Source organism: Oncorhynchus keta, chromosome 22, assembly GCF_023373465.1.
Source record: "Oncorhynchus keta strain PuntledgeMale-10-30-2019 chromosome 22, Oket_V2, whole genome shotgun sequence".
NCBI lineage: Eukaryota > Metazoa > Chordata > Actinopteri > Salmoniformes > Salmonidae > Oncorhynchus > Oncorhynchus keta.
Window position 1 is genome coordinate 41,131,963 of NC_068442.1, and position 72,089 is coordinate 41,204,051.

A 72,089-nucleotide genomic window follows, 5' to 3' on the forward strand; every position below is an offset into this window, starting at 1 on the left:
CCCAAGAGAAAGACTCCGCAGCTGAACTGTAGTACCACCCAAGAGAAAGACTCCGCAGCTGAACTGTAGTACCACCCAAGAGAAAGACTCCGCAGTTGAACTGTAGTACCACCCAAGAGAAAGACTCCGCAGCTGAACTGTAGTACCACCCAAGAGAAAGACTCCGCAGCTGAACTGTAGTACCACCCAAGAGAAAGACTCCGCAGCTGAACTGTAGTACCACCCAAGAGAAAGAATGCAGCTGAACTGTAGTACCACCCAAGAGAAAGACTGCAGCTGTTCTGTAGTACCACCCAAGAGAATGACTCTGCAGCTGAACCACCCAAGAGAAAGACTCTGCAGCTGAACCATCCAAGAGAAAGACTCTGCAGCTGAACCATCCAAGAGAAAGACTCTGCAGCTGAACCATCCAAGAGAAAGACTCTGCAGCTGAACCATCCAAGAGAAAGACTCTGCAGCTGAACCACCCAAGAGAAAGACTGCGGCTGTTCTGTAGTACCACCCAAGAGAAAGACTGCAGCTGTTCTGTAGTACCACCCAAGAGAAAGACTGCAGCTGTTCTGTAGTACCACCCAAGAGAAAGAATGCAGCTGAACTGTAGTACCACCCAAGAGAAAGAATGCAGATGAACTGTAGTACCACCCAAGAGAAAGAATGCAGCTGAACTGTAGTACCACCCAAGAGAAAGACTCTGCAGATGTTCTGTAGTACCACCCAAGAGAAAGACTCTGCAGCTGAACCACCCAAGATAAAGACTCTGCAGCTGAACCACCCAAGATAAAGACTCTGCAGCTGAACTGTAGTACCACCCAAGAGAAAGACTCTGCAGCTGTTCTGTAGTACCACCCAAGAGAAAGACTCTGCAGCTGTTCTGTAGTACCACCCAAGAGAAAGACTCTGCAGCTGTTCTGTAGTACCACCCAAGAGAAAGACTCTGCAGCTGTTCTGTAGTACCAACCAAGAGAAAGAATGCAGCTGAACTGTAGTACCACCCAAGACAAAGACTGCAGCCCACTGATGCTACAGATGTCCCATCACCAAAGGATAGACATGCTTGCTACAGTGGAGTGTGTTCCACTGGAAATCAATCATTAAGAAGAGGAGGCATCCAAAGGAATTGAGAGGACAAGCCAAGGGTCGTATTTCCCTCCCTCGCAGGGAGGCCAAAATAATTACATCATGCACTTCAATTAAGGAGGGGTTTGAAATAGTTAAATTTTTAAAGAAATATGTAAAAGATATATCGCAAATTGAATTTAACTTAAAACATTGTTTTTATACAGATAAAGGGTAGCCCAGTGGATTAGCTGTTTATTTTAATTTTTTTTTTTTTAGATCTGAATCATTTGTGGGTGTGACGGGAGTTTTTAATGTATGCAAGTGAAAAACTTTTACTGATTTGTCCACTGGGTTTTTCTTATCTGAAATGAGAATGCATTACACATCACCACAGTACACCTCGGTTAATATTCGTCAGACAAAAACAGATCAACATTCTTTATAAATATCAGGTATTTTTGTTTACTGTTTTCAAGTTTACTCTGTTTGTACGTAACATTTAAGGGGTTTTAGATAAACGATTGAGCTTGGGCTACCTGCAGAGAAATCTTACAGCAAGCCTTATTTAGCAAGTGCAGCTTAACGAAGATTAAATGTATACTGAACAAAAATATAAATGCAATATGCAACAATTTCAAAGATTTTACTGAGTTACAGTTCTTATAAGGAAATCAGTCAATTTAAATTAATTCAGTTGGCCCTAATCTAAGGATTTTACATGAATGGGCAAGAGTGCAGCTGTGGGTGGGCCTGGGAGGGCATAAACCCACTCATTGGGGAGCCAGGCCCAGCCAATCAGAAATAGTTTGTCCCCACAAAAGGGCTTTATTACAGACAGAAACACTCCTCAGCACCTCCCTCAAATGATCCCGCAGATGAAGAAGCCGGATGTGGAGGTCCTGGGCTGGTGTGGTTACACATGGTCTGCGGTTGTGAGGCCGGTTGGACGTACTGCTAAATTCTCTAAAATTACGTTGGAGGTGGCTTATGGTAGAGAAATTAACATTCAATTATCTGGCAAAAGCTCTGGTGAACATTCCTGCGGTCAGCATGCCAATTTTACGCTCCCTCAAAACTTGAGACGTCTGTGGCATTGTGTTGTGTGACAAAACTGCTCATTTTAGAGTGGCCTTTTATTCTCCCCAGCAGAAGGTGCACCTGTGTAATGATCATGCTGCTTCTTCATATGCCACACCTCTCAGGTGGATGGATTATCTTGGCAAAGGAGAAATGCTCACTAATGGGGATGTAAACAAATTTGTGCAAACATTTGTAGAGAAATAAGCTTTTTGTGCCTATGGAACATTTCTGGGATCTTTTATTTCAACTCATGAAACATCAGACCAACACTTTACATGTTGCGTTTATATTTTTGTTCAGTGTATGCATGATGTTTTATTTTTTAAGTGAAGACGCCATTATGGACGTAGCAATGCAGCTATTCTCCTATATTGAAACTAGGAATGCACGAATTTGGAAATTCTTGGTCAATAACCAATATTTTCTTGTCCATGATGGCTGATACTGATATGAAATTACAAATATTGTGTGAACAACTAGCTATTGATCAAAATACTTTTAAAAAACAACCTTTTTAAAAAAAATCAATGAGCAAATGTAAAGATCAAACATTTTCACAGAGAAACACTTTTCAGTGCATCGTGTCATTTTATTGTAGCTCAGATTTAAAGCACTAATCAGTAGTTGAATCAATAACAAAGTATGTTCCCCAACCCTGTTTCGGTGAGAAATGAAACCACTCAAATTCATAGACAAAGCTAATGGATGCCAGAACTGACCATCCATGCTTAAAAAAAGTCTAGTTTAAACCATACTTTAAGGCTATATAGTGTTTGTTTACATTTACAAACATTGAGTAAAATAATCACATTTTGGGTTCTGATGGGGTTCGACATTATGTTATATGATTCAAGAATTAATGGGTACATCATTCATTTGAGTACAACAATGTATGTAGCAACTGCAGATTGCCCCTTTAACACCATCCACTCTTAGTCCAGTTTTTCAGCCATCATCGGTCGATACCTATATGAAAGGCAGATATACAGTATCACGCATCCCTGATTGAAACATAGGTATAGTAATACTCATGGTTGTAGCTTGAACATTCTTTACAATGTGATTGCTTCAGCTAACAACATTTGAAGATGGTCTTGAATTGTTCAATGGTGGAAGATTTATGTGAACATTTTAGTCACACTCACAGTTAATGCTTCTAAACCAGTGGTCACCAACCTTGGGTTCTGGACAGCTCCAATCATGCTGACTTTAGAATTAAGGCATTAAATTAAAGAATTATAGCATTCCAATGTAGAACTAAAGTGGAATGATTTTAATTGACAGTAGATTTTCAGATCCAGTTGATTTCATTCATCTTAGAGGTATAGTACATTACCAACCTTGATGCTGGAAAACCTGTAATCCAGATAGAGAAGTGTTCCATCATTATTCAAATGTGTAAAAAAGATTTGATTTTTAAACAATTACTATGAAACAGAATACAACTAATTTTGTTAAAAAATAATAATTCCCACCAGGTACCAGGTTTGCTTGATTTGAATTTTGTTTTGAATAGCCTTTTTGGGGGTTTGATCAAGATTTATTGTTTCATGCCTTTTTCTTTGTTTAGAACTAAAAGGGCTTTTACATTTTTTTAAATAAGCTTTAATTGCTTTAAGTGTATGATTATTGAACCCTTATATGTGTGTTGTTACTGCTGAATGTAGATCAATGACAGGAACAAGCTCTCGTGAACTAGCCTCTAGTTTGAGCAAACAGAATTATGGCGGTTTTCATCGTCTCCACTTACCTCTGTCCTGTGAAGATTCTTACTAAGCTAGTGAGAGGATGACAATAATACAGATAAAGTTTATTAAAGTACTGTCCTGAAACGTCCTGTTTTGACCCATCTGTCCCAACTGTGAAAAACAACATATGTAGCTAAAAAATGTTAAAGGAATCCAAACATTTCAGTTACTTTAATGTGTGGTCAAGCTGAGCCCATATTTAGCAGTGATGCATGTCTTTGTCATAGGTTTTTAATGCCAAACTTGCCAAATAATGATTTATTAGGGGATATTTAATATATTCTACATTTTGTGCTATTATGTCCTTGTTTTGCTGCTTCATTGAGCTCTCGTGTCTTATCAGATATATTCTTTAACAGTTGTCTCAATGTTTATACACAAAGATGCATACGTATATCCAATATGGTTTTGACCACAAAATGCTTACTCCAACAAATCATTAAGCTATGTAATTAATGACTTAAAGTAAAATATTATTTGACATTAAAAATATATTCATAAAAAAAAATGATATCTCAAAGGAAATGGAATATGTTACATGACAATATATATTTTTAAATCCTGTCAAGTGAGGTACAAAACCAGCTGTGGTCTTGCAGGTTATATGTGAAGTTTCTTTTTATTTTGCATGGTCCTGTTCCTGAAAAAGAAACATATTGATTACACTGTAAAGGCCAAAGGTTGATTTGTTATTGTTTTTGATCATGTGGAAATGGGTTACTTCACAATAACCACTATCATTTTCTTCACTAGTACATATTAAAGTACATTCTTCTTCAAATAAATAAAAATACATCACAAAAGTGGTCCACTGTTCATCCCATTTGGTTTATTTTAGCTCAATACAGAGATCAGAAGTAGGTAGTTGCATGGCATGACAGTTTACATTGGGGAATGACACATCTGAAGTGAGTGATCAGGGGTCACAGGGGTCAGCCACTCGGCCAGTGAACACCATGGTGTTGATGGTGGACTCTCGGATGAGCAGGAGGAAGGGCTTGTTGGCCACAAACAACTCCCGGTTTGAGTTTATGGAACGGCCGACGGCCATTACAGCCGTGGCAGCAGCCGCCTCACTGCCTTCCTCATTCACCTGCAACAGTTAATTTCTTAAGTTACTGGACAAAAAATGTTTTGAAAGTTTATCATTTTCATTGATATAATAAAGTTTATCGATGAGTGCCCCAGCCGATGCACGTTTGATCTGTTCACTTGCTTGTTGACGTTTGTTTCCCCAGCTACTTTTAGTGATGATCATTATGGATTTTTTAATCATGATCCTTATGATGGATACTATACATACCTCTAGGAATGCTTTATGGAATGCATCGGAAATGTACAGATCATTCGCCTCATCTTCAAGGATGCCTGGCAGGCTGGCGTCCTTGGGGCTGAAGAGGTCCTCGAGCCCCATGGCCTGCAGTTTCTCCTTCAGACTGAAGCTGTCTTCAATGCGGAAGCGTGGCAGATGCACCGACACTGAGGTTTCCCTCATGTTATGCAGCCAGCCAGTCAGCTTCTTCAAGTCCAGGTTCTCCTCCACCTTAGAACATCATCGGCAGAGCGAAAACTCAGTGTGATATAGTACTGTACACTATAATTGCCAGTGAACAGTGTAAATGATGACAGTTGGCACCCACCTCAGACAGGGGTGTGTCTTTGAGAGGTAGGATCAGCACCATGGTGATGTCATCTCCACGGTACGGCAGTTCCAGCACCTGCACCTTGTCTTCCGTGAACCTGCCGTAGTGGAACTTGGTTTCCTGGTACATCATGGACACTGGGCACGTCTTGGATTTACTCACATAGAAGTCAGCCTTGAAGACGTTCTTTTTGTCAAATTTGCTTTTCCACTGACCCTGTGAGACAGCAGAGATGACATTTGAATGGAAGGAAATGGGTGCCTGGGTGGTGGATAAGGAAGGCCGTGGAGGAAAAAAATTAAGTAGTTTTGGCTCAAAGGCCCTCCATAGGCAGAGAGGAAATAAACTCAACACACCTTGAAATAGATTGTGTTGACCAGGACCAGCACAGTGTTGGAGTTCAGTGAGTCCTTCGGCAGGGTGTTCTGAATCCTGTTCTCAGTCTTGTTTGCAATCCAATCGTTGATGGTCACCCGTGACAGTTCTGGCTTCTCCTAAAAGACCCATGGTCACAGAATTGCATTTCTACATGTCTAGAATTACTTTGGTTCAGAAAGTATTCACACTCCTTGACTTTTTCCACATTTTGTTATGTTACAGCCTGAATTTAAAATGGATTACATTTAGACTTTGTCACTGGCCTACACACAATATCCCATAATGTCAAAGTGGATGTTTTGAGAAATGTTTACAAATGAATAAAAAATGAAAAGCTGAAATATATTGAGTCAATAAGTATTCAACCCCTTTTTTATGGCAAGCCTAAATACGATCAGGAGTACAAATGTGCTTAACAAGTCACATAATACGTTGCATGGACTCACTCTGTGTGCAATAAGTGTTTAATATTATTTTTTAACGACTACCTCATCTCTGTACCCCACACATACAATTATCTATCTGTACGGTCCCTCAGTCGAGCAGTGAATTTCAAACAGATTCAACCACAAAGACCAGGGAGGTTTTCCAATGCCTGTAAATAAGATTTCTGTGTTTCATTTTCTATACATTTGCAAAAATGTCTAAAAACACGTTTTCACTTTGTCATTATGGGGTATTGTGTGTAGATGGGTGAGAAAAAATATATTTAATCAATTTTGAATTCAGGCTGTAACAAGAAAATGTGGAATAAGTCAAGGGGTATGAATACTTTCAGAAGGCACTGTAATTATTCAGCTGTGTGACTGCAGATAAAGACCATGTAGTAATGGTGCATGTAATTGATTAGACTTAACGCTGTGCCATTATAGTTATGTGGTTTAACTCTTGAACACACATTGTTATTAAAGAGTATATAATATCTATTTGTGATGTGTGAAAATTCTAAATTAAGCTGTAGGCTATAGACAATGCAAGAAGGAAAGACCTTAAAGTTGAGTGGCATGAGTTTGGCTCCATACACCAGCTCACTGATATTCTGGTAAATCTCATTGAATGCCAGAGACTTTTCTCCAAAAAGACGGTTGGCTGAGATCAGTTCTGTCGTCTTGTCTTTCTTGCGGTACAGGCGACAGTTTAGCTTGGCGAAGAAGAAATGCACTTGGTCCGACGTCTTCTCTTTGATTGTGTCAAACTCAAACACCTGAATTGAGATTGAGACAGAGATCAGACATTGGGATGCCCTGAGCTGTTATTTGGTTGTGGCCATTCATTTAAAAAGAACATGTTTATCACTAGAGGAACAAGAAAAAGTGAACATGTGAATTTACAGTAACCCCACATTTCTAAGTTCTTCCTGCCTAATGTGGATGAAAAAATGCTGAATGTGTCATGTACTTGTTAATGTATAGTAAGTCTCAATCTTGGTTTTATATTTTGGCCTTTTGATGTTGGTTACCAGGCCTATTTAACAGTCCTGTGGGCTACGCTTCAGACCCCTTACATTCATAATCTGTTTTAGCGTGTTGTTGCAGGCGCCCAGCTTGGTCATAGCAAAGGCTGAGGAGATGCTGATAGGAGACATGAAGATGTTTGACTCGCTGGATTTTCCCTGGGCTAGCTGCTTAAACAGGGACAGGGCGAAGCGACTGTTGGCCTTGGACAGCTCCCACACCCGGGGATTGGTGTTCTCAGGGACTTTCTCCGGGATAGCGTCCCCTGTCGGAGCTTCGTCCTCGGGGCTGCGGTAGACGCACCTGGGCTCCAGGGGCACGTCTTTGGGCTTGGCATTGCAGATGTCTTTGAACGCCTGGGAGGTTGAGAGCAAGGGCAATAGCAGCCCCAGCGTCCACACAAACTGGGGAAGCCTCATTCTGCGGGGAGATGGGTCTGGGTCAGGGTATAGCAGGGCAGTGATGGAAAAAGTACCAATTTGTCATACTTGAATAAAAGTAAAGATACCTTAATAGAAAATGACTCAAGTAAAAGTGAAAGTCACCCAGTAAAATACTACTTGAGTAAAAGTCTAAAAGTATTTGGTTTTAAATATACTTAAGTATCAAAAGTAAAAGTATAAATAATTTCACATTCCTTATATTAAGCAAACCAGATGGCACCATTTTGTTTTTGAATTTTATGGACAGCCAGGGACACACTCCAAAATTCAGACATAATTTACGAACTAAGTGAATCTTTCAGATCAGGTAGTAGAGATGACCAGGGATGTTCTCTTGATAAGTGCTTGAATTGGACCATTTTCCTGTCGAGCTAAGTATTCAAAATGTACCTTTGGGTGTCAGGGAAACTATGGAGAAAAATGTACATTATTTTATTTTGAAATGTATGGAAGTAAAAGTTTTAAAAAGTTGTACAAAATATAAAGTAAGGTACAGATACCAACAAAAAAAACCTGACTTAAGTAGTACTTTAAAATATGTTTACCTAAGTACTTTACACCACTGTAGCAGGGTTATTCAATCTCTTTGGTCATTGGTCAATGGCTAATTTAGAAACCAGCTGTCTCTTTAGACTCTGGCTGATCGATGGCATGTATCCTGAGTGGCGCAGCGGTCTAAGGCACTGCATCACAGTGCTAGAGGCGTCACTACAGACCCGGGTCTGATCTCGGGCTATCACAACCGGCCGTGATTGGGAGTCCATATAGGGGAGCACAATTGGCCCAGTGTCGTCTGGGTTAGGGGAGGGTTTGGCCGGGGTAGACCATCATTGTACATACGAATTTTGACTTGCCTAGTGAAATAAAATGTAAATGTAGGGATCAATGAAGTATCAGGGGAAGGGGAAACTACCAGACACTGCAGCCAAAGACAGGAGGAAAATAGGTGAAAACTACTTCTCCAGTAGGAATTCCCGATCACACGTATAGGCGATGTTGGCTAGCTAAACTCATGCGCAGAAACAAGTCATCAGATCTAACTGTCATCTTGCGCCGAACTGTGCATTTGCAGGCCGTCAAATCAAAGGCACTCCTTCAATATAAAGTTGTTTTTGACTCAAATTTGTCAGTTTGCCACCTTTCACCAGGTTAGAGTGATAACATGTTCAACTACTAAAGACATTGGCTCAAATCTAGGTTGAGGCTTTAGGGATTTGAAAAATGAACCAAAAGGAATACTTTTTCACTTCTCTCATTGACTTCTCAAACCCCAAACCTGGTCTGTTTTGCAAGTGTTCCAGAAAGTCTTGCGAAGTTGTGCCTCTAGGTCTCGAGCAGTGGTTCCCAATGTTTTTATAGTCCCGTAACCCTTCAAACATTCAACCTCCAGCTGCGCCCCTCTAGCACCAGGCAGTGTTGCCAACTCCTCAGTAAGGAAAGTAGCTATTGGCTGTCCTAAAAGTCCCTAAATAACGTAATCGCCTAATTTGCATAATTGACCATGTGCATGTAATTGTGATGGACGCTGTAGGAGAGAGGAATACCATCGTGGGAGACACAAAAAGGGAGTAAAAAACACCCTAAATATGTTTAGCACTACAAATGAGCAAGCTGGAGAGAGTGGCACACACAGCGAATAATAACCAGATATTTGAGGCCATACTCCTCCTTCAGCACTTTATGGACCCCATTGTTAATCCACATCATAACAGAGGCATTGTCAGTCCCTATCCCCAGGAGTTTCTCTTTTTTAAGACAACACTTCTCGAGGAAAGCCACAACAGCACAGGCTATAGATTTGGCATCTCCTCCCTCCAACTCAACATGCCCCAGAAATGTTGATACAATTGTCTGCTTGGTGTCACTAAAGTACCTTATCACAACCCCCAGGTACTTAGAAACACTTACATCCGTGCACTCATCGAGGAGGAGGCTGAAACGCTGGTCACCCACATCTGCGACCAACATTTTCAGAAAGTATGGTGCTAGAACACCATTAATCATTACTGTGCACTTTTTCCTGTGCATTTTGAAGTGGGTAGCAGCAGTGGAGTCTGAGAAAGCAGCTCTACATGCTTCTCCAATGTGCCAGCATAGAACAGTGTTCAGCGATAGCTAATGCCATGGTGGCCTCAGCCTTTTTTGCAGAGTCAATTTTTTTTAACCATAAATGGCAGCTTGTTTTGGGTGGAACTGTTATAATGCTTTTGCCCTTTGAGTATGTTTATGAGTTGTCATGTGTTTTTTTACATCACTAAGTCTGGAGTAGAAATCAGCCTTACAATACAGGCAGTATGTCCGTGTATCATCTCCAATATACGGCTTCAACCAGCCTTTGAATTCAGGGTTTGATTCCCACTCCTTGTATTGATGAGCTAGCCAGCTAGATGTTTAGCTTATGTCACAGAGGCACACACAAAGTGGACAAGGTGAGTAAGTGACTGAGGCTGCGTGAGTCAAATGCAGTGATTTATTTTTGTGCAGAGATTTATTTTAGACAAAGAACATTTGTCTAAAATACATCCCGCCCTGAATGTAAGCCAGGGCGGGATCAGCCAGCGGCGGCTTACATTTACATTTAAGTCATTTAGCAGACGCTCTTATCCAGAGCGACTTACAAATTGGTGCATTCACCTTATGACATCCAGTGGAACAGCCACTTTACAATAGTGCATCTAAATCTTTTAGGGGGGGGGGTGAGAAGGATTACTTATCCTATCCTAGGTATTCCTTAAAGAGGTGGGGTTTCAGGTGTCTCCGGGAGGTGGTGATTGACTCCGCTTGTCCTGGCGTCGTGAGGGAGTTTGTTCCACCATTGGGGGGCCAGAGCAGCGAACAGTTTTGACTGGGCTGAGCGGGAACTGTACTTCCTCAGTGGTAGGGAGGCGAGCAGGCCAGAGGTGGATGAACGCAGTGCCCTTGTTTGGGTGTAGGGCCTGATCAGAGCCTGGAGGTACTGAGATGCCGTTCCCCTCACAGCTCCGTAGGCAAGCACCATGGTCTTGTAGCGGATGCGAGCTTCAACTGGAAGCCAGTGGAGAGAGCGGAGGAGCGGGGTGACGTGAGAGAACTTGGGAAGGTTGAACACCAGACGGGCTGCGGCGTTCTGGATGAGTTGTAGGGGTTTAATGGCACAGGCAGGGAGCCCAGCCAACAGCGAGTTGCAGTAATCCAGACGGGAGATGACAAGTGCCTGGATTAGGACCTGCGCCGCTTCCTGTGTGAGGCAGGGTCGTACTCTGCGGATGTTGTAGAGCATGAACCTACAGGAACGGGCCACCGCCTTGATGTTAGTTGAGAACGACAGGGTGTTGTCCAGGATCACGCCAAGGTTCTTAGCGCTCTGGGAGGAGGACACAATGGAGTTGTCAACCGTGATGGCGAGATCATGGAACGGGCAGTCCTTCCCGGGAGGAAGAGCAGCTCCGTCTTGCCGAGGTTCAGCTTGAGGTGGTGATCCGTCATCCACACTGATATGTCTGCCAGACATGCAGAGATGCGATTCGCCACCTGGTCATCAGAAGGGGAAAGGAGAAGATTAATTGTGTGTCGTCTGCATAGCAATGATAGGAGAGACCATGTGAGGTTATGACAGAGCCAAGTGACTTGGTGTATAGCGAGAATAGGAGAGGGCCTAGAACAGAGCCCTGGGGGACACCAGTGGTGAGAGCGCGTGGTGAGGAGACAGATTCTCGCCACGCCACCTGGTAGGAGCGACCTGTCAGGTAGGACGCAATCCAAGCGTGGGCCGCGCCGGAGATGCCCAACTCGGAGAGGGTGGAGAGGAGGATCTGATGGTTCACAGTATCTAAGGCAGCCGATAGGTCTAGAAGGATGAGAGCAGAGGAGAGAGAGTTAGCTTTAGCAGTGCGGAGCGCCTCCGTGATGCAGAGAAGAGCAGTCTCAGTTGAATGACTAGTCTTGAAACCTGACTGATTTGGATCAAGAAGGTCATTCTGAGAGAGATAGCGATAGAGCTGGCCAAGGACGGCACGTTCAAGAGTTTTGGAGAGAAAAGAAAGAAGGGATACTGGTCTGTAGTTGTTGACATCGGAGGGATCGAGTGTAGGTTTTTTCAGAAGGGGTGCAACTCTCGCTCTCTTGAAGACGGAAGGGACGTAGCCAGCGGTCAGGGATGAGTTGATGAGCGAGGTGAGGTAAGGGAGAAGGTGTCCGGAAATGGTCTGGAGAAGAGAGGATAGGGTCAAGCGGGCAGGTTGTTGGGCGGCCGGCCGTCACAAGACGCGAGATTTCATCTGGAGAGAGAGGGGAGAAAGAGGTCAGAGCACAGGGTAGGGCAGTGTGAGCAGAACCAGCGGTGTCGTTTGACTTAGCAAACGAGGATCGGATGTCGTCGACCTTCTTTTCAAAATGGTTGACGAAGTCATCTGCAGAGAGGGAGGAGGGGGGATTCAGGAGGGAGGAGAAGGTGGCAAAGAGCTTCCTAGGGTTAGAGGCAGATGCTTGGAATTTAGAGTGGTAGAAAGTGGCTTTAGCAGCAGAGACAGAGGAGGAAAATGTAGAGAGGAGGGAGTGAAAGGATGCCAGGTCCGCAGGGAGGCGAGTTTTCCTCCATTTCCGCTCGGCTGCCCGGAGCCCTGTTCTGTGAGCTCGCAATGAGTCGTCGAGCCACGGAGCGGGAGGGGAGGACCGAGCCGGCCTGGAGGATAGGGGACATAGAGAGTCAAAGGATGCAGAAAGGGAGGAGAGGAGGGTTGAGGCAGAATCAGGAGATAGGTTGGAGAAGGTTTGAGCAGAGGGAAGAGATGATAGGATGGAAGAGGAGAGAGTAGCGGGGGAGAGAGAGAGAAGGTTGGGACGGCGCGATACCATCCGAGTAGGGGCCGTGTGGGAAGTGTTGGATGAGAGCGAGAGGGAAAAGGATACAAGGTAGTGGTCGGAGACCCGGAGGGGAGTTGAAATGGGGTTAGTAGAAGAACAGCATCTAGTAAAGATGAGGTCGAGCGTATTGCCTGCCTTGTGAGTAGGGGGGGGAAGGTGAGAGGGTGAGGTCAAAAGAGGAGAGGAGTGGAAAGAAGGAGGCAGAGAGGAATGAGTCAAAGGTAGACGTGGGGAGGTTAAAGTCGCCCAGAACTGTGAGAGGTGAGCCGTCCTCAGGAAAGGAGCTTATCAAGGCATCAAGCTCATTGATGAACTCTCCGAGGGAACCTGGAGGGCGATAAATGATAAGGATGTTAAGCTTGAAAGGGCTGGTAACTGTGACAGCATGGAATTCAAAGGAGGCGATAGACAGATGGGTAAGGGGAGAAAGAGAGAATGACCACTTGGGAGAGATGAGGATCCCGGTGCCACCACCCCGCTGACCAGAAGCTCTCGGGGTGTGCGAGAACACGTGGGCGGACGAGGAGAGAGCAGTAGGAGTAGCAGTGTTATCTGTGGTGATCCATGTTTCCGTCAGTGCCAAGAAGTCGAGGGACTGGAGGGAGGCATAGGCTGAGATGAACTCTGCCTTGTTGGCCGCAGATCGGCAGTTCCAGAGGCTACCGGAGACCTGGAACTCCACGTGGGTCGTGCGCGCTGGGACCACCAGATTAGGGTGGCCGCGGCCACGCGGTGTGGAGCGTTTGTATGGTCTGTGCAGAGAGGAGAGAACAGGGATAGACAGACACATAGTTGACAGGCTACAGAAGAGGCTACGCTAATGCAAGGAGATTGAATGACAAGTGGACTACACGTCTCGAATGTTCAGAAAGTTAAGCTTACGTAGCAAGAATCTTATTGACTAAAATGATTAAAATGATACAGTACTGCTGAAGTAGGCTAGCTGGCAGTGGCTGCGTTGTTGACACTACACTAATCAAGTCGTTCCGTTGAGTGTAATAGTTTCTACAGTGCTGCTATTCGGGGCTAGCTGGCTAGCTAGCAGTGTTGATTACGTTACGTTGCGTTAAAAGAACGACAATAGCTGGCTAGCTAACCTAGAAAATCGCTCTAGACTACACAATTATCTTTGATACAAGGACGGCTATGTAGCTAGCTATGTAGCTAGCTACGATCAAGCAAATCAAACCGTTGTGCTGTAATGAAATGAAATGAAAATGTGATACTACCTGTGGAGCGAAGCGGAATGCGACCGGGTTGTTGACTGGGAAGTTAATTCGGTAGACGTTGGCTAGCTGTTAGCTAGCTAGCAGTGTCTCCTACATTAAGGACGACAAATAGCTGGCTAGCTAACCTCGGTAAATTAAGATAATCACTCTAAGACTACACACTCTAAACTACACAATTATCTTGGATACGAAGACAGCAAAGACAACTATGTAGCTAGCTAACACTACACTAATCAAGTCGTTCAGTTGAGTGTAATAGTTTCTACGGTGCTGCTATACGGTGGACGTTAGCTATATGGCTAGCTGCTGGGCAGTAGACTACGTTAGGACGACGAAATACGATAATTACGCAATTATCTTTGATACAAAGACGGCTATGTAGCTAGCTAAGAAGAAATGGCTAAGATTAGACAAATCAAACCGTTGTACTATAATGAAATGTAATGAAAAGTAATGAAAAGTAATACTACCTGCGGACTACCTGCAGACCGAAGTGCGAATGCGACCGCTCGCTCCAACCCGGAAGTGCGCGATTCATTTGCAGTCTGGACGCGGAGGGGTGAACATCTCCTGCTCTGACTGCAGCTGGGAGGGACTGCTGCGTGAGGACTGGGCCGCCTGTGAGTGCTTTGGGACGGGTGCCCACGGCAGCACCCGCTGCTCGTTGAGGAGAGTAAGAATGATACATGCTTTCACGTCAGAGTCTCCAAAAACACCAGAGAAAGTCGCTAGTCAATTTTTTAAAAGTGTGTTGCGAGAGGGGTCTGAATACTCGCTAAATATAGCGACAAAGTCGCTAAGTTAGCAATGCTGGCACCAGGGTCAGCGCACTCTTAAATGTAGTTTTTTTGCCAACATTGTAAGCCTGTCAGACACACACTATACAACATTTATTAAACATAAGAATGAGTGTAAGTTTGTGTCACAACCTGGCTACTGGGAAGTGGCAAGGACCAAGGCACAAATAATACATCATTTTGCTCTTTATTTAACCATCTTACATATAAAACCATATTTGTTAATTGAAAATGGTCAATAACTAACCACATAACTCTGCAATGTTGGGTTGTATTGAAGAGAGTATCAGTCTTCATTCATTTTCCGCACACAGTCTGTACCTGTATTTAGATTTCATGCTAGTGAGGGCCGAGAATCTACTCTCACATAGGTACGTGGTTGCAAAGGGCATCAGTGTCTTAACAGCACGATTTGCCAAGGCAGGATACTCTGAGCGCAGCCCAATCCAGAAATCTGGCAGTGGCTTCTGATTAAATTAAATTCTCAGAACCACTTGTTGCAATTTCGATGAGGCTCTCTGGTACAGATATAAGTGGACTGGGGGCAGGGCATGAAAGGGATAACGAATCCAGTTGTTTGTGTGATGTTTCGGGAAAGTACCTGCCTAATTGCGTACTGCTATATCACACTTAACATTGTCTATAAACTTGTTCATTTGCACACAAAAAAAATCCTACGATGGAAAGACCTGTGTGTTGTCCTTGTTAACGCAGACAGAGAAGAGCTCCAACTTCTTAATCATACCTTCAATTTTGTCCCGCACATTGAATATAGTTGCGGAGTCCCTGTAATCCTTTCTGATAATTCAGGCGAGAAAAACATCACCCAGATAGGCTAGTTGTGTGAGGAACTCATCATGCAAGCAGTCAGACAAGTGAAAATTATGGTCAGTAAAGGAAACTTTAAGCTCCTCTCTCAATTCAAAAAACATGTCAATTACTTTGCCCCTTGATAACCAGCACACGTCTGTCTGTATGTTGTAAAAGCGTTACATGGTCGCTGCCCATATCATTGCATAGTGCAGAAAATACACGAGAGTTCGGGGCCTTGCTTTAACAAAGCAAAACCATTTTCACTGTAGTGTCCAAAACATCTTTCAAGCTGTCAGGCATGGCCTTGGCAGCAAGCGCCCCCTGTGGATGCTGCAGTGTCCCCAAGTGGCGTTGGGAGCAACTGCTTGCACACGCGTTACCACACCACTAGGTCTCCCTGTCATGGCTTTTGCGCCATCAGTACAGATACCAACATGAGCTGCAGCTACATTCCCTCGAGAGTGCAACGGTTAATGTGATTGGATGTTAATTATTTGACTAGGCTACCTGTATTTGACAGTGTGTTGTTATTTGAACACTAGATGGTTGAATTTTATTTTTGGCAGTGAAAGAAGGCTACTCAGGTGAGATAAATACTTCACCCAAATGTATACCCCCAGTTGGAAAATATAAATGGACTGTTTGTTTTATTTGGCGTACCCCAGTTTGGGAATACCTGGTCTAGACCAACTGCGTTGCTATAGTGGTGCTATTTCCCCTCATGCAGATTCGATCTTTAAGATACCTTGAAATACTGCTGTGTTAATCATTCAAAACAATCCAAATATAATTCCAATAATAGCATGTCATACCATAGGCTTAAACCTGAACGCATTCAATTTAACTTTCATCCATCCCCCTCCCTAAGTCACCAGCCGCCACTGCAGCACACATTTTAACCAACACCATAACACTTTTGAAAATGACTTCCACAGTCCAACATTTTCTTCACATCGTGGGAGCCCGCTGTAAAATAGTGAAATGCAAAGTACAGAAAATGAACCAAAGCAAACACGGGAACTATCAATTTACGATTTGGGGATAATTCATAATTTTAAAAGAATTTAGCTCAGTTAGCTCTCCCAATATGGGATATTTTAATAACACATTAGGGGTATGTAATGGTATCACCTTATCAGAGGCAGCAAACAGTGAGTGGACGTTACATTTTCTTTAATGTGTATAATATTTTGTCCAGGTCTTGTAAAGTTTGGATGTGTGCAAAACCTCATGATATTTATAATTATGTCAACTCTAGAGTGCCATCTAAGCAACTACACATTGAAAAACAAATACAAATGTTTAAGTTTGAAGACTTAAAAGATATTATATTTTATGTTGAAGCTTTGAGTTGTGTTTATTCAGCTAGCCATTGAGAAATGAATACCTGTTTCTAGCCTCAATATGTGGGATCTTTGAACATGCAATTATAAGCCAATCTCACCATGGCATAACCTTTTTAAACCATATTAAACTCTCCGTAACAATGTTATGAATTGACGCCTTACCTGAGGTAAATTTCCTTGTAAGTAAATGACTGTGCGGAACGTAAAAATAATCGGCTGCGATTTGAGCTGGCGAGTCCCTCATTAGGGGACAGGGTCAGTGTCCTGCAGTGCGCCGGGGCTGTAGAAAGGACCATTTACTCAGCTCAACCTTTGAAGTATTGATCGTTGGTCCCACATCCTGTGACCCAATGTTCTAATGTCTTCGCAAGTATTTGTTCATATGAAATGATACAAATAGAACCAAATGCACAGAGAATTGTCACAGTGAAGAACAAAAAAGTACAGGCTCATTCGTATAATCGTACATACTAATATTGATGTAGCAACAGCAAACTGTCTTTAGCCTGCTTAAATACCCCATACAATAGACAAGAAATGCACGTCTTTGACAAAAATGTTGCTCTATGCCATATGAACAGCTGTGTGTGTGTGTGTAGAACTACAAAAGATGGTTAAAAGTCATCAGTTACACAATATTGTTTAATTACAGTCCCTGCCAGTAAATAATCACTGTTGCACATAAGTTACATTTACTTCAAACTTCCACTTCTCAAAGAAACAAAACAAAAGCAATTGTCTTATACAAATGCAATCCCATTTTCACACAGTGAATTCTTTAACAAAGAAAAATGGTATAAGACCTATATCCAAATTGGAGAAATCTCATTCTAAACATTCCTTAAGGGAGTATAATATAAAAACAATGTTGAAGTTAAACTTGTACCTTCATTTAAGCAAACTCTTACATGAAAACTTGGGTAGTAGTAATCAAAAGCAATTACATTTCCCAAAGTTAGAAAATATGTAAAAAATAAATGGAAAAAAAATACAACAGCAGCCCATTTTATAACAAGGAATTCAATTTGAGTGGAAGCAATGAGTGTGTTCAGCGTGAACAAGAAAACAATCTGAAATGAAGCGGTCTCTCCCATTGGGACATGGCCGCTCACACGGAAATCAATTCCCTGCCAGGGTGGTTTAATGTGTCATCCTATGTTACTTATTTTTTAACTCATCATATGATTGCTAAAAAGGACAACGAAGTCCAAAGTAAACAATTCCACAGTATTTAGTCAAATGAATCACTGAACAAGACATTCTTGGCAAAGAATTCAGAAGTTACTCGTATCTTGGTGTATGGCTATCCTACTGTCAAGTGTTACTGTGTTTACCCAATACTTGTCTTAATGATCATATCTCACACACACACACACACACGTGCACACGCACACACACAATTTAAATTAGAAAGTATAAATTAAGACTATTGTGATCTCTACACAACTTCCAAAACATTCCTTTTAGAAGGGTCTTTTTTTATTTAACTTGTCAAGTCAGTTTAGAAAAATTCTTATTTACAATGACGGCCTACCCCGGCTAAACCCTAACAATGCTGAGCCAATTGTGCGCCACCCTATATGGGACTCCCAATCATGGCCGGTTGTGACACAGTCCAGGATCGAACCAGGGTCTGTAGTGACGCCTCGAGCACTGAGATGCAGTGCCTTAGACTGTTGCGACACTCGGGAACCCCTCCATAGGATCGAAAAACCCCTCGGAAAAGACAGAATCTCTGTCCTCAAATTCTGGCGAGCCTAACACCATCTAAAACACAGACCAAACAACGCTACGTGACAGACAAAACATGCCAAACTATTTCCCTGGGTTTCTATTTAACAGACACCAAATGGCTATGTAAACAAATAGGCAAGTTTCCCCGGTATCAATGGATCTTTAATATTAGCGCGTCACAGTTTTACAATTGTAAAACTCGTAAAGACGTTAGTGCTGCAAGACTTCAAGGAAACTCACCACCCCCCCCAGAGAATCTGGCACTGAACTCCTTTGTCTCAGAAAGGATAAGCGGTTCCTCGGCTCTGCAATGGAAATCAGCCGATTGACTCATGTTTCCAGGGCTGATTCGTAGAGACCATTTAATATAAATGCTGACTCCTGAAGGAGTTTAATTAACAGTTGCAAGTTGATGTACTGTATAGACAAACCTACATGTATGCATGATAAACTTTGAAATAGTCAATAGCCTGCTGGAAGGCAAGTCACATTTCTTAAGCTTCAATCAATAATCAACAATAGAGCAACTGAGACCAGACAGTATTCAAAAGATAGCAGTGAAGGTATGGAGCGAAGAGAATTCCTATGCAGATACTATGCAAAGGATCACATTTACTAAGCACTCGTGAATTTTGCCCCTATTTTTTTCTAATTAAATGAATACTTCAAAAACATTTTCAAGGACATTCAAGGACATTTTCAAACATGCATGTTTAAGTTTCAATATTATATTAATTTGAAAAAAGGTTAAAATGTTGCACCAGCACAAATACTTAATTATGAAAATATAATTGAGCAACAGACGGTGCTTTAAAACAGCTCAATTCAAAATGGTTCCCTCAATGATGGGCCAAGATCATAATACCGTAACTGCAAAAACAAAGACACAAAATTGTGAAAATGTATGCAAACGATGTAATTTGACAGACCAAGAAAAGTAGTTAACTTAAGAGTTAATTAGCTTTCCCAATGCGAGCAATGGTAGTTCCTTCCTCTTCATGCAAAGAAAATGTTAAATTCTGATAGCTGTTCTTGACCACAGCATGTTAAGAAGTAGCCTAACATGCCGACTACACCGGGCACATGCGTGGGTCCGCTTGTGCCATCATGCACATGTTGATTTTGTCCATCCACACCAGATGCAGTCAGGACACAGGTTGAAATATCAAAACTCTTATTAAACTATATTAATTTGGGGACAGGTCGAAACATGAAATATTCATGGACATTTAACTAGCTAGCTTGCTGTTGCTAGCTAATTTGTCCTGGGATATAAACATTGAGTTGTTATTTTACCTGAAATGCACAAGGTCCTTTTTTTCTGGATCTTTGTAGAATTTTGACCCATTCAGTCACAAAATGTTGCGTTCTCTACTCCAACATTTAAACCACAGATAAAAGGAGAAACTAATATTTTATAGTAAACTCTCCTCCATTTGTAGTAGTCTTCTGTGGACTTTATTTGACAACTGGCAACCAACTTTAAGGTACATTACCACCACCAACTGGACTGGAGTGTGTACCTCAGTTCATCTATGTGTAAATTTATTTTGCAACGCAGTGTGGTCAGCAGGCAAAATAAATGTACACATACACGTTAATAATGTAATCTAAACTGCTCGCAGGTGTCTGCGTAGCCAGGTGTTAACCTGTTTCTCCCATCTCCTCATTGGTTTTCATGGAAAATATACCCAAGTGGGTGATTGAAAGCTGAACTGAGGTCCACACTCCAGTTGGTGGTGGTAATGCACCTTAGTTGGTTGCCAACCGCCATTTGAAGTCCACAGAAGAAGAGATTACTAGAAACGAAGTTTCACCTTTTATCTGTGGATTAATTGTCGGACTAGAGAACACACGATTTTGTGTGACTCAAAAATGGGTCAAAATTCTTCAAAAGATCCCAGGGAAAAAATAGAACCTGGTGCATTTCAGGTAAAATAACAACCCAATGTTTATATTCCAGGACAAATTAGCTAGCAACAGCAAGCTAGCTCAATGTCCATGAATGTTTCATGTGTTTCACCCTTTCCCCAAATGAATACACGTGTAGTCAGCATGTCACCCATGAAGCATGGCAATATAAAAAAATAAACATAAAAACCGGTGAGAGGTGAACCTTCTACACAGCAATTATATGTTTAAAACCGATCCAACCTAAATCTGTGCTTTTAAAGATCAAGATCGAGAGACCAGTATGTGTCTACAAAATAGTAACATACTTTTTTTGAGGCAAATAACTGAATAAATGTATCAAGAACATACAATACCGTTCAAAAGTTTATGGTCACTTAGAAATGTTCTTCTTTTCCATGAAAACATACAAGAAATTAGTTGCAAAATTAATAGGAAATATAGTTAAGATGCTGACATGGTTATAAATAATGATTGATTGAAATAAGTGTCCTTCAAACTTTGCTTTCGTCAAATAATCCTCCATTTGCAGCCTTGCAGACCTTTGGCATTCTAGTTGTCATTTTGTTGGGGTGAAATCTCTTCAGATTACCTCATGCTTCCTGAAGCACCTCCCACAAGTTGGATTGGCTTGATGGGCACTTCTTACATACCATAAGGTCATTGTAGGAGGAAATTGCTGCTCCCACAACAGCTCAATAGGGTTGAGATCCGGTGACTGTGCTGGCCCCTCCATTATAGACAGAATACCAGCTGACTGCTTCTTCCCTAAATAGTTATTGGATAGTTTGGAGCTGTGCTTTAAGTCACGAGGAGGAAATTGTCTCCAATTAAGCACCGTCCACAGGGTATGGCATGGTGTTGCAAAAGGAGGTGATAGCCTTCCTTTAAGATCCCTTTTACCCTGTACAAATCTCCCACTTTTCCACCACCAAAGCACCCCCAGACCATCACATTGCCTCCACCATGCGTGACAGATGGTGCTCCAGCCTCCTTTCATTTTTTTCTGCGTCTCACGAATGTTGTTCTTTGTGATCCGAACACCTCAAACTTAGATTAGTCTGTCCATAACACTTTTTCCCCCAATCTTCCTCTGTCCAGTGTCTGTTCTTTTGCCCATCGGAATCTTTTATTTTTATTGGCCAGTCTGAGATATGCCTTTTTCTTTGCAACTCTGCCTAGGAGGCCAGCATCCTGGAGTCCCCTCTTGTGTTTTGCGGGTACAATTAAATGAGGCTGCCAGTTGACGACTTGTGAGGCGTCTGTCTATCAAACTAGACACCAATGTACTTGTCCTCTTGCTCAGTTGTGCACCGGGGCCTCCCACTTCTCTTTCTATTCATTCTGGTAAAGGCCAGTTTGTGCTGTTCTGTGAAGGGAGTAGTACACAGTGTTGTATGAGATCTTCAATATCTTGCCAATTTCTCACTCTTGTTTCTCAGAACAAGAATAGACTGACGAGTTTCATTTTGAGCCTGTAATCGAACCCACAAATGCTGATGCTCCAGATACTCAACTAGTCTAAAGGACAGTTTTCAACTGGCTAAACAAAATTGCAAAAGGGTTTTCTAATGATTAATTAGCCTTTAAAAATGATCAACTTTGATTAGCTAACACAACGTGCCATTGGAACACAGGAGTGATGGTAAATGGGCTTCTGTACACCTATATTCCATTAAAAATCTGCTGTTTCCAGCTACAATAGTCATTTACAACATTAACTATGTCTACACTGCATTTCTGATCAATTTGAAGTTATTTTAAATGGGGGGGGGTGTTTATCTTTCAAAAACAAGGACATTTAAGTGACCCCAAACTTTTGAACGGTAGTATACATCTAATCTCAGACATCCCAATTCCTCAACACCGAGTCAAGTCACGGTAAATCTGTATGTTGACCCATCTCACTAAATTGGTAAATTAGCATCGCTGGCCTAGCTGCTAACACCCCGGTGACTCTCAACCAAGTCCTGAGGACTTTGATTTTCTCTGTAAAAGATCTGCATACCTTCAAGACAAAAGTGTGCATGATTAACCCACATTCGGAAAGGCAATGACTGAGCCTTTTATAGGTAGACATGTTGTATTGATGACACTGATGGAGGAACATGTCTCCTTATAAAAGGCTCAGTCATGTTGTATTGATGACACTACACTGATGGAGGAACATTCGTCCAAATACATAGAGCTATCTGAAACTGAACCGTAAGCATTACCTGAAGTTCAGTCCCAAATGCGATTGTTGTAGTTGATTTTACCATATGGTTTGACAGATGTATTGATAGTCATTTGACCTCTGGAACAACACTGCTCTTCAGATAACCAACATGAAGTTCCTGGCAGAAAGTCAGGGCTGTCAAAGCCACAGAGATCAAACAAATATATCATATGGAAATTCTTTCCGTATGGAAAGCAAGTCATGTGACCTTATGACAAAATATTTCTGGGCTATGTATGCACACAGCATAGTTGACTGCAGTTCTGTTCAGCCCCAGAACTACAGGTGCTTTTGCACAATTATATTTTATTTTCCTATGAAGTGCTCTAAAACTACTACAAAACAACCACCATAATTTAGCCACCACGATGGCTACACTACAACGCAATTAATTTCCCTCTACATGATACAGAGGTGACTAAAGCCAGATAACTTCTGTAACCACAAACATGCATGATGCCATGCCAATTAAGGGACTGTGTCCTCAACTCTGTCACAATTAATAAGGAGGGTTGAAGGACCATCAGTTATGATTAGCATGAAGAGTAATGCAAACTGCATTGAGTAGCCTATATTGTCCTCTTGATAACAGTCCTTTTCTATAATATTGCTAGATTGCTATCCAATGCTCTGACATGAGTGCAGACAAAGCATTGGGACAAACTGGGGAGAACTCAAAAAAAGGCAGCAACTTTTGAGGACTAATGGACATTTCAATGTCATGTGCACAGAAGGCAGAGAACTTCTCTAGGAGACGAATTGACTTAAGTCTGTCATTGTCTGGCTTTGAAAATACAGTATAATGTGTATATACACACAGTATAATGTGCATATACTGTACAAATACAGTACAGTATAATGTGTATATAGTCTATACATATACAGTGTAAGCCATTTCATATTTGAAATAAAATCTCAAAAAGTGAGATGTAACAAAAAATAAAAAAACATATTTAAATATTTCCATAAAGACAAAGATTAGATTTAAAATAAGTTTGACTAATCCAGTTGTTGGATATATTTTGAATTCAAATGGAATATCCCAGCCACCATTTCACAATATGACACCTTTGAATACATTCTGTGAATTCATCTTACCAAGAAGGACAGTAAGCTTGCAGTACTTAATTTCATAGTTCGCATGCATCTGGGAGTAACAAATTGCATCTGTGTGAGGGGTGGCGATAATTTAAGCACATAAAATATGTAAAAGTAATGCAGATAAAGCAACTGCAGCACTTAATTTGTTCATATTTGGGAAAAAGCACTTATTTGGTGTCATCAAAATGCCTTTCCTAGTCTCCTCTCACCCTGTGTGGTGGTGCTGTGGTTGTCTCCAGTGATGCGAACTGCTTTGCTAACTGTTGTTCTGCCTTAGCCCAGTTCAGTGGCCTGTCACCTCCTATGCATCGACCCCCATCTACAAATGATTAAAGCCTCCTCCAGGAACGTATCACAAACCCTTTTACTAGAGCAACTTCTTGGAAGTTAAAATAAATTAAAACTAGACAAATGTCTGCTGCGATTGGTGAAAAAGGTGCTCAGAGGAGTGGAGATGAGGAACTGAAAAGGGAATTTCACCTTTCCTGTAATTTGCGGTGTTATAGGTATGTTGACAGCATACCGGGTGTCACAATTGTTGAAGTGAACATGTCGTAACTCTACAGAAAAATACATCAATAATTTTACAGTAGATTGATGTATAAAAACAGAGTGGCTGTTTGAACCCTGCTCTGTACAACATGGCCAACACTATTAGGACCTTAGGGAGCAACCATGGCCATCTTGAACTACACGTTCTTAAAACAGAATGTGGTTTTAAATTTGACCTTTTAATGTTATATCCATCCTCAGGATGCAAATACTGTACATTTAATAAATACATATACTCAGTACAAACCATCCTTAAAGCTATGAAAGTGCAAATATGTTTTGTAGATCAAGGTCTCAAATTCCAGCCATGGGTCATGTCTGGCTTTGTTCCTGTTTCCTTTACTCCATATACCCAGTACCTCTGACCCCCCCATCAACAGGCAGACAGACGTATGCTTGACCCATGTTGTGATTCCCTCCCACCTAGCCCATCGCTGCATTTAAACCCAAAAGACGACAGCTTGAATGCCAAGCCAAAATGTATATATCCTTTTCCTCATCAGCCCCATACCAAAGCATGGGTGGTAGAGGCTGAAGTAAATATCCTGAAGGTGGTGGTAGTAGTGAGGGGAGATGCCAAAAGAGGGTCAAGCCACTGAAGTGGACACAAGGGAGCCTTTTCTTCTTGTTAAAATGTATCTGATAGTTTCATCTAAATCTTAAAATTGCCCAGTTGAAAGGCGTTCTCTGCCTTCAAGAGGCCAGTGTCATCTTCAATTTGTATTATCTTGGATATGGGCAAACATATTCACAGCCGTTTGCCAACAAGTATTGTTGCTATGCGATGGAGATATTTTGCTAAGATGTAAATGTCCTCCAGAGACCCAAGAGTCAAACTTAACGAAAAGCAAAAAAACAACAAACCAAAAAGAAGATAGGCGAATAACATTGCAGCTTAGAAACAAGAACTTACAATTAATTCCAAACACAAAGTCTGCATTTCAGGACATGCATATATGCTAAGCACAAATATTGCTGTAGCGATGCTACCAAAAAATACTAAATAAAATTGCACATTTTGAAGCTAACAGATGTAATTAATGTCAATGCGATTATGGTGGCCTTATCTATTTGAAACCAAGGAACTGGTCTCATCGTTATATTCTTCTTCTAATCATTATTGGGTTTGAGTTCATGGAATCTAAACATCTTGTTTCCAAGGCAGGGTGAGATTTTATATGAAAAAAAAATTCATTCACAGAACAAAAAAAACTAAAATGAAAAAATATTAAATTCAGGGCAGATACTGCTTAGTTGTAGACAGACTAAAGTTGCAAGTGTGCAAATTTGTGTTGTATCAAATGAAGTGCCGTTGTCTATGATGGCACTACATCCACATTTGCAAATCAGTGGCTTTTTCAGTTACTTCGATACTCCTAGCCCTTCTATCACAAATCCCTCTTTGTAAGAAACCTAGAACGGTCTCTTGCCATTTTAAGCAAGGAGAGAGGTGCCGCCTCTCTCTACACGTTTTGTAATCAAGTTAAAATTCTCTTAGTGGCGTCAATCAGATTTTGCAAATGTAGATGTAGGTAGGGTATACCAGACAGTTTGGAGGACCTGGTTGTGTGTCTCAAAATGACAGTAGAACGGTTCTAACGGTTCTAACGTTCAGAGGATGAAGGGTTTCCCAAGGCTCTATGTGGTTGACTGATCGGTTAGTTGTAGCTGTGGTGGTAATACCAGACTCCAGTTGTGTGGCTAGGAGCACAGGTGGACCACGCCGTTGGTCTTTCGGTCAGTGCCCCCAGCGATGGAGAGGTCTGCAGACAGGCTGAGGGACGAGGTCTTGCTGGTAAGGCAGGACAAACCACAGCTGGCCACACTGCCGTCCTGCAGCACACCACTGGGACCGTTACAGCCCTCACTGCAGAGAATGAAAGGTCGGAGAGAGATAGGAAGAAACAATGAATCAAACATTTTGTATTATTCTACATACATTTTTTTAAATGTTTTTAATCTTCATGAATTACATAATGACTTGTTAGTTAAGCCATTGACATTGAGAACAGTACAAGTAGCATCTCACTGGTGGTACTGACAGTGAATTCATGATTTTGTCACCTGAACCACATTGTTTCGTTGATCACAAGAGAAGCTTTGGTGAAACGCAGATCGCACTTTTATTTCAAGCATTCCTTCCTTTGTGCAACCATATACACCCAAAAGTATGTGGACATACTGCCTAGAAGCAACGTCAGCCCAATAACTATTCGGCGGGAGCTTCATGAAATGTGTTTCCATGGGCGAGCAGCCGCACACAAGCCTAAGATCACCATGTGTCGGCCAAGCGTCGGCTGGAGTGGTGTAAAGCTTGGTGCCATTGGAAGGTTCTGTACTTCCAACTTTGTGGCAACAGTTTGGGGAAGGTCCTTTCCAGTTTCAGCATGACAACACCCCTGTGCACAAAGCGAGGTCCATACTGAAATGGTTTGTCGATCGGTGTGGAAGAACTTGACTGGCCTGCACAAAGACCTGACCTCAACCCCATCGAACACCTTTGGGATGAATTGGAACACTGACTGCGAGCCAGGCCTAATCGCCCGACCTCACTAATGCTCTTGTGGCTGAATGGAAGCAAGTCCCCCCACAATGTTCCAACATCTAGTGGAAAGCCTTCTCAGAAGAGTGGAGGCTGTTATAGCAGCAAGGGGGGGGGGGCAACTCCATACTAAATGCCCATGATTTGGAATGTTAGACCAGCAGGTGTCCCTATAAACTCAGCAAGAAAAAAAAAAAAAAAAGTCCTCTCACTGTTAGTCTTAACTTTCAGCAAGCTCGACGATTCAACAACGGAGACAAACTGAACAAGGTCCACAGACGTGACGAACAGAAATTGAATAATGTGGGGGGGGTCAAAATCAATAGTCAGTGCAGCTGGTGGCCACACCAGATACTAAGTACTACAGAGCATCTCCTCCTCATGGCCTGCACCAATTTGCCTGTTCTTGCTGTGAGATGTTGCCCCACACTTCCACCAAGGCACCTGCAATTTCCCCGACATTCTGAATGGATGGACCTAGCCCTCACCCTCCAATCCAACAGGTCCCAGACGTGCTCAATGGGATTGCGATCCAGGCTCTTCGCTGGCCATGGCAGAACACTGACATTCCTGTCTTGCAGGAAATCCCGCACAGAACGAGCAGTATGGCTGGTGGCATTGTCATGCTGGAGGGTCATGTCAGGATGAGCCTGCAGGAAAGGTACCACATGAGGGAGGAGGATGTTTCACATGTAACTCACAGAGTTGAGATTGCCTGAGCTTGTCATTGCAGGCAGATGATGATGTGACACACCATGACGGACCCTGTAACGCTCATTCCTTCGACGATAAACGCGAATCCGACCATCACCTTTGGTGAGACAAAACCGTGACTTGTCAGTGAAGAGCCCTTTTTGCCAGTCCTGTCTAGTCCAGCGACGGTGGGTGTGTGCCCATAGGCGACGTTGTTGCCGGTGATGTCTGGTGAGGACCTGCCTCTCTCTCTCAGCCCATTAAGGACAGTCTGAGCACTGATCGAGGGATTGTGCGTTCCTGGTGTAACTTGGGCAGTTGTTGTTGCCATCCTGCACCTGTCCCGCAGGTGTGATGTTCGGATATACCGATCCTGTGCAGGTGTTACACGTGGTCTGCTACTGCGAGGACGATCAGCTGTCTGTCCTTTCTCCCTGTAGCGCTGTCTTAGGCGTCTCACAGTAAGGACATTGCAATTTATTGCCCTGGCCACATCTGCAGTCCTCATGCCTCCTTGCAGCATGCCTAAGGCACATTCACACAGATGAGCAGGGACCCTGGGCATCTTTCTTTTGGTGTTTTCCAGAGTCAGTAGAAAGGCCTCTTTAGTGTCCTAAGTTTTCATAACTGTGACCTTAATTGCCTACCGTCTGTAAGCTGTTAGTGTCTTAACGACCGTTCCACAGGGGCATGTTCATTAATTGCTTATGGTTCATTGAACAAGCATGGGAAACAGTGTTTAAACCCTTTACAATGAAGATCTGTGAAGTTATTTGGATTTTTACGAATGATCTTTTTGAAAGACAGGGTCCTGAAAAAGGGACGTTTCTTTGCTTGCCGAGTTTACTTTTGGTAATGTAGTGTATTTTACAGCATCAAATGGCAGTAGTTTGAAACCTCTTATATTTAAAAAGCCATTTCAAAACAATGTGAGAAAATGTTGGTAATTTCTAAGACAGCATTTCTTATCTTAGATATTTTGTTTAAGGGAGAATTCTGTAGCAAATTTAACGGTTCCTTATGGCACAGCAGTTGAGATGAACAAACTACTCTTGCTGTGTGCCGTTTACCTGAGGACCAACGAGTGCTCCGCTCTCTGCCCGTTCTCAGTGGGCTTCAGCTTATACGCCCCACTCCCATCATGACTCACAAGGTGCTCCTGCAAGGGGACAATGGCACCACTGTCAGTTCACCACAATAGTGACTGGGAGACAATGCTTGTACATTTGAGAGTGTACATCAATATTGTCTCAGAAGAAAAGCTTTCAAGCTGCACTTGTTGGGCTCGGTTGTGTTTCACTCTTTCATATTTTATAAGTGGGATAGCAGTAGCAGTGACATTAGCCCAGGGCTCCTTCAGCCCTGCCCGTGTTCACATTGCCGTTTTAGAGATCAAAGCAGGCTGTGTGTGTATGTGTATATATATATATATATATATATATATCTCCCTCTCCATTTGTCCATCTCTGTGCCGCTCTGTCTCTCTCACCAGGGCTATCTGGCGGGTCCTCTTGCCGATCTCCCTCTCCACATGGTGGAGCTCCAGGCTCAGCTGTTGGCTGGAGATGTTCCCTGACGACCACTCCTCCGGGCTGGGATGGTCCGCCTGGGCAGTCTGCTTGTTGATCTGCTGATTGACCTGCTGGAGCTCCATCGTCAGCTGCTCCCTCTCCTTGACTGGCCGTTCACTGAGGTGGGCCTGAGGGGGCTGGCTGTACCCGGCAGCACCCCACCCTGCAGGAGGATAACAAGAGCCAGTCAGACTCTGCGAAATGCAGCGAACAGAGCAAAACCCAAAAGGTGTGCGAGTTCTCGCTGTACCTGTTGCAGCGCCGTGTTTGGGGCCATTGTTCCCATGTGAGAGGGTCATGGCCTGCCCCGGCCCGGCAGTCAAGTAGCCCGTCTTGGGGGTGCGGGAGATCACCCCGAAGCGTGACACGGTGGGCAGAGAGCCGAAGGGGATGATAGGGTCGTCATCTCTGGTCTCGGCAGCCCTGCGCCTGCCTTCCACACCTTTCCCCTCAGCATTCTACAACACCCAGAGGCCACAACCAGTGGAATTAGTTATATAATGTTGCATAGAGAAACTACCAAAAAAAAAAAAAAAAAATATGCCATTTAGCGGACGCTTTTATCCAAAGCGACTTACAGTCATGTGTGCATACATTCTACGTATGGGTGGTCCCGGTAATCGAACCCACTACCCTGGCGTTACAAGCGCCATGCTCTACCAACTGAGCTACAGAAGGACCACCCACTCCAGTGAAAACTATAGTTGAAGGAGTATTTGTTGAATTAACCGTGTTCTCAATACATCTCAGCACTTCTATTGGCTTCTGGTGACCTTTGATTAGTGCATAAGGTGCAAGTAACCTTTAATCAGTCAACATGGTGTAAAAGGAAAAAGAGCTATAGAATAGTTAACATCTGTCAAAGAAGAAAAAATGCAAACAGATGTTTGACCTATTGCAAGACAATGAGCTTTGGAAAATGTTTTGAGCTTTAGATAGATTTGGTATGTTAAAAAGCAGTCAAGCTTTACAAACAAACAGGACATTGAATGGGATTAGATAATTAATGACACTCACCATCCTCTCCATACTGTCTCTGGACTTCCCCTCCTTGCTGCCAATGTAGGAGCCGATAGTGTCACATGACCAAGGAGAGTACTGGCTCGCGTAGTCTGGCTCGCGGTACTTTGAAAACGCTTGTGAGTTTTCCAAATACTGCTGTTGCTGTGACACAAACACAGTATTTTTAAATCGACCTATTCTTTGAAGTAACTAACTGCGGTGACAGCACCTGGGGCTACCACTGAATATAACCACAGACACCAGCCGAGAGTTCCCTCTTACCTCCTGTGTGTAGTTGGACTCGTAGTGGTGTGGCAGAGTAGGTGAGGGGGCGAAGGGTGGGGGAGTGACCTGCTTCCCGTCTTCCAGCTGGGCCATGATCTCCTGGCGTCGGCGGTGCAAGTAGTCCAGACTGGGAGTGGGCTGGGGCCGGCTGTAAGACTCCTGTACAACAGGACACGTGGACACCTTTACTGTAGTGCACTTTTGCAGTGATGGAAATACATTTTTTAAGTGGATTTATCCTGAACACTTATTGTTATTAGCTGAATACGGTCATTTACTCAATCTGAGTAAGGCTGATGACTGAACTACTAAAAAGTAATTGCATAAGTGGCATAGTAATGTATACTGTCCTTTAGCAGAGCCTCGTACTGCAGACCTGTTCTTACCCTGGGGGTATAGGGCCTCATGTGGCTGGGATGGGGGCCAGAGGGGTGGTAACCCTCAGGAAGATATCTTTCTCTGGAGGCCTCGTCCGCAGGCATGGAGGGGTCCTCCCGGTGGGGATAGGACTGTGGTGGTGGAGGGGGGTAGGCGGGGTGTCGACGGCCGTCATAATGCGGAGGAGGCGCAAACCCTTGGGATTTGGCATTGGAGAAGTGGGAACTCGAGAGCTGAGGGGGAGGGGGACACTGGCGCTCCTGGGGGTAGGTGCTGGGGTAGGGGGGCAAGGCCGGGTCATTGGTGGGAGGGGGGTTTCGGACGTAGCGAGGCTGGGGTGGGTACTGAGAGGGCTGGTAGGGGTAGGGGGGGTTACCTGACAGGACACAGAATAGTGACAACATGATTGGTGTTAGATAAGCACAATGAAACCTCACAACTGGGAGATATACAAGTCCAATTGCTCCCAGAGAGAAACAGTTTTTAAATCAACTGATGAGTCCTAAGCCCGAGATACATAGATCTACACAACAAAAAAAGAAGGAAATCACAACAAAAAAGTATAGTTTGTGCTGCCTTTACCTGGGGGCGTTCTGGGAGGCCTCATACTGCAGGGCTGATGGAGGTGCCCTGGGCTCAGGGGGGTAGAAGAGTTCTCCCTGCTGAGGGGGGTACATGGAGGGCCTCCTGGGCATCTGCTTGTGCATGGCCAGGTGGTCCACTGACATCCTGGGATGGGCCATGGCCCGATTGGGCACCGGGTCCAGTCTGAGAAAGACAAAGGATTTCAGTGTGTGTGTGTGTGTGTGTGTGTGTGTGTGTGTGTGTGACAGATGCTGTGTATGTCCATCTACTCACAAGTCTGGAGGAGAGCTGGGGGCACTTAGGCTTCCCTGGGACTTCCGCATCATGGGCTCGTAGGAGGGGTCGGCACCGCGGGAGATGAGCTGGGGCAGGGCGGAGCCTGTGACCGACGCCACCATGCCATTCGTCAAGCCCTTGTGTGCCAGCCCCTCCAGCATCCCCACCTCCTCGGGCAATAGGCCAACCTCGTTCAGCTGCGTCAGGGATAAGCTGAGGGGCCGGCGGGCAGCCAGCCTCTTGTTCATCTTACGGTACCTTCAGAAAGAAGGAGAAAGACATGGTTAGTGAAAGAGGTTTCAACACCTGTGTCTGGCCTAATGATTGCTGTCACACTAGCAGTGCTGAATTGAACTTTCCACCAAACATCAATAAATCATTTACCGTTAAGTAAAATGTGGATTCTGTCCAATGATCCCCCATTGGGAGTGTCTCAGGGTGTAGAGTTGTACTCACTTTTCTAGCTCGTCCTGAGAGTGGGCGAAGGTGCAGCTGGTTCCTCGAGGACAGCCCCCCTTCTGCTTCATGTCCCGACACATGTACGTCTTGTATTTACTGTGCTGGGGTGGCTGGGGAGGGGGAAATGTTAAAATTGACAAACCAAAATATGTTGTTACTGTTATGGTCATAAACCAACAGATAACCATAGACTGCCATTACTAGTATCGTTCCAGAGTCAAACATGGGTCGTGTTCATCAGGCAGAAAAATGACGTATCATGCCCTAATGAACATGACCCTGGCATTACCTAGAATTTCAGACCTGTTCTATTGATTTAGATCTTATTTTGAGATATGGGTTTCTAGATTCAGACCTGTTGTGGGTCGCTCCCCTTCTTGCTGTGGTTCTGGATGAAGTCCACCAGGCCGTGTACCACAGTCTTCACTGCCACCAAGCCAGTGTCCAGCAGCTCCCACGTGGGGGGAGGGGAGTCTAAGATGGAGGACAAGACAGGTATTTTTCAGTTAGATGCGTTATACCTGGAAGAGCACTAACAGGCATTATGAATGTACGGCACAATGTTGCTTACATTTAAAAAAGCATTTCAATTTGGGTTTCTTTTACTGAGCTGAAAAGGTATACAACTTACTCCACATTTTGAAAGTGAGTGTTGATGGCTTCTCACACTGCTGAGCCGAATCAAGCCAAATAAAGCTGTACTGAGCTGACATTAAAATAGAGCCAGCACAATACTGTAAAAAGGGTAGTGGTGCGATGTAAAATGGAGCAACCTGGACTTGGGTCGATGTTGGCTAGCAGCTCCAGGTGTGGTCGCAGGCGGTTCAGGTTGGCCGGGTCACCTGTCCTCTGCAGGGCGATGGTCAGCTCCTGAACACTCTGAGCAAATGACGCTGGCGTCTGCAACTGACACACACACACAAAATCCCTGTTCAATTTACAGCAACACCACTATGGCTAGGACAACAGTCATGTTATAGCAAAATGTGGTCCATCACATAAAAACACACACTTCCTACACACCTTGTCAATGATGGACTGCATGTGGGACTTGTGCGACTGGTCCCCGTAGAGCAGAGAAGACCACTGGTCAGGGGCGATGCGGAGGCCCCCCTCCATTGCGATCTGGACGATCTGGGAGTCGTGTTCGCGCCGCAGCGCCTCGTACGTCCAGAAGTCCTCCTTCAACTGCATCAGGGACGAGTCCTCGTCACGCTTGGTCACCTGAATACACGGGATGACAGAGGACAAAATCAGGGCAGATACATCTGAGTTGTGCTTATTAGACTGACTACACGGATAGGAAGAAAATGCACTGAAAGGGACTTGGAGGACTTACCTCCCATTTTCATTTTCTATTAAAAATTTTAAAACCTTTTCAGTTGCGTGCCCTAAAGCAGTAGTCTCTAAAGGAGCTGCACCGCATGGCCTATGCTGGTCTTAGAGTCATGTAATAAGAATGAACAATTTGGTGGGTTCTTATATTTGTTAATTAATACGCATGTGTGAACGTAACATTTTTTTGCATATCACAACTCTCTCCGAGACACAGTCAGATCACGGCCATGTGTATGTTTGCATGGGTGTACAGTACCAGTCAAAGGTTTGGACACACATTCTCATTCAAGGATTTCTTTATTTTGACTATTTTCTACATTGTAGAATAATAGTGAAGCCATCCAAAACTATGAAATAACACATATGGAATCATGTAGTAACCAAAAAAGTGTTAACCTCTCTAGGGTATGTGGGACTAGCGTCCCACCTGGCCAACATCTAGTGAGGTTGCAGAGCGCCAAATTCAAATACAGAAATACTCATTATAAAAATTCAGAAAAGATACAACTATTTTACATAGGTTTAAAGATGAACTTCTTGTGAATCCAACCACGGTGTCAGATTTAAAAAATGCTTTACAGCGAAAGCATACCTTACAATTATTTGAGAACATAGCCCAGCAGAAAAATCATTACAAACAGTAACCAGCCAAGTAGAAGAGCTACACAAGTCAGAAATAGAGATAAAATTAAATCACTTACCGTTGATGATCTTCATATGTTTGCACTCAGAAGACATTATTTATTCAGTAAATGTTCCTTTTGTTCGATAAAGTCTCTCTTTATATCCGAAAACCTCAGTTTTGTTTGCGCGTTTTCTTCAGTAATCCACAGGCTCAAACGCAGTCACAACATGCAGACAAAAAAAATCCAAATTGTATCCGTGAAGTTCATAGAAACACGTCAAACGATGTTTATATTCAAACCTCAGGTTGTTTTTAGCCTAAATAAATCGATAATATTTCAACCGGACAATAACGTCGTCAATATAAAAGGTAAACAAGAAAGGCACTCTCTCGGTCGCGTGCATGAAAAAGCTCTGTGACACAGCAGGGTCCACTCATTCAGACTGCTCTTACTAAACCACATTTTATATTTCAGATTCTTCAAAGTAGCCACCCTTTGCCTTGACAGCTTTGCATACTCTTGGCATTCTCTCAACCAGCTTCATGAGGTCGTCACATGGAATGCAATTCAATTAACAGGTGTGCCTTCATAAAAGTTGATTTGTGGAATTGCTTTCCTTCTTTAATGTATTTGAGCCAATCAGTTGTGTTGTGACAAGGTAGGGATATACAGAAGATAGTCCTATTTGGTAAATGACCAAGTCCATATTATGGCAAGTACAGCTCAAATAAGCAAAGATAAATGACAGTCCATCATTACTTTAATGCAACCGCTGTGTCACATTTTTTTTTACGTTACGGAAAAAGCCTAACATTGCAATAATCTGAGACAGCGCTCAGACGTAACAATATTTCTCCGCTATGTTGGAGTCAACAGAAATACAAAATTACAACATAAATATTCCCTTATCTTTGATGGTCTTCGATCAGAATGTAGTGCAAGGAGTCCTAGTTCAACAATAAATGGTTTTGTTTCACAATGTTCAATTCTAGTGTCCATGTAGCTGCATCTGCTACCACTTTCAGCTCACATGCCCAAAAAATGACTTCTGGTCCAGGATAAATTTGCATCAAAACTTCCAAATTACAGGTCGACGAAACTGGTCAAACTAAGTGCAGAATGAATCTTCAGGATGTTATAAACGTACAAAACGAATAGCATTCCAACCGGGTAATCCTAGTTCATCTCGGGCTGAATGGAACAGACGAAGCACTCCAACGCTTACGCGCCTTCAAGCACATGAATCTTTTGCGACACTGTAGCACTTTCCTTCCCATTAGGTCAAAGTTCACAGCAAATGCTCCATTACACTTTCTACTGAATGAGGACATCTAGTGGAAGACATAGGAAGTGTGGGAAGGGAGGGGGCGATGACGTCAAAGTTGCCAACTTTCAGGATTTCAAAACTAGTTTGCAAGATTGCCTGCCCTGTGAGTTCTGTTATACTCACAGACATAATTCAAACGGTTTTAGAAACTTCAGAGTGTTTTCTATCCAATATTAATTATAATATGCATATATTAGCAAATTAGGACAGATTTTGATGCAGTTCACTATGGGCACGCAATTCATCCAAAGGGGAAATACTGCTCCCTATCCTTAACAAGTTAAGACACAAAGGTCAGTCAATGCGGAAAATGTCAAGGACTTTGAACTGGCTCTCATGAGGACCACCAAAGGAAAGGAATACCCAAAGTTACTTCTGCCGCAGAGGATAAGTTCATTAGAGTTACCAGCCTCAGAAATTGCAGCCCAAATAAATGCTTCACAGACACATCTCAACATCAACAGTTCAGAGGAGACTGCATCGATCAGGTCTTCATGGTCGAATTTCTGCAAAGAAACCACTACTAAAAAGGACACCAATAAGAAGAAGAGACTTGCTTGGGTCAAGAAACAATGGACATTAGACCAGTGGAAATCTGTCCTTTGGTCTGAGTCCAAATTTTTTATTTTTGGTTCCAACCACAGTGTCTTTGTGAGACACAGAGTAGGTGAACGGATGATCGCCGCATGTGTGGTTCCCACCGTAAAGCATGAAGGAGGATGTGTGATGGTGCTTTGCTGGTGACACTGATTTATTTTGAATTCAAGGCACACTTAATCAGCATGGCTACCACAGTGGTACACCCATAATTTGTTTTTCAACAGGACAATGACCCAACACACCTCCAGGCTGTGTAAGGGCTATTTGACCAAGGAGAGTAATGGAGTGCTGCATCAGATGACTTGTCCTCCACAATCACCCGACCTCAACCCAATTGAGATGGCTTGGGATGAGTTGGACCGCAGAGTGAAGGAAAAGCAGCCAACAAGTGCCCAGCATATGTGGGAAGCTGGTTGAGAATGCCAAGAGTGTGCAAAGCTGTCATCAAGGTCAAGGGTGGCTACTTTTACCTAAGTAGTATTTTACTGTGAATTTCACTTGAGTCATTTTCTATTAACTTCTTGATCTTACCCATCCCGGATCCGGGATCGTGAATACACCCTCAGGTTCATTACCATAACGCAACGTTAACAATTTCTAAAAATCGCAAATGAAATGAAATAAATATGCCTGCTCTCAAGCTTAGCCTTTTCTTAACAACACTGTCATCTCAGATTTTCAAAATATGCTTTTGAACCATAGAAAATCAAGCATTTGTGTAAGAGTATTGATAGCTAGCTTAGCATTTATCATAGCAATTAGCACGAAACATTTTCACAAAAACCAGAAAAGCAATCAAATAAAATAATTTACCTTTGAAGAACTTTGAATGTTTTCAATGAGGAGACTCTCAGTTACATAGCAGATGTCCAGTTTTTCCTGAAAGATTATTTGTGTAGGACAAATCGCTCCGTTTTGTACATCACACTTGGCTACCGAAACGAACCGAAAATTCAGTCACCAAAACGTCAAACTTTTTTCCAAATTAACTCCATAATATCGCCTGAAACATGGCAAACGTTGTTTGAATCAATCCTCAAGGTGTTTTTTCACATATCTCTTCATTGATATGCCGTTCGTGGAAGCATGCTTTCGTCTCAGAATCCCATGGAAAAATACCAGCAGCTGAGTTTTGCGCACCAATTTCCACACAGGACACCGTGCGGACACTTGGCAAATGTAGTCTCTTATGGTCAATCTTCCAATGATATGCCTACAAATACGTCACAATGCTGCAGACACCTTGGGGAAACGATAGAAAGGGCAGGCTCATTCCTGTCGCATTCACAGCCATATAAGGAGATAATGAAAAACAGAGCCTCAGAAATCCTGCTCATTTCCTGGTTGCATCTTGGTTTTGCCTGAAGCTTCTGTTCTAGGGCACTCACAGTGAATATCTTTGCAGTTCTGGAAACGTCAGAGTGTTTTCTTTCCAAAGCTATCAATTCCATGCATAGTCGAGCATCTTTTTGTGACAAAATATTGCGCTTAAAACAGGCACATCTTTTTATCCAATAATGACACAGCGCCCCCCTAGGATGAACTGGTTAAGGCATCTTTACTTTGCTCAAGTGTGACAATTGAGTACTTTGTACACCACCGTTTGTAGGTCGTGTCAGACCTACCTTGAAGCAGGAGGCCCTGTAGAGGAGCTGCACCACGTGGCCTATGCTGGTCTTGGAGGCCTGGGGAAAGCGTGGCTCTAACCTCTGGACCACAAACAGCACCAGGACCTTCCTGGATAGAGCGGAGCCGTCCTCCAGAGCCAAAAGCACCAGCTTCAGAGCCTCCTCCTGCATCGCTACAACAGACAGCGCAACATATGCTTACCATTTTTCCTCAGATGAGATTCATTGACATGTCATTTGGGCCCAGACTTTAGATTTTATGTTCAAATAAAATGTGCCTAATTTGCATAAATACATTGGGTGTATTTGCATATATAAAACTATTAACATAACGGGGTGGGACAGGGCTCGAACCACCTAAAACTTGCTCTGTCTACACCTACCTGCAGTCAAATGCGCAGTTGCATAAAACAAGTGTCAATAGCAGGATACTCAACATGCTCAGCTCTAGATTATATATAAGGTGTACACACATACACACACCACACACATTATAGTTGAGATAAGACATAATATCCCTATAATCCAAGTGTTCGTTTTCGGAAGTTGCTTTCATTTCAGAGCATCTAATTTGTAATCATTTCAACTATTAAATTATATATTTTTCTCAATTCCACAAAAAATGAACACCCATCAAAATTAAGTTATCCTATTTCTTGTAAGTGTCGAGACAATGCTTTAAATCCCCAACCAAGCTTTAGCATTGTTCAAGACAAAACCGAAAGACAATGTATTCCCTTTGATCCCTGTTCATCCATTACCGGGGGTGTGTATGACAGGTCATTACAAACATTTCAGAGGTTGTAACATTAACGGGGGGGAAAGAACAGGCAAGAGTACGAAAGAGTCACAGGAGTAAAATGAAAGCAAATCAATCCAGCGAGATTTAAGTGACAAATGGATTTTGCACCACTCAAAACACAGAAAAAAAGATGGCTGAGAAAGACAGAATGTCAGTGGCACGTCGCTATTGTATACGTGTTACCTGGGCCGAGAAACTGGCAGCCCCTTGCCCTGACTGCAGCCCACAGGTTGGAGGAGAGCTGCTGGGGGTTCTGGTGCTGCAGAATGAGCTCAGTGACGGTGCGCTCCCCCAGAGACCTGGCCGCCCGCGTGGCCCTCACCCGGCCCTCCTCCTCCACCAGCTGACAGTGCACCAGGGTCACCAGCTTCCTCTGCATGGGCCGACTCAGAGAACTCTGGGCGCTGCTGGTGCTCAGCCCCACACCTGGAGGAGAGGATGAAGTGTGAGATGCTTATTCATAGCAACTTACAACCAGTGTGAACAATAAGGAGGAAATTGTGGAACAGCAAAACACGAGTATCAAAGCAAATGGATGAGGAGAGGAAAAGGAAAGATGAGGGAGAGAGAAAAAGCACCATTCAAGATGAGGGAGAGAGAGAAAGCACCATTCAAGATGAGGGAGAGAGAGAAAGCACCATTCAAGATGAGGGAGAGAGAGAAAGCACCATTCAAGATGAGGGAGAGAGAGAAAGCACCATTCAAGATGATGCCTGTTAAAGCAAGAAGACTAGAATGAGGATTGTGAGTGGATAAAAAAAAGGGGGGAGTGGTTGAAACTGTATATGTTGAGCAATTAAGAGGCTTGTCCCACAATTCATGAGCAATAGTTGTGACTGTAGCAGGATGAGGTGGCATCTGACTGACCTCTGCTGTTGCTCAGGGGTTTCAGGTACTGAGCCAGCTCCTCCACACACTCACTGGCTTTCTCATAGTGGGCTATGTCCTCTGCCCCTGTCACCAAGGTGGTCGGCTGCCGTTTAGGCACCTGGGGAGAGAAAAGAATACACCAAGGTCAAAACACACACGTTGAAATGCAGCTTACATTTACAGTGTGTGTGTGCAAAAAGAGAGAAACAAATACTTAAATCTATAGCCATCTCCAGGAGTGGTAAGTATAATTTTAGTTGCTGTCTAGTAGTCTTTTTGCTATCTAGGGCCATCTGCTTTAAGTGCTGTATGTCTCCCCAGTTGCGTACTTGTGGTGTGAACTGCTGACTGCTCATAACTTGCAGATGATTGTTGACACATCAACCAGGATAAAGGGGCAGGGCAATTTGTGACTGTTGGGGTTTTGGTAATCAGTGTCAGCGGCGGTCTCGTTGTCAAAACAAAGACCGTTGCCGAAACAAAGACTGTTCTGCAGATTTATTGGAGGAAGGAAAGAGAGGAGGGCTCCACTCTCACTTGAGTATCTTACCTAGTCATTTTCAGATTCTCATTTTGTAGCTTTGGCAACTGTGTGCGCGTGTGTGTTTACTATCCCAGTTCCCTCCTCTCCCTGTAGGCATTATACACTCCCCACCCCTTGGCTGCAACCCTTCTAATTTAATGTACCCTGCGCGCACAACCCATGTGGAATCCTGCACTCCGGGAGCATTCTGCGGTCAAGAACGCTGAGTTTCTCACCCTATGCTGCCCTTCAATCCATTTACTTTTTGGCCCTGACGAAGACATGGATTACCCCAGAGAATACTGCTTCCACAGCTGCTCTCTCTGGGGCTGCGTGCTACACCGCTGCTTATAAGTTAGGTATAATTATAAGAAATCTAAGATGTGTCAAATAAATTATATCTAGCTCAGAGCTCCAGCTGTGCATTGGGTTTGCTAACTTGCTAGCTAAGTGGCTAGGCGTCAAAAATCAAGCTTCCTGGTTACAGCATTCAATCCTTTCCTGGATCAAGATCCTTGTTGCCTAAATAGTTTTGTACTTCAATTATTATTTTTTTTTAATTATGTGCATATCCGTTAATACTGTATACCCTGGTATGGAACAGAAACTGTACGAAAATGTGGATATCGCCCAACCCTATCGCACACCAGGTACCCTTTTGAGAGTTCCTCAAAGTGCTTGACACCTTGATAATCTAACTTTCTGATGATGGCTCACTGCTCTTCATACTTCGCAACTTCCAACCTTCTGGCATCTGCCTTTGATTAATTTCTCTCCAACTCTTTCTTTGCCCCTGGATCTCACACTTTCCCAGTCCCCTCCCACTCACAAGGCAGGCAATACGTTTGACCTCATCTTTACTAGAGGTTGTTCGCCTACTAATCTCATGGCAACCCCATCCCTCTCATCCATCCCTAGCCCTTAGCCCCTACCCAGATGGTCATGCACCATCGCCACTCTCTCTCCCACTCCTCTCCTCTTCTATCCCATCATCTGCTAAATCCTTCTCCCACATGTCTCCTGATTCTGCCTCGTCAACCCTACCATCTTCCCTTTCCGCATCATATGACTCGCAATCTCCCCTTTCCTCCCGGCCAGCTCGGCCCTCCTCTACTGCTCCATGGTGACTCACTGCAAGCTTACAGAACAGAGCTGTGGGTAGCTGAGGAAAATTAAACTTCCGGAGGACCCATCATCCTTTCACTCCCTCCTCCCTACCTTATATTCCTCTGTATCCGCTACTGAAGCCACTTTATCACAAAATGTCAAGCTTCTGCCTCTAACCCTAGGAAACCATTTTCCACCTTCTCCCCCAATCATCCACCCGCTCCCTGCGAACGACTGTCAACCGCTTTGGAAAATCCTGCGACTAGTGAGGCCTGGCCACCCGACAACCTGCCTGCTTGTCCCAATCACCTCCTTCAGACCATCTCTGGAGACATTCTCCCATTCTTCACTTCCCTCATCACTGTCTGCATCCCTTCTCAAGAAACCAACACTCGACCCCTGACGTCAAAAAAAAGGACAGTATCACTTCTTGCTTTTCTTTCCAAAACACTTGTGCTGACCAGCTCTCTCGCCATCTCTCTCAGAACAATATTCTTGACCCTAACCAGTCAGGCTTCAAGATGGGTCACTCAACCGAGATCGCTCTTCTCTTTGTCACGGAGGCTCTCCGCAGTGCCAAAACTGACTCTCTCTGTTATCCTCCTAGATCTATCTGCTACCTTTGACACCGTGAACCATCAGAATCTCCTCCTCACCCTCTCAGGGCTGAGTGTCTCAAGCTCTACACACTCTTGGATTGCATCCTACCTGGCAGGCCGCTCCTACGAGGTGACATGGAGAGGAACTGTGTCTGCACCACATACTCTCACTACTGGTGTCCCTCAGGGCTCGGTTCTAGACCCTCTCCTTTTCACGCTATTACACAAAGTCAGTTGCATCATATCCTCACATGGTCTCTCCTATCATTGGTGTGTGGATTGCCCTCAACTACTTTTATCTTTCTGACACCCAGGTGGTGACATGCATCTCCACTTGCCTGGCAGATATCTCAGCTTGGATGTTGGTTCACCACCTCAAGCTCAACGTCGACACGACGGAGCTGCTCTTGGAAGGCCTGCCCGCTCCAAGACCGCTCAATCACAGTTGACACATCCACGGTGTCCCCCTCACAGAGTGCAAAGAACCTTGGTGTGACCCTGGACAACACCCTATCATTCTCTGCAAACATCAAAGCAATGACTCGCTCCTGCTCTACAACATCCATAGAGTACGACCCTAAGGCACACAGGAACCGCTGCAGGTCCTAATCCAGGCACTTGTCCTCTCCCGTCTGGATTACTGCAACTCACTGTTGGCTGGGCTCCCCGCTTGTGCCATCAAACCCCTGAAAATGATCCAAAATGCTGCAGCCCGCCTGGTGTTCAACCTTCCTAAATTCCCTCCTCCGTAGACTCCACTGGCTTCCAGTCGAAGCTCGGATCCACTTCAAGGCCATGGTACATGCCTACGGACAGAGTCCCTACCTTAAGGTTCTGCTCAAACCCTACACATCAACCCAAGTAGACTGTTCAGCCACCTCTGGTCTCTTGGCCCCCACCCCTACGGGAGGGCAGCTCCCACACAGCTCAAGCTCTTCTCTGTCCTGGCACCTCAATGGTGAAACCAGCTTCCCCCTGAAGCTAGGGCAGCAGAGTCCCTGTCCATCTTCTTAACACATCTGAAATATCCCAAATGGGGAATATAGTGAGATGATTCAGAACGCTCCTTAAACAATCCATAAGAGAAGCACAATCCTGAAAATGGTCTCCGCAAACATCTGACACATGATCGAATGAACCGTCGATTGCAACCTGACAAACAAGTGTAAATGACCCCCCCTCACAGAAGTGTGGGGATGGGATAGTATCTAGTAAAACTAAGTGCATGCTCTTCAACTGATTGCTGCCCCCCCGCACGACTAGCATCACTACTCTGGATGTTTCTGACCTAGAATATGTGGACAACTACAAATACCTAGGTGTCTGGTTAGACTGTAAACTCTCCTTCCATGCTCACATTAAACATCTCCAATCCAAAATTAAATCTAGAATGGGCTTCCTATTTCGCAACAAAGACTACTTCACTCATGCTGCCAAACATGCCCTCGTAAAACGGACTATCCTACCGATCCTTGACTTCGGCGATGTCATTTGCAAAATAGCCCCCAACACTCTACTAAGTAAACTGGATGTAGTCTTGTAGTCTATCACAGTGCCATCCGTTTTGTCACCAAAGCCCCATATACTACCCACCACTGCGACACTGCTCTCGTTGGCTGGCCCTCACTACATATTCGGAGCCAGTGGGTTTGGCGACATGTCATCTATAAGTCTTTGCTCGGTAAAGTTCCACCTTATCTAAGCTCACTGGTCACCATAGCAACACCCACCCGTAGCACACGCTCCAGCAGGTATATTTCACTAGTCATCCCCAAAGCCAACACTTCCTTTGGCTGCCTCTCCTTCCAGTTCTCTGCTGCCAATGACTGGAACAAATTGCAAAAATCACTGAAGCCTTATATTGCCCTCTCTAACTTTAAGCATAGGCTGTCAGAGCAGCTTACCGATCACTGTACACAGCCAATCTGTAAAAAGCACACCCTACTACCTCATCTCCATATTGTTACTTACCCTCTTGCTCTTTTGTACCTCAGAATCTCTACTTGCACATCTATCACTCCAGTGTTAATGCTAAATTATAATTATTTCACCACTATGGCCTATTTATTGCCTACCTCCCTACATTTGTACACACTGTACATAGATCTTTCCCGCTAATTTTGTTATTGATTGTACGTTTATGTGTAATTCTGTGTTGTTTTTGTTGCACTGCTTTGCTTTATCTTGGCGAGGTCACAGTTGTACATTAGAACTTGTTCTCAACTGGCCTACCTGGTTAACTAAAAGGTAAAATAAAATAAATATAAATAAAAAAATCTGCAGGGTTCTTCTAAGACTTTGGTATCAACAGAAGATTTGTATGCCAAAGGATTGAGATATTGCCCCAAGAGTCTATCCAGATTGCCTGGCATTCATATCCAATGGGGGTGCATTGTAGCCTGGTCCCAGATAATGTGTGGGCGTGACCATTAGAGTTGGTCAGACAGTACAAACAGATCTAGGAGTCAGTATACTGTGCCATCATTTCCCAAAAGCCAGAGTAGAGAACAAGCCATCCAAAACAGGAAGTAATTTACATCCAGTATCTTTTGAACCACTTGATAGGGACAGATATAGTTTCCCTTTTCCTCATATCAGAGAACTAAAGGGCACTCTTGTATGTGTTGTGAGAACACACACACTAAGAGAAATACACAGGCAGTCTCACACGGTCATTGTAGTCTTCCCCTTTCATGTGCTTGTGGATGAAACTGCAATAGTTCGCAGAGAAATCAAATGCAGACCTTTGTGAGCTCCTTTTCAAAGGCTGTTTGTTTGGGATTATGGAGGCAAAAATAACACCAGCCAAATGCTGGTAGATTTTGCCACTGGCTGGGAAATGTCTAAGCTTACCAACCATATTGGCAGATGGTCCCAAATGCTCTGGGTGACCTTAATGCAAAAAAAAAAACATTTGAGTGTGTGTGGGTCAGCCCTGGAAGGGGTGAAAGCAGGGTGGGGTACAGCATAGGTTTAATATTTGATTCAAACAATAGAGAGATGAAGACCACTGACACAGGTCTAGAACACACTGAAATACACTTAGCCCAAAGGCCAGCAGATGGCAATATTGAGTCGTTTCCATCTTACCGACAAATGCATTGTATGCAGCCGGCAATATACTCGTATCCCCTGTGGACCGGTTCGTACCTAAAGGATTCTCCATTCATTGACTTCCCCGTTAACTAGATTTAAAAAATGGCAAGAAAACACAAGGGGACATACATACTTTCCTTTATGAAACACAATTTTCCACAACCATGCTGAAGTGGCTAACGCCTAGAAATGCTAGTCCCGGAAGTTGCGTATCGCATTCTGCCAATCAGGTTGCAGCAGTCTGTTGTTTACCCCTGACTGAAAGCAGGGCACAATATCAGGAAGTTGCATTAGCCACCATCATGGCGTTGGAAAATGGTGCTTTTCACTGAGGAGTGGCTTCCGTCTGGCCACTCCCCCATAAAGGCCTGATTGGTGGAGTGTTGCAGAGATGGGAGAACCTTCCAGAAGGACAATCTCCACAGAGGAACTCTGGAGCTTTGTCAGAATGACCATTGGGTTTTTGGTCACCACCCTGACCAAGGTCTTTCTCCCCCGATTGCTCAGTTTAGACAGGCGGCCAGCTCTCGGAAGAGTCTTGGTGGTTCCAAACTTCCATTGAAGAATGATGGAGGTCACTGTGTTCTTGAGGACCTTCAATGCTGCAGAAATATTTTTGTACCCTTCCCCAGATCTGTGCCTCGACACAATCCTGTCTCTGAGCCCTACGGACAATTCCTTTGACCTCATGGCTTGGATTTTATTCTGACATGCACTGTCAACCGTGGGACCTTACATACACAGGTGTGTGCCTTTCCAAATCATGTCCAATCAATTGAATTTACAACAGGTGGACTCCAATCAAGTTGTAGAAACATCAAGGATGAGAAATGGAAACAGGATGCACCGGAGTTCAAATTCAAGTCTCATAGCAAAGGGTCTGAATAATTATGTAAATAAAGTCGTTTTATGTTTAATACATTTCCTAAAAGTTCTAAAAACCTGTTTTCACTTTGTCAGTATGGGGTATTGTGTGTAGATTGAAGGAAAACATTCTAAATAAATTTTAGAATAAGGCTGTAACGTAACAAAATGTGATGAAAGTCAAGGGGTCTGAATATTTTCCAAATGCACTGTATTATCTCAACTACCTCGTAACCCTGCACATTGACTCGGTACCTCTTGTGTATCTAGCCTTGTTATTTTTAATTGTGTTACAATTTTTATTTGCTAATTTTCTTACTTTTTAAACTGCATTTTTGGGAAAGTGCTTACTTTTATAAACCTGAATACCTAGGAATACCTAGGATAGGATAAGTAATCCTTCTCACCCCCCCTTTAAGATTTAGATGCACTATTGTAAAGTGACTATTCTACTGGATGTCATAAGGTGAATGCACCAATTTGTAAGTCGCTCTGGATAAGAGCGTCTGCTAACTGACTTAAATGTAAATGTAATCTAGCGTCTGTCTCACCTGTCCTCCCACCAGCTGCAGCAGGGCTGTGTTGACTGGCAGCAGCTCAATGTCAGTGGCGATAGCCGTCTGGTCGAAGGGGCAGGCCTTGCGATGCAGCTTGTTCAGGCACATCTTGCAGACGGTGTGGCCGCAGCCCAGGCTGATGGGCTTGCGGAGGCTCTCCTCGAACAGCTGTGTGCAGATGGGACACAGCAGGAATTCCGTCCATTGCGGCGCTTGCACAGGCATCGTCACCCACGGAGGTCTCTGGGGGAAGCACTGTAGCTTCGACGGATGCTTTCTTTTTCAAAGAAAGGTAGATCCTAAAGTGTGTTGTCGCTTGGGGTTTGTTTTCTTTTCGAAATAACAGAGTGATGCAAAAGATCTGACAGATTCCACTGTAATAAAATAAAACTATTCCGAACATCAATTTTCATCTAATTGTTCAGACATTATGAACACTCAGTATGTGGTATGACCTGAAAGACAAAGTGAAACAGAACAGTAAGCATTTCAACTACATACACCAAACGGGAAACAGGTTAAACATGTGGGAAGAAAAAAACATTCAAATTTGCTTAACTACCCAACGATGTTCTGAACTTGATTCACCTGGCTGCCCTTCCAGTAAAAGGACAAAACCAGCAGGATGTCAAAAAACTTCCCGATTTGTCTTCACACTGGGGTCAGGGAATGTTGGGGTGTTCCCTGCCCCAGCAGCAGTGTTCATTTAATGCCAGAAGGCTGATTATTTACTTGTTCTGGCTATTTTAGGACCTTCCCAAGTCCAATAACAAGCACTCATCTCAAAACAGGAAGTTTGGGGTTTCAATGGGGAGTGACAGTATCTTGTTGCTGCATAAGAACAGGTTACTATAACTGAATGTCCACATTTCAGCTACAGCAAGTGAACCCCTAGATGTTCAACCTGGCCTCAGGGCAATTCGGAAGATTTGGTACGCAAATATGTTCGCCTTCATTTAGTATGATACATTACGAATGGAATAGCAGTCGTACAATAATCATACATCTTACCTGGTCGTACAAAAGCATACGGATTGGATGACATAACTTATCATAAATCTTGGGAGGACGTGTAGTATTATACACCGAGTGTACAAAACATTACGAACACATCTTTCCATGAGACTGACCAGGTGAAACCAAGAGAAAGCTATGATCCTTTATTGATGTCACTTGCTACATCCACTTCAAAATCAGTGTAGATGAAGGGAAGAAGACAGGTTTAAGAAGAATTTTTAAGCCTTGAGACAAATGAGACATGGATTGTTTATGTTCAAGACAAAATATTTAAGTGTCTTTGAACAGGGTATGGTAGTAGGTGCCAGGCATACCGGTTTGAGTGTGTCAAGAACTGCAACTCTGCTGGGTTTTTCCACTTTAAAACTGTTTCCCCATGTGTATCAAGAATGATCCAACACCCAAAGGACATCCAGCTCATGTGACACAACTGTGGGAATCATGGAGCCAACATGAGCCAGCATTCCTGTGGAACGCTTGATACCTTGTAGCAGGCCCTGACAAATTGAGGCTGTTCTGAGGGCAAAGGCGGGTGCAAACCAATATTAGGAAGGTGTTCCAAATGTTTTTTACACTCAGTAAATCTTTGTTGTAACAAAGGAGAATAACAGGGAGAATTTATGTTGGTGGTTAAGAGAACTACAACGACAAAGGTTAGGAGAATAACATTAAAGGACAATTCTGCAACTTTTCAACCTTCTATTCATTATGCTCTAGCACCAGTCTAAATATGTAACAACGGTACGTTTCTACATTGCCTTCATAAAGTATTAACACACCTTGACATTCTCCACATTGTGGTGTTAAACAGTAGGATTAAAATAGATTTAATTGTCAACTATCTACACAAAATACTCTAATGAAAGTGGCATAAAAATTCTAACATTTGTTAAAAAATAAAAGACTAATATATCTTGATTAGATGAGTATTGGTCTTTGTGGTTGAATTTCACTGCTCGACTGAGGGACCTTACAGATAATTGGGTGGGGTACAGAGATGTCGTCATTCAAAACTCATGTTAAACACTATTATTGCAGAGCCCATGCAATTTATACTACCAGTCAAAAGTTGTAGAACACATACTCATTCAAGTTTTTTGTATTTATTTTTAAACTCATTTCTACATTGTAGAATAATAGTGAAGACATCGAAACTATGAAATAACACATGGAATCATGTAATAATAGTGAAGGAAAAGCAGACAAGTGCTCAGCTTATGTGGGAACTCCTTCAAGACTGTTGGAAAAACATTCCAGGTGAAGCTAGTTGAGAGAATGCCAAGAGTGTGCAAAGCTGTCATCAAGGCAGTGGGTGGCTATTTGAGGAATTTCAAATATATTTTGATTTGTTTAACAATTTTTTAGTTACTACATGATTCCATGTGTGTTATTTCATAGTTTTGATGTCTTCACTATTATTCTACAATGTAGAAAATAGTAAAAAGAAAAGAAAAACCCTTGAAGGAGAAGGTGTTCTAAAACTTTTGACCAGTAGTGTATGTAACTAGTTAAGCAAATGGTTTATCCTGAACTTATTTAGGCTTGCCATAAGGGGTTGAATACTTAACTCAAGACATTTCAGCTTTTATCCTGAACTTGTGCCTTTTCAGCTTTTAATTTTTTATTAAACTTGTCTAAAAACATGATTCCACTTTGACATTATGGGGTACTGTGTGTAGGCCAGTGCCTTTGAAAGTTGACATTTCAACTTTGAAATTGTACCACAAAGAAAGGAGATCCACACATCAGAGAATCTTGAGTTGAATTGGAATATTTGTTGTTTTAAATTATACTGACAATCCTCCATAGGAAACCTATTGAAGTCATAGAAATACAGAATAGACATTACCAAGTTGTCATTTGACAGTGGGTGGACCGATGACCATTTTTGCGGTAATAATAAGAAATGAAGATGTCAATTCAATACACCATTTAACATTTCAATGGTGTACCAGCTAAATTACAAATGGTTGGAAGAGATTTTTTAAAAATCTGAGTTTATGCGTTTTTAGATAAAGGTTAAACATTTCAGAACATTGATTTAAAAATTATTCACAACAAACAACCCTGTTTGTAAGCTTTTAAATAATATCAAACTCAACCATTTATCTTTTCCAGTGGCATTCAGGCCCAAAAAGTCCCTTTCTGACCACCACTTCCATGGCCAAACATGTATGGAAAGTTCTGTTTACATCAAAAAGTGAATGCAAATCTATTTAAATTCAAGCACTACATATCAAAGCATGGTGTTTCACATGACTAATATACGCAAACCTAATATAGTGCGACTATCATGAAATAACCAAACGAGTCACTCCAATAAATAATTGTGTAATCACATGCCAACTATCAAGCATGTCTGAGCCTGTAGTAGACCAAAACAAACATATGCATATGTCCATGTCAACTCCCTTTTCCTCTAGAAATTAATAGCAAAAACATCTAAGGATGCCAGTACAAAAGGCCTGCTGTGTAGACCTACTTTACAAAAGTAGTGCTCTCAATAGTGACAAAGCAGTCGACAATGAACAACACTCACAGCAAAAGGAAATGAACAATATGAAGGAAATGCATCTGGTACGACATGCGTAAACAGACAGATCAGTACAGTAATGATTTTCAATGTAGAAGATACTCCCCGATGCTGGTACTGGTTAGCTAGTATGCAGAGCCAGAAACATTATGCTTCCTGCATTGCTACTTTATCTCCTGCCATGCCACTGGCTTTTGTTTTTGCCTGCACTTATCCTCGTGTCTGGTTCAAGATGGACATGTGTAATATTCAAATGACATCTTTGTTTGTGCTCCACTACTACCTCTGCCTTCCCTGTCTCTGCTGCATTATTTGCTTGTAGCCAGCATAAAACAAAGCCACACCTGATGTCAACAGCAGGTGTTGACGACCTGGGTGGGGATTCCACAGGCTGAAAATAGCCCGGAGGGGTGGACTGACTGAGTTAGCAATCTGAGTAGGGAAGTAGAATAGCTAACAAGCTAAGTGTTTACTTATGACACAGGAGAAGGAAACACCCCCACATTGGTGCTGAGATGAGTGGGCCAGGCAGAGGGAGTGTTTCCCATAAAGCCTGGGAGAGCCTAAGTGCTGGGAATTGGCTATAATACGTGTGCTGGAGCAACAGGGGCCTTTCCTCAATCAGCAATTGAGTCTGTCAGACTATGATAATCTACACAGAGATGATGATAAATATCCCTGTGTGTTTTTGAGAAGGTTGACAGTCAATGAGGTCATTGTGCCTGGAACTGCTATGGTACCACTCACAATGCAGTAGCAGACATGGAAATAATAATTCATTCTTATTTCTATGGTATCAGAAAACTGTCATTTCATCTAATGCTTCTCGACAAAATAAAAAATCTACCACGTCCACTGCATGTGACCTAACAAAGGGCTTAATAGATGAGTGAATGTACTGCAGCCTTGTCTATAAAATAAAAATATTTTAACTTAAAATAGGGCAAATGAGGCCAACTTCCACACAAACATTCCAGTGAGGTTAATGTAAGATCAGGTACAAAAGTTTGAATTGTGTGGACCTTTGAAGACTTTGTTTTCATCTGATAAGTGTCTGCTAAATTACAAAAATGTAAATGAATGTAATAAGAGAGGCCCAGTCTCTTAACCAGAGTGACAAACAGTTAGTGCATTCATCTTAAAATAGCTAGGTAGGACAACTACACCAGTCATAGGAAGTAAATTTTTCCTCAAAGTAGCTAGCAGCAAAGTCATAGCAAGTAAGCAAAAGATAAGTGTTAGTTCAGGAAAGGCATTCTTAATTTAAAAATGAATGAATACATTTACACCCAACTTCCCCTGACAGTCTGGCTGTGATTGACTAGCCTAATTATTTTATTGTTACTTTTTATTTTAGTCTAGTTAGTAAATATTTTCTTGACTCCATTTCTTGAACTGCATTGTTGGTTAAGGGCTTGTAAGTAAGCATTTCACGGGTAAGGTCTACCGACACCTGTTGTATTCCACACATGTGACAAATATCATTTGATTCGATAGCCTGGCCTACATTCTGTGTGGTTACATTTTACACCCTCTCCCCTTGTACTCACAATCTTCCATATTCAAAATGCCAAAATGCAAATAATGCTGCTGTGACACTGACAGAGTAATGTTGACTGTCCATATACTTGTCCTTATATAGCCATTTCACCAAGACAGAAGACTAACTGTTGAACTTTGTGATTTGCTATCCGATTGACTGTTTAATATCCAATGACTCCATGACCGTATCAGTCTCAAATAAAGTTCAGTAAGGCCTAAATCCTAGAGAACTGTAGCCACAGCAGACATACACTCACAGCTAACATGAGTAAACAATTGTGGTCACCCTATTTGTTTTGGTAAAAAGCTGAGGGATGGGCCTGAAGAAATGTAACCATTTCTCAAATTCATAAACAGAGCCCTGACCATCCAAGATATCAACATTGGTTTAAACATGTTGAGGCTATACAGTGTTTGTGTACATTTACAATGTTTACAAACATTGGAGTAAAACACGTATATTTTGGGCTCTGGTGAGTTTTGACAGTTGAACTAAGCTCATGAGGCATTTATAGAAAGTTTTCTTCAAGAATCAAGGGGTATACATCATTAAAGTCAAAAATGGATGTAACAACTGCATATTTCCTCTTTAACGATGACTCATAAAACTAGAAGGAACTGTACCATCCTTACACAACCACTAGTCACAGGCCTAATGATTTCCCTACACTAATCAATCAATTCCATGTAGAATATATGTGATGTATTTTACCATTGTATCATCAAAACCACTTACTAGGTTTGCATAACATGTAATGAATGAGCAGTAAAGCATTAGCTATAAGCAACATATGCAGTTGCGTTTTTGTTTAGTTTCAATGTTCCCTTGTCATGCTGTTGGGTACATGAATCCAACGTCAACCTGCAAACCAAGTTTGATTGAATATCATGGAGCTCTTCCACAAGCTGTTTTCCACTTTCACAGCAGAATGATTAAATACTGTAAAGTTATTATTAGGCCTCTGAAACGTATAAGCATCCATAAACATAACAAAAAACGTATCACTACGAAGTGCAACGTAAGCAATGCTAGCGAGCTAGATGCTAAAGTTAGTTAGCTAACCTGCTAGCTGCTAGGCTAATACTTCAAAGTAGGCTTACTCGCTAATGTGAGTTTGCTTCGCCCGGCTCGTTGCGGGACGAAGCAAACGTTACCCATACTAAAATACAAAAGCAACATTTGTCAAATGCCCTGAACCTAGCTAGCTAGTTATACCGGTTTGTCTAACTAACGTTAGCTATTGGTAATGTGTGCTTTAGCATAACTATTAGTTACAGTGCTAATTTAGCTAGTCAATACACATTAATTAAGTGGACATTGTTAACATTAGCTAGAATAACTAGCCAACGTAAGCAAGCTATCATAAATTGACACAGCTAACGAAATATAGACCAGTTAGGTAGCTAATGTTAGCTAGTTATCAGAAACAAAAACAATTAGTTAGCTAGCTACATTGTTTTGTTTTTTATAAAGCTAGCTAGCCAGCTACACTTGACGGCTAACATGGTTAGCTACCTAACAGAACAGCTAGCTAGAAAACGTTAACTGTACATTTGTCGCAAAAATAAAACCTGTCGAACATAATCCGACTTTATCTAGTTAGCTAGCAGTTTATAATTTTTGTAGAACCACCATCATATACTTACAATTTCCAATTAAATGCCATCAACCTCAATATTTTTGTATTTCGTCGGTCGCCATGTCGACCACGTAGCTGGAACCTGGCAGTGGCAGTAATGAGCTAACTAGGTGGCTAGCTTTTAGCTAGGCTGTGTATGTCACAGCAGCACACTATGCAAAGCTGCAAGCAAGACATACAAAAATAGCAACACATCGGCAGGTTACTATAATACATTTTCTCAGAAGAAAAGGTTTGCTTTACTTTCATTTACATAATTTTTAAATTAGCACATGCATATCACTTATTGTACATAATATGCGGTACGCTAATTGTTTTTTAGCAGAGCCATGTATAGTCAGTCCATTTTTACTCCCAATCTCCAGAGACATAACACCATTGAAATCATTTGAATCATGTTGCTTTTGTTGTTTTTGCCATGTCCTCCCCGCTTTTTTCCACGAATTGGTATTTTGACCAATCACATTAGATCTTTCACATCTGCTCTTTTTTTAAAGCTGAACTGATTGGTCAAACAAAATATCCGAATTTGGCTGCCTGTCTGAACGCAGCAGCAGATACTTATTATACACATCAAGCATACATTAGTAGAATACCACATAATCGTGAGGTTTTTATATGATTACTATTTGTAGCCCTTAAAAAGGTCTCAACAGTTCCGATTTGGGAGACACTTTGAAATGTCCATCAAGTAGTCAGTGGAGCTTGATGGTATTTATTTGCTTGGTACCAATATGTGTAAGCATATCTGACACTACTATTGATCATGGTCAGCATTAGTCACTCTGAAATATCTGATGAAGTATACTTTTATTGAACCTGTTTGCTACTGGTGTCACACTTGTCACAGTTTTATATATACCGAGTGTACAAAACACCTTCCTAATGTTTAGTTGCAAAGATCTGTTATTGTACTCTCCTGTCATTGAAACACACACACACACACACACACACAAAACTAGAGGCCTACGGTTTGAAAAGGTATTTTTGTTTTGAGGGTTAGTGTATTGAACACAGAGAGACCCATACCTTTACCATTTTCACTCTGATACCTCACAGTTTTACACTATTGATTTTGGTTGGTGCTGTTATCGTCTTACAGCTTGTTTCTAGGTAGTGGTTGTGACTAAAGTGTGTTTGTGTTTAAAGTTTTAATGTCACATAAACAAGTACAATGAAATACCATTCTTGCAAACTCAAAACCCAACAATGCAATAATCATTAACAACGTATTTCTACCAAAATACACAATAAAGTAAGTAAGGAAGCATACTATATACAAGAAATATTTCAAGTCAGATCCAATACTATATTAACATGTGCAGGGATCCTGGGGTGATGGGGTAGATACAGTGTATGTATAGGGGGATACTGTATGTATAGGGGGAAGGGGACTAGGAGATGTGAGTGGGTGTGTGGGTGTGTAGAGTCATTCTGAATGTATGTGCATATTACGTGTGAGTGAGAAAATGATGGAGTGACTGGTTATGTGTGTGTTGGAGTGACAGTGTGTGTGAGTGTTTAGGGCCCTGTGAGTTTTTTACATTTTATTTTTTAATTCACCTTCATTTAACCAGGTAGGCTAGTTGAGAACAAGTTCTCATTTACAATTGCGACCTGGCCAAGATTTACATTTTACATTTAAGTCATTTAGCAGACGCTCTTATCCAGAGCGACTTACAAATTGGTGCATTCACCTTATGACATCCAGTGGAACAGCCACTTTACAATAGTGCATCTAAATCTTTTAAGGGGGGTGAGAAGGATTACTTTATCCTATCCTAGGTATTCCTTAAAGAGGTGGGGTTTCAGGTGTCTCCGGAAGGTGGTGATTGACTCCGCTGTCCTGGCGTCGTGAGGGAGTGTGTTCCACCATTGGGGAGCCAGAGCAGCGAACAGTTTTGACTGGGCTGAGCGGGAACTGTACTTCCTCAGTGGTAGGGAGGCGAGCAGGCCAGAGGTGGATGAACGCAGTGCCCTTGTTTGGGTGTAGGGCCTGATCAGAGCCTGGAGGTACTGAGGTGCCGTTCCCCTCACAGCTCCGTAGGCAAGCACCATGGTCTTGTAGCGGATGCGAGCTTCAACTGGAAGCCAGTGGAGAGCGGAGGAGCGGGGTGACGTGAGAGAACTTGGGAAGGTTGAACACCAGACGGGCTGCGGTGTTCTGGATGAGTTGTAGGGGTTTAATGGCACAGGCAGGGAGCCCAGCCAACAGCGAGTTGCAGTAATCCAGACGGGAGATGACAAGTGCCTGGATTAGGACCTGCGCCGCTTCCTGTGTGAGGCAGGGTCGTACTCTGCGGATGTTGTAGAGCATGAACCTACAGGAACGGGCCACCGCCTTGATGTTAGTTGAGAACGACAGGGTGTTGTCCAGGATCACGCCAAGGTTCTTAGCGCTCTGGGAGGAGGACACAATGGAGTTGTCAACCGTGATGGCGAGATCATGGAACGGGCAGTCCTTCCCCGGGAGGAAGAGCAGCTCCGTCTTGCCGAGGTTCAGCTTGAGGTGGTGATCCGTCATCCACACTGATATGTCTGCCAGACATGCAGAGATGCGATTCACCACCTGGTCATCAGAAGGAGGAAAGGAGAAGATTAATTGTGTGTCGTCTGCATAGCAATGATAGGAGAGACCATGTGAGGTTATGACAGAGCCAAGTGACTTGGTGTATAGCGAGAATAGGAGAGGGCCTAGAACAGAGCCCTGGGGGACACCAGTGGTGAGAGCACGTGGTGAGGAGACAGATTCTCGCCACGCCACCTGGTAGGAGCGACCTGTCAGGTAGGACGCAATCCAAGCGTGGGCCGCGCCGGAGATGCCCAACTCGGAGAGGGTGGAGAGGAGGATCTGATGGTTCACAGTATCGAAGGCAGCCGATAGGTCTAGAAGGATGAGAGCAGAGGAGAGAGAGTTAGCTTTAGCGGTGCGGAGCGCCTCCGTGATACAGAGAAGAGCAGTCTCAGTTGAATGACTAGTCTTGAAACCTGACTGATTTGGATCAAGAAGGTCATTCTGAGAGAGATAGCGGGAGAGCTGGCCAAGGACGGCACGTTCAAGATAAAGCAAAGCAGTTCGTCACACACAACAACACAGAGTTACACATGGAGTAAAATAAACATACAAGCAATAATACAGTAGAAAAATAAGTCTACATACAATGTGAGCAAATGAGGTGAGATAAGGGAGGTAAATGCAAAAAAAAGGCCATGGTGGCAAAGTAAATACAATATAGCAAGTAAAACATTGGAATGGTAGATTTGCAGTGGAAGAATGTGCAAAGTAGAAATAGAAATAATGGGGTGCAAAGGAGCAAAATAAATAAATAAAGACAGTAGGGGAAGAGGTAGCTGTTTGGGATCAATTATAGATGGGCTATGTACAGGTGCAGTAAGCTGTGAGCTGCTCTGACAGCTGGTGCTTAAAGCTAGTGATGGAGATAAGTGTTTCCAGTTTCAGAGATTTTTGTAGTTCGTTCCAGTCATTGGCAGCAGAGAACTGGAAGGAGAGACGGCCAAAGGAAGAATTGGTTTTGGGGGTGACCAGAGAGATATACCTGTTGGAGCACGTGCTACAGGTGGATGTTGCTACGGTGACCAGTGAGCTGAGATAAGGGGGACTTTACCTAGCAGGGTCTTGTAGATGACCTGGAGCCAGTGAGTTTGGCGACGAGTATGAAGCAAGGACCAGCTCTCGAGAGCGTACAGGTCACAGTGGTGGGTAGTATATGTGACTTTGGTGACAAACGGATGGCACTGTGATAGACTGCATCCAATTTTTTGAGTAGGGTATTGGAGGCTATTTTGTAAACGACATCGCCGAAGTCGAGGATCGGTAGGATGGTCAGTTTTACAAGGGTATGTTTGGCAGCATGAGTGAAGGATGCTTTGTTGCGAAATAGGAAGCCAATTCTAGATTTAACTTTGGATTGGAGATGTTTGATATGAGTCTAGAAGGAGAGTTTACAGTCTAACCAGACACCTAGGTATTTGTAGTTGTCCACATATTCTAAATCAGAACCGTCCAGAGTTGTGATGTTGGACGGGCGGGCAGGTGCAGGCAGCGATCAGTTGAAGACCATGTATTTAGTTTTACTTGTATTTAAGAGCAATTGGAGACCACGGAAGGAGAGTTGTATGGCATTGAAGCTCGTCTGGGGGGTTGTTAACACAGTGTCCAAAGAAGGGCCAGAAGTATACAGAATGGTGTCATCTGCGTAGAGGTGGATCAGAGACTCACCAGCAGCAAGAGCGACATCATTGATGTATACAGAGAAGAGAGTTGGTCCAAGAATTGAACCCTGTGGCACCCCCATAGAGACTGCCAGAGGCCCGGACAACAGGCCCTCCGATCTGACACACTGAACTCTATCAGAGAAGTAGTTGGTGAACCAGGCGAGGGAATCATTTGAGAAACCAAGGCTATCGAGTCTGCCGATGAGGATGGGGTGATTGACAGAGTCGAAAGCCTTGGCCAGGTCAATGAATACGGCTGCACAATATTGTTTCTTATCGATGGCGGTTAAGCTATCGTTTAGGACCTTGAGCGTGGCTGTGGTGCACCCATGACCAGCTCTGAAATTAGATTGCATAGCGGAGAAGGTATGGTGGGATTCGAAATGGTCGGTAATCTGTTTGTTGACTTGGCTTTCGAAGACCTTAGAAAGGCAGGGTAGAATAGATAGGTCTGTAGCAATTTGGGTCAAGAGTGTCCCCCCCTTTGAAGAGGGGGATGACCGCGGCAGCTTTCCAATATTTGGGAACCTCAGACGACAAGAAAGAGAGGTTGAACAGGCTAGTAATAGGGGTTGCAACAATTTCGGCAGATAATTTTAGAAAGAGAGGGTCCAGATTGTCTAGCCCAGCTGATTTGTAGGGATCCAGATTTTGCAGCCCTTTCAGAACATCAGCTGACTGGATTTGGGTGAAGGAGAAATGGAGAAGGCTTGGGCGAGTTGCTGTGGGTGGTGCAGTGCTGTTGACCGGGGTAGGGGTAGCCAGGTGGAAAGCTTGGCCAGCCGTAGAAAAATGCTTATTGAAATGTTCAATTATAGTGGATTTATCGGTGGTGACAGTGTTTCCTATCCTCAGTGCAGTGTGCAGCTGGGTGGAGGTATTCTTATTCTCTATTCTCCATTACAGTGTCCCAGAACTTTTTTGAGTTTGTGTTGCAGGAAGCAAATTTCTGCTTGAAAAAGCTACCCTTGGCTTTTCTAACTGCCTGTGTATATTAGTTTCTAATGAGTGTGCATAGAGACAGTGCAAAAGGCTGGTCATGGCTCACATCAACACAATTATCCCAGAAACCCTAGACCCACTCCAATTTGCATACTGCCCCAAAATATCCACAGATGATGCAATCTCTATTAAACTCAATACTTTTCATTGACTACAGCTCAGCATTCAACACCATAGTGCCCTCAAAGCTCATCAATAAGCTACGGACCCTGGGACTAAACACCTCCCTCTGCAACTGTATCCTGGACTTCCTGACGAGCCGCCCCCAGGTGGTAAGGGTAGGTAACAACACATCCGCCACGCTGATCCTCAGGGGCCCCTCAGGGGTGCGTGCTCAGTCCCCTCCTGTACTCCCTGTTCACTCATGACTGCATGGCCAGGCACGACTTCAACATCATCATTAAGTTTCCAGATGAGACAACAGTGGTAGGCCTGATCACCGAAAACGACAAGACAACCTATAGGGAGGAGGTCAGAGACCTGGCCGTGTGGTGCCAGGACAACAACCTCTCCCTCAATGTGATCGAGACAAAGGAGATGATTGTGGACTATAGGAAAATGAGGACCGAGCGCGCTCCCATTCTCATCGACGGGGCTACAGTGGAGCAGGTTGAGAGCTTCAAGTTCCTTGGTGTCCACATCACCAACAAACTATCATGGTCCACCAAGACAGTTGTGAAGAGCACGACAAAACCTATTCCCCCTCAGGAGACTGAAAAGATTTGGCATGGGTCCTCAGATCCTCAAAAGGTTCTATGGCTGCACCATCGAGAGCATCCTGACTGTTTGCATCACTGCCTGGTATGGCAACTGCTCGGCCTCTGACCGCAGGGCACTACAGAGGGTAGTGCGAACAGCTCAGTACATCACTGGGGCCAAGCTTCCTGCCATCCAGGATCTCTATACCAGGCGGTGTCAGAGGAAGGCCCTAAAAATTGTCAAAGACTCCAGCCACCAAAGTCATAGACAGTTCTCTCTGCTACCGCAAAGCAAGCAGTACCGGAGAGCCAAGTCTAGGTCCAAAAGGCTTCTAAACAGCTTCTATCCAAGCCATATAACTCCTGAACACCTAATCAAATGGCTACCCAGACTATTTGCACTGCCCCTCCCCCTCTTTTACACCGCTGCTACGCTGTTGTTATCATCTATGCATAACCACTTTAATAACTCTACCTACATGTACATATTACCTCAACTAACCGCTGCCCCCGAACATTGACTCTGTACCGGTACCCCCCTGTATATAGTCTCGCTATTGTTATTTTACTGCTGCTATTTAATTGTTACTTTTATTTATTTTTCTTATCTATATTTCTTTAAACTGCATTGTTGGTTAGGGGCTCGTGAGTAAGCATTTCACTGTAAGGTCTACACTTGTTGTATTTGGCGCATGTGACTAATACCATTTGATTTGATATTCTCACAAGCAGTGTGCGGGTTCCTTCTTTTTTCCTCGTCTTATTCAACTGTTACCATGCACCTGCAAAAAAGATAGCTCAGATGTGCGAGTGCCTTTTGAATTTTGAAATTAAGTATATACTAAGGACTCATGCATGTTTTTTACATTTGTTTTTATTTAACCTTTATTTAACTAATGCATGTGCGTGTATCTATCTTTATGTGAGCAGTAGGGGGCATGATTGCACCCCCCAAAAAATCCTGCCTGCAACCTGGTTTCCATCCGCTGAGATTTATATATACACAATTTATACACTAGATGTCTGACAGGGGGCGCTGTTTTGAAGCCACCCCGCCATCATCGTGGCACTCCCGCGCCATCATCGTCGTGGCACTCCCCCGCCATCATCGTGGCACTCCCCCGACATCATCGTCGTGGCACTCCCGAGCCATCATCGTCGTGGCACTCCCGAGCCATCATCGTCGTGGCACTCCCGAGCCATCATCGTGGCACTCCCGACATCATCATCGTCATCGTGGCACTCCCGCGCCATCATCGTCGTGGCACTCCCCAGCCATCATCGTCGTGGCACTCCCGAGCCATCATCGTGGCACTCCCCCGCCATCATCGTGGCACTCCCCCCGACATCATCGTGGCACTCCCCACCCCCCATCATCGTGGCACTCCCCCACCATTGTAAAAACCTATTTTGAAAGCTATAGAAAGGAATTTACTAAAGTTTACATTTGATATCGCCACATTTATATTAGACACCTTTATGCATACTTTAAGTTATATTATGTGTGCTAAAAATTAAAAAGTTTTAAAAAATTAAAACATTTTCCTGAAAGTATAATTTTTGGAAAGCACTAATGTTTCTGTCCACACTACAACAACAAAAAATACTTAACTACATGTAATTTATTCCTTGAAACATTTAAAATGAAATACTATAGAATTCCATTCATTCTTATGGAGGACTGCTTCCAAGCCTCTCCATGGCCAAAATATTGCTTCAGCTATACAGGGTTATATATACACATCATTGAGTGGCAAGGAGTGAAATGTTAGCTAAAGACTAGGGGGACATTGAATATATGATTAAATTCCAATGATTTAAAGGTGGGGTGGCAGAGTAATTTTGATTATGTCATGTCTATTATGCCACCAAAAAGCACTTTAAAATGAAAAGTGATTAAAAAAAAAACAATTCAATGACCGAGCTGACACCATTGAAAAGAGCTGGATACATCATGACGCCACACCCTCTTCCACATAGTTGTAGTAGAAAGGCAACAAGTACATTTTGCGCACAGACAAAGAGCACAGTGGTTTGGTAAGAGCCTCTGTTTCAGTGGTCCCATACATAAGTATACATTACAAACAATGAGCACAATGAAGAGTCAAATAGAGGCATTCAAAACAATCTGTAAACAAATGTATGGAAGCATTTAAAAATATCTTACTAAGAACACAACCAAACTGACAAATCCCAATGGATTCGAAAATACATTTCACTTGTCATTTTGAGTTTCCTTTGCATTAGTTCCCGTGGTCCTTTAGAAGAGTTTCGGCAGCTGTCTAAGTCTACTCAGGTTCAAGAAATTTCCCATCGACCCCTCTGGTTGTGGACACTCCCTTTGTATTTCACCTAAAGATGGCAGCCGTTTTGCACAATTCTCCTTGTCCGAATGTTGTTTGGCGCCGCGTGCCAAAAGCTGCATTTTAGGACAAGTGCCTGAGGAGCTGGCTTTGAGTCTGCGTGTTGCCCCTGCGGGTGGACAGGTTTGGAATGTGGGAACTCATTGGTGATGTTTTTCAGAACCAAACCTTGGCGCTCCCTCTCTATACCTCTCTGTACGGTATATCCCATCTCCAACTGCTTCCCCCTCGGCCCTGCCGTCCTCCTCACTCCTACTCCCTTCCTCTATAAGCCCGTACCTTCTCATGTACTTGCTGGGGGCGAAGGACATGTTGTTGGGAGACAGGATACAACCGAGTTCCACAGTGCTCTTCTCCGCTCCAGGCTTCTCCGAGAGAGGTGTGCAGGGGCTGAACCTAGGGAGGGCCCTAGTGCCAGGGAGGGCTGTTGCCCCCTCCCACAGAAAGTCTAGAGAGCTGCTGGTTGCTGAGGTACCGGAGGGCGATGGCGTTGGCCTCCAGACTGAGGTCCACGCTGCCACTGGGGCTCCGCATGCTGGTTCCCGTGGACTCCAGGAAGGTCAGTCTGCTGATGACTGCCTCTGGGTTGATGCCGGCCAGGTACTGGGGAGAAGTTAACAGGAACACCTTCTGCATAAGTAATGTAACCTATATAATTACTCTTTAAGATGTGCTGTAGTGCATGCCAATTGAAGCATTTATTTTTCAAGTAGTTTTGGGATTTACATGAGAGAGAGAGAATAAGACTATTAGCAACAGTAATAGCATCTATGATCTACATACTGTAGGTACAAAGAAGCTGAAGTAAACATGACAATTCGATGCTCATACCTGGCACTCTCCATTGAGCTGCGTGTGACCTTGCCCCCCGAGTCGGCAGAGTCTACATCCACATGGACCCCTAGCTGCTGCAGCTGGCACAGTGTGGCGTGGAGCACCTGATCCTTCCCTCCTGGCGGCTGCTCTCTGGGCTCCGGCCTACAGGAGCAGAGGGGAACAGGGCTAGGGTACGACTGCTGGGACTGACAGAGGGACAAGGTGTGTTTCTCCTGCCGTGGGTATGAGGTCCGCCTGTCCTGTTCCGCCTCATCTTCGCCCTCCTCGTTCACTGTACCCTGGAGACGGCTGTTCACTTGGCCCTGTGGAGGAAATAAGAACTGAATTCATTGATAAGCGCTTTTCATACATTTAGTGGAAAGTGACAAATAGTCAGGGATCAGGAGGGAGGTTGGTCACATAACACGTTGTATATTAACCATTTCACTGCAATACTGGATTCTGTTGAAGCCTACCCAGAAATAAGTATACCAGGATAAAAGCTGGGGCAAATACATCACCACATGGGCCGTGCCAACTTTTTGTTTCCTTTCCTTTCCTAGTTTTTCTCCATACATGGAGCAAATGAAGTACCTATAAAAATATATATATATTTTAAAAAAACAGCTTCTATGTCAAGGCCATCAGATTGTTAAAATAGCCACCACCTACAGACTTGATATCATTGTCCACTTTAATAAATGGAACACTTTAATGCCACTTTATGAATGTTTACATATCTTGCATTCATCATCTCATTATGTATATAAGGTATACTGTATCCTTCACTATGTATTGCATCTTAGCCGCTGTCACTCCTCATCCATATATTTTATATACTTATATATTCTTATCCCATTTCCTTTACTAGATTGTGTGTATGAGGTTGTTGTGGAATTTGTTAGATATTACCTGTTAGATACTGCTGCACTGTTGGATCTAGAAGCATAAGCATTTCACTACACACACACAATAACATTGTTATTGTTTAAACAGCAGATTACCCCTTTCCGAGTTCTAGGTGGCCAACTACAACATTACTTTCTTGCATGCACCCTTCCAGTCAATTCAAAATAAGGGTGGATCAGCCACCCTTTGGTGGAATGCAGCCAACCGTTCTCTTACCTCTGGTGCATTGACTGGTTGAAGGGTGTGCCTTTCACATGTCCCTCACTACACCCACTCTAGTCTTCCGTGCCATTCATGTGCCTGATGTGGGTGAGGCTGGCACTGCCAGAACTCTGACCAGAGGAGGACCTGCTACCATCGGTGGCGCCAGTCCCCTGTCCGTGTGCCACTCTGGCTGTTGGCGCTCGTCCTCATCGCAAGCGGGGGCATCGATGGGGTTTCCCCAGAACAAACTGGCACCTACACATAAAGGAGAGATGCATTGAGTAGTTGAGTAGCTAAATGTCTAGTCAGTTAGCAGTCATTCGAATCAAGAGTGACTTCACATTAGCAGGCATTCTAATTAAGAGTGACTTGCAGAGAGAGTGCAGTTTATAGTTCTATGCAGCAATCCTTTCCCCATATAGTCAGGGAAATACTCTCAAATGAACCACGTGTGAGATCGCTGAAACCAGTGATGAGTCCAGTACCTGTTCCTACAGCGATGCTGACAATCCTGCTAGTGTGTTTTCCTGGGGAGATCTGTGTCTGCATGGCTGCCTGCTCAGTGGATGGAGAGGAGCTGCTCCCCCCTTTCCCCTGAGATGCCAGTAGCTTCTGGATCTGAAATAATTGGTACATCAGGATTGGAAAGTCCAATGGTAAGAAAGGTTGAAAAGTCGTTCTCTAAAGCTGCAAGATTGGTACAGTGTCAACCACAAACGACACCGTAGAGAGCCTGACCTGTGCCTGCAGTAAGTTGAGCTGCCGGACTTGGTCCACCAGGATTCTGTAGGTGTCAGAGGGCAGGAGGCCCATGGGCCCATCCAGGGTGGGAGAGACTTTGTCGACTGGGCCTGGCAACACTGGTTCTGACAGACAGGGGTCAGCCGCTCCAAGCAGGGCCCATGGGCGGTGAAATGGTGTAAGTGTGGGCCCCATGGGGTGGCACAATGAGCTGTGGTGAGGGTGTGTTTGGTGGGAAGGGGAAATGTGAGAGGTGGGGGGGTTACCATCGAAGTTGGAACAGAAGTGTCTATCTGGTCTGTTGTGGGTGCATGAAGTTCCCTGCCAGTAGTTGGGGTTGTACAAGGGGGTAACATGGTCATGTGGGTGGAAAGAGCAGCATCCACAAGGCTGGTTCATGTTGTGGGTGCTGTGGAAGTGTTTGAGATGGACAGCGGGCTGTTGGTGAGTGGGCATGGGGGCTGAGGGGTAACCGGGGCTCTGGTGTGGAGGGGCTCTGACGGGGGAGGCCCACTTGTGAGAGAGGGGACCTGGTGCTTGGTGGAACTGCCTGGCCTGGTGGACTGATCCGTTAGGAGAGGAGCTTGTCTTTGGAGGAGAGGAGGAAGAAAAGTCTTCCCGAACTGTGGTGGGGCTGATGTCCTGCCAGGGAAAGGGGGCCGGAGTGGTGGTGGCTGCTGCCCAGGGGTGAATAGGAATCCTCTGCTGCCCTTACCCAGAGTGTCCATGGCAGGTGTCAGGGGCCTTCTGATGGGTGGGGGGCCACTGAGTGTGGTGGGCCCCTGGTCTGGGTGTCTGGTTGCCCCAGGTTGGAGCTGGTGGGAGGGGGGGGCAACTGCCTCTGGGCTGCAGAGCTGAGGGGGGGCCCATGGTCTTTCCATCAAGGAAGCTGCCGTCCATCACCATGGAGAGCTCCGGCACAGGACGGTGGACCCGCTTGGTCTGAAACAATATGGAGTATGTCTTTTTGAACAGAGTTCATATCAACAAATAGGTCAAATCAAATAAAATTTTATTTGTCACATACACATGGTTAGAAGATGTTAATGCGAGTGTAGCGAAATGCTTGTGCTTCTAGTTCCGACAATGCAGTAATAACCAACAAGTAATCTAACTAACAATTCCAAAACTACTGTCTTATACACAGTGTAAGGGGATAAAGAATATGTACATAAAGATATATGAATGAGTGATGGTACAGAGCAGCATAGGCAAGATACAGTAGATGGTATCGAGTACAGTATATACATATGAGATGAGTATGTAAACAAAGTGGCATAGTTAGTGGCTAGTGATACATGTATTACATAAGGATGCAGTCGATGATATAGAGTACAGTATATACGTATGCATATGAGATATAATGTTACATACCCTACATTATTCAAGGTAGCATTGTTTAAAGTGGCTAGTGATATATTTACATCATTTCCCATCAATTCACATTATTAAAGTGGCTGGAGTTGAGTCAGTGTCAGTGTGTTGGCAGCAGCCACTCAATGTTAGTGGTGGTGGTGGCTGTTTATCACCGCCTGGTTTTTCAGTCTCTCGGTCCCAGCTTTGATGCACCTGTACTGACCTCGCCTTCTGGATGATAGCGGGGTGAACAGGCAGTGGCTCGGGTGGTTGATGTCCTTGATGATCTTTATGGCCTTCCTGTAACATCAGGTGGTGTAGGTGTCCTGGAGGGCAGGTAGTTTGCCCCCGGTGATGCGTTGTGTAGACCTCACTACCCTCTGGAGAGCCTTACGGTTGTGGGCGGAGCAGTTGCCGTACCAGACGGTGATACAGCCCGCCAGGATGCTCTCAATTGTGCATCTGTAGAAGTTTGTGAGTGCTTTTGGTGACAAGCCAAATTTCTTCAGCCTCCTGAGGTTGAAGAGGCGCTGCTGCGCCTTCTTCACGATGCTGTCTGTGTGAGTGGACCAATTCAGTTTGTCTGTGATGTGTATGCCGAGGAACTTAAAACTTGCTACCCTCTCCACTACTGTTCCATCGATGTGGATAGGGGGTGTTCCCTCTGCTGTTTCCTGAAGTCCACAATCATCTCCTTAGTTTTGTTGACGTTGAGTGTGAGGTTATTTTCCTGACACCACACTCCGAGGGCCCTCACCTCCTCCCTGTAGGCCGTCTCGTCGTTGTTGGTAATCAAGCCTACAACTGTTGTGTCGTCCGCAAACTTGATGATTGAGTTGGAGGCGAGCATGGCCACGCAGTCGTGGGTGAACAGGGAGTACAGGAGAGGGCTCAGAACGCACCCTTGTGGGGCCCCAGTGTTGAGGATCAGCGGGGTGGAGATGTTGCCTACCCTCACCACCTGGGGGCGGCCCGTCAGGAAGTCCAGTACCCAGTTGCACAGGGCGGGGTCAAGACCCAGGGTCTCGAGCTTGATGACGAGCTTGGAGGGTACTATGGTGTTGAATGCCGAGCTGTAGTCGATGAACAGCATTCTCACATAGGTATTCCTCTTGTCCAGATGGGTTAGGGCAGTGTGCAGTGTGGTTGAGATAGCATCGTCTGTGGACCTATTTGGGCGGTAAGCAAATTGGAGTGGGTCTAGGGTGTCAGGTAGGGTGGAGGTGATATGGTCCTTGACTAGTCTCTCAAAGCACTTCATGATGATGGAAGTGAGTGCTACGGGGCGGTAGTCGTTTAGCTCAGTTACCTTAGCTTTCTTGGGAACAGGAACAATGGTGGCCCTCTTGAAGCATGTGGGAACAGCAGACTGGTATAGGGATTGATTGAATATGTCTGTAAACACACCGGCCAGCTGGTCTGCGCATGCTCTGAGGGCGCGGCTGGGGATGCCGTCTGGGCCTGCAGCCTTGCGAGGGTTAACACGTTTAAATGTCTTACTCACCTCGGCTGCAGTGAAGGAGAGACCGCATGTTTTCGTTGCAGGCCGTGTCAGTGGCACTGTATTGTCCTCAAAGCGGGCAAAAAAGTTATTTAGTCTGCCTGGGAGCAAGACATCCTGGTCCGTGACTGGGCTGGAGGTGATACGAGTCAAAAGAGAGAGACAGAGAGAGACAGAACTGACCTGGTGGGGGTTTGGGGAGGGCCTGGGGGAGAGGTCATCGTCCTCTACTCCAGAGTCATGGTCGTTGATAGACAGTCTGTTCTGAGGAGATGCTGCCACTACCGCAGGGCTGACGGAGAAAAGCCAGACAGGCACTGTCGAGCCCACTGTCTTGATAAAGCCTTTTGTCATCCGTCTACCTCACTGAACTCCTATGAAGTCATACAATTCTGTAAGAGTATCTTTCTCATGAGTTCAGTTAGTATTCAAAAACATTTCTGACTAATGATTCTTGTGATCCAAACAGCCACTACTCAGAGTGAAATGGCCCTATTCACCTTGACCACCTGTCCACTGCACTAGACTAAGTAAAACCATGTTAATACAGAAGTTTGAAAGAAGAGCTTGTGTATGTATACCTTGTGAAGGAGGCACGGGACACCAGTTCCCTGAAGAACTCAGCCTCTGTGTTGTGGCTCTCAGGACTGAGGTCAAACTGCAGAGTATGGCCCTCAGACTCCTCCACATTCTGTACAGACAAGGATCAAAAGATAAGTGTCATATATTCACATGGATTTACCACCATATCTGTTGTAATAGTGGGTAAAGGGCACTAGAGGCTTTTCATACTACTGAGCCGAGCCAAACTGTACTGAGATGGTTAACACATCCAACATAGATAGTTGTTGGAGGGGACAACCTGAAAGGAAAATGTTCAGGAATACCTGTGCCTACCTTGTAGAGGGTGAGTGACTCGGTGCTAATGAGCAGTTGGAAGGTCATGTCCTGCTGCTGACCCATGCAGGGCTGGACCTGGTAGAACGCTGGCTCCCTGTGGGTCAGCGGGTACAACACCACCAGGAACGCACCACCCTCTGACGTTACCCTGCAACACAGCAATGACAAACCAGGGGTATGTTCAATATCAGGCAAATGTTGTGGAACACAGAACGATACAAAAAGTCAGACACAGAGCTGCCTAAACACAAATCCAGACTACCCGAACAGCAAACACACCACGTCTCCTGTTACAATTATTTTGGTGCTTTTCCCAAACATTAACCCACCACCTTTATAAGATGCCTAGAATATGCAGTTTCTATACTAATGCGTTATTTCCTTACTGATTTGTCCTTACCTTATGTTTATAAAAAGTGTTTTTGAACATGTGACAATATCAACAACACATACAGCATTGGAGCCAGGCCAACTGGGACATGAGAGTCGGTGTGAACAGATCCCCACTCACTTGTCCTGGAGAGAGGAGCTGAACAGGTACCTCAAACACCACACCTGGGGGTTGGAGATGTGGTAGACCCCACTCAGCAATCTGCTACAGATAAACGGTAACCACATCAAACTGTACACTCCTGCATTGGCTCACACACACACAAACAGCTTGACTAAATGAACACAATAAGGACAAATCCTTTGTGGTTCAGATTATCTCTAATGAATGGAGGGGGATTTACACACATCCAAAATAATAACAAGCTGGATGAAAAATATGTCAATAAAGTAGATGGTGGACATACTCACAGTGCCACCAGTGGTAGAGTGTAGGCCTTTGGGTCAGACTCCAGTATTAGGAGCAGTTTCCTGCTTTGATCCATTGTCAGAAAGCTGAACAGAAAAGAGAAGAAGTGAAACGGGGGCATCCATTTTCTGATAATACTGCAATAAGCTCTTAAAGTCTGCTCAAAGTCAAGTATTCTAACCTTAACGCACCCCATTATTGGCCTATGTCCTTACTCCCTTTTGTGGCTAGCGCTGCTGCGTAGCGGCTGGGTGAGGCTGGTCGGCCCACTCAGGTTCCTGGCCAAGGCTGTGGGGGTGATGAGCACGGGCCGAATGGGCACAGCGTCCAGTGTGTTACCGGGGGTGACAGCGGCCCAGCGCAGGCAGAAGCCCAGGCTGTGTTTGCTGGGAGCAGCCACGGTGTGCTTGTAGGACCAGCAGCTTGGACAGGTCCAGGGACTCCCAGGTGCTGCAGCATCTGAACAGGTAGGGAGGGAGGGGTGAGAAGTTGTGCAAAAGTGACATTTGTGGTGAAAATGTAAAAAAATATATTAAAAAAATATCATAATTCTGCTTTACTTCAGTAAATGAAACACAAAGTGTTTCATTTAAGAGGGGATGGGGGCTGCTTATTTTCTCCCAAAAATACCTCAGGAAATTAGATAGGGCAAAAAGCTCTGTTTAGAATTAGCAAGCCCAAAAAAATGCTTTGACAATAGGCAGTTCAGTGATTAGCAACACCTGTTGCTGACAGGTTGCAGTAACTGCCAAGCCTGGGGTGGAGGGAGTATGCTGCTTTTGTTACCCGGGCAACAGAAGAGGTGGGTTACTTCGATAGGCAGTTAGAGGGTGGGTTGCAGTTTGGATTCATGTAAATTCCAGTATGGATAACAGCATTGTGTAAGAATATATTGTATAGTTATTGCCATTAAGCCTACATAACTTAACAAGCATTAATTTTATTCAAATATAACAAAGGACATTTACTTTAAGTGAAGACATTTACACATTAATGTTACCTTGAAAGAGATGTGGAAGTCTTCTGCAGAGTGAACCATGGTGTCTGTGGCAGCGACCCCCTGGGTTCTAAATACGCACAGCACCAGGATGTCTCCGGGCATCAGGGCAGTGGGGACCTTTTCAGAGGAGCCAGGTTGCTCCCGGCCCAGGTCAAACCGGTTCAAAGTCACACCCTCTTCATCTTGAAAGAAGAGTGGAGAGAGAGAAGGGAGTTCACATTAATCAAGGGAAGGGACAGGGGGAATTTTCTAAATAAAAGCACTTAAGCTAAGAGTTGTCTTTTGAAAGCAATCTGTAACATATGTACCTAATCCATCATTATCATAATTATTTTCCATCTACAAATAGAGTGAGAAGTTCTCTTAAACTATGAATATTTCTGTGATAATGCCTATGGTAATCTCACCAGAATACACAGCAATTAGTCCCCAACAAGTAACAGCTGAACTGGGGCTTGTTATTCCCTCGGGAATGCCGGTGAGCCAAACGAAGAACTCTCCACCAGAAGTAGTCTGGGATTTCTGTTCAATAGAAACGTTTTTTAAGCACAATACAGCACATGATCTAATTACAATCACAGGGTGCATTTCAAAAGAATGTGGCTCCCTTGTCTCCTTTCGTTCAACTGAACTGATTTGAGAGAATTAAGCAGCTTACACTGGCCAAGTATTTCAAATCAGTACAGACCAAGGGAAGGAGATGAGAAAGCCACCGTGGCCTACTGAGATGCATCCTAAGGGAAGGGAAGGTGATGGCAGCAAGAGCGTTCTCTGATGACCTGTGGTATGGTTAACATCATCAAATACTAGTGTCAGACAAACTTAGTGGGAACTGTTAGTTATAGTTATTGTATTAAAATGATTAAAAAAAACAATTACACATGTACCAGAGTTATATATATATATATATATATAAACCCCTGGTACAAGTGTAATATATATAAATAAAAGGAAGAACGCAAGTACATACCTTGTCATTTTCAGATTCTCTGGTTTGTAAACATTGGCCAGGACGTAAGATGACTGTCCTTTCAAATTCACTTGAATACTCATTTCTGTGGTGTGGACGGGAACGTGAAGTGGTTCCGTCAACAACTAGCTAACTTTTACATCTAATTCGCCAAAATATGTGTGCATGCCACAAGATGCAAATGTGCAAGTAATTCACTTACACTAAAAGACAGACTAGATGGCAAGGTGACGTTAGATACTTCACGTAAACTAGTTAGAAGACGTTGGCCATCTGGAAAGCCTAGAAAATGGCATAGCTAGCGAATCATTTCGGTTTGCGTGCAACCCAGTCGTATTGGCTGGCTGAAATGTTGTGAGAACTGTAATGTTACTCGAGCAGTGGTTTCAAGACTTCCTCCGCAATATCAGAGCGGCCATATTCGCGGTAAATCCAAGATGTATCAATCTAGTTTCGCTAATATTTAACTTAAATTGATAGCAACAAAAAAACGAAAGTCGTATGTAGTAATGAATCACTTTCCACGTTGTTAAACACAAACGGTCCTTGTGATAAATCGAATGTAAATTGATTGTGGCGCTGTTTCTATGTTCCAATGGCTGACCAAAAAGTCCAGCCAATAGAAGGCTCCGTTTCATGGCTGCTGACCTATCAGAGGAGCTGAAAATATTACTCGCTCAACCCTATATGCTCAATCAATAATTATTTCAACCCATATTTGCAAACATTCTTGCAATTTACAACATTGTAGACACGAGTCAGGTTGTGGTTGCAAAGAATATGAAATGGCTTTGACGCTACGCTAGTATGTTACGTATTGCAAAGGAAAACTGCGTTTTGATACTGATAACCATTTGAATTAAATCACAAATAGCACAAGGGGGCGCCATTTTACCAGATATACACTAATAAATACTCGCATTTGCCATAATTACGTAGTTATAATCTGTATTGACAGAAGCAAGCACATCTAGCAAACGGAATAAGTACGCCACAAGTCTACATCAATAAAAATGTCAAACCTAATCTTTCACAGGTTACTTTTAATTTCTAGATATTACAAGTCATAGAAGGGCTATTCCAACATGATGATATGCCATTTCAGAAAAGAGCAACATAATATTGACCAAATTTAGCCTACCACTGTATTGGTAGTAAATAATAATCCACTCCCCTGTGCACCCAAACATCAACTGGGATCAGCAATAGGCTGTGATGTGACATCACCACACATTTGACTGAGTATAGCTCGATAAGGGGTGAAATGTGCTTATTTCCTGTATACCCAGGTCTTATTCACTCATGCTGGCTGAGGGCACTGTGTCCCAGATTGCAATGATTACAACAGCCTATGGCTCACCGTCATGGATTTATTTTTCCCAAATCCATTTAATATCAGAGGACATTACCAAACCAATTGTTCATATGCAGAGAGAGACGGTGTGACAGGAAGGAGTTTGTGAGAAATGCTACTTATTTTTTATAATCTTTCTTTAACTAGGCAAGTCAGTTAAGAACAAATTCTTATTTACATTGACAGCCTAGGAATAGAGGGTTAACTGCCTTGTTCAGGGGTAGAACAACAGATTTTTACCTTGCCAGCTCAGGGATTTGATCTAGCAACCTTTCGGTTACTGGCCCAACACTCTAACCACTGGCTACCTGCCGCCCCAAGATGATTGACATACCCCATTCTGTTTTGAACCAGGATCTTATCTGGGAAAACAGTGCACTGAAGAAATGCAGAGGTAACGTTTTTCACATGATTAACTGATTACTGTACATT

The 72,089-nt window shown here is 43.7% G+C and overlaps 2 protein-coding genes and 1 pseudogene across 2 annotated transcripts; all 3 read right to left on the bottom strand.

The window, feature by feature from the left end:
* Positions 1-4,696: 4,696 nt before the first annotated feature.
* On the bottom strand, positions 4,697-17,145 carry LOC118401506 (antithrombin-III-like). Its single transcript, XM_035799073.2, has 8 exons — positions 16,995-17,145; positions 14,347-14,533; positions 7,413-7,782; positions 6,897-7,112; positions 5,887-6,024; positions 5,528-5,746; positions 5,191-5,430; positions 4,697-4,980 (listed from the first exon to the last, which is right to left on the bottom strand). The coding sequence occupies exons 1-8, from the start codon at positions 17,074-17,076 to the stop codon at positions 4,804-4,806; spliced, it is 1,629 nt and encodes a 542-aa protein (XP_035654966.1). The 5' UTR covers positions 17,077-17,145; the 3' UTR covers positions 4,697-4,803.
* A 311-nt stretch (positions 17,146-17,456) lies between these two features.
* On the bottom strand, positions 17,457-53,136 carry LOC118401507 (roquin-1-like). Its single transcript, XM_052475805.1, has 19 exons — positions 52,816-53,136; positions 46,071-46,531; positions 39,328-39,448; positions 38,644-38,886; positions 37,656-37,831; positions 33,163-33,363; positions 32,913-33,045; positions 32,495-32,613; positions 32,137-32,249; positions 31,678-31,938; positions 31,402-31,587; positions 31,257-31,282; positions 30,828-31,195; positions 30,439-30,600; positions 30,172-30,318; positions 29,405-29,612; positions 29,073-29,317; positions 28,654-28,742; positions 17,457-26,215 (listed from the first exon to the last, which is right to left on the bottom strand). Exons 2-19 carry the CDS (start codon positions 46,299-46,301, stop codon positions 26,050-26,052), a joined length of 3,195 nt encoding a protein of 1,064 aa, XP_052331765.1. The 5' UTR covers positions 46,302-46,531; positions 52,816-53,136; the 3' UTR covers positions 17,457-26,049.
* A 7,212-nt stretch (positions 53,137-60,348) lies between these two features.
* LOC118400672 (SCL-interrupting locus protein homolog) lies at positions 60,349-70,386 on the bottom strand (annotated as a pseudogene).
* Positions 70,387-72,089: the final 1,703 nt, after the last annotated feature.

Bases quoted from the DNA above. Each gene is read 5' to 3' on its own strand.
- LOC118401507 (XM_052475805.1), bottom strand. From the start codon at position 46,301: ATGCCTGTGCAAGCGCCGCAATGGACGGAATTCCTGCTGTGTCCCATC. The intron at 32,250-32,494 runs GTCTGAATCTAG...CCCCCTCCCCAG, and splicing joins AGGGGAGCGACCCACAACAG to CCACCCCAGCACAGTAAATA. The intron at 29,318-29,404 runs GTACAGCGAGAA...ATCCTCCTGCAG, and splicing joins CAAACACGGCGCTGCAACAG to GGTGGGGTGCTGCCGGGTAC.
- LOC118401506 (XM_035799073.2), bottom strand. From the start codon at position 17,076: ATGAGGGACTCGCCAGCTCAAATCGCAGCCGATTATTTTTACGTTCCG. The intron at 14,534-16,994 runs GTAAGGCGTCAA...CTCAACGAGCAG, and splicing joins TACAAGGAAATTTACCTCAG to CGGGTGCTGCCGTGGGCACC. The intron at 7,113-7,412 runs GTAAGGGGTCTG...ATCTCAATTCAG, and splicing joins CGCTAAAACAGATTATGAAT to GTGTTTGAGTTTGACACAAT.